The sequence below is a fragment of the Aegilops tauschii genome, chromosome 2 (assembly GCF_002575655.3).
Source record: "Aegilops tauschii subsp. strangulata cultivar AL8/78 chromosome 2, Aet v6.0, whole genome shotgun sequence".
Taxonomy (NCBI): Eukaryota; Viridiplantae; Streptophyta; class Magnoliopsida; order Poales; family Poaceae; genus Aegilops; species Aegilops tauschii.
Genome location: NC_053036.3, coordinates 430019519 through 430091607, shown reverse-complemented (window position 1 = coordinate 430091607; position 72089 = coordinate 430019519). Strand labels below are relative to the sequence as shown.

The 72089-nt window shown below is 47.4% G+C and overlaps 2 protein-coding genes and 1 non-coding gene across 4 annotated transcripts; 1 reads left to right on the top strand and 2 right to left on the bottom strand.

Moving 5' to 3' along the window:
* The first annotated feature begins 39790 nt into the window (after positions 1–39790).
* LOC109756815 (uncharacterized) lies at positions 39791–41947 on the top strand. The gene has a single exon (XR_005768562.3). It is a non-coding gene; the product is annotated as an uncharacterized protein (transcript).
* Positions 41948–42055: 108 nt separating this feature from the next.
* LOC109756806 (uncharacterized) lies at positions 42056–45188 on the bottom strand. Its single transcript, XM_020315644.4, has 2 exons — positions 42736–45188; positions 42056–42563 (listed from the first exon to the last, which is right to left on the bottom strand). The coding sequence occupies exons 1-2, from the start codon at positions 44981–44983 to the stop codon at positions 42256–42258; spliced, it is 2556 nt and encodes an 851-aa protein (XP_020171233.1). The 5' UTR covers positions 44984–45188; the 3' UTR covers positions 42056–42255.
* An 810-nt stretch (positions 45189–45998) lies between these two features.
* Positions 45999–54884, bottom strand: LOC109756797 (uncharacterized). 2 transcript variants are annotated; one of them, XM_020315635.4, is made up of 9 exons: positions 54519–54884; positions 53869–53969; positions 53415–53781; positions 51464–52318; positions 50794–50845; positions 47531–47592; positions 47333–47439; positions 47161–47248; positions 45999–46652 (listed from the first exon to the last, which is right to left on the bottom strand). In XM_020315635.4, exons 1-9 carry the CDS (start codon positions 54639–54641, stop codon positions 46329–46331), a joined length of 2079 nt encoding a protein of 692 aa, XP_020171224.1. In that variant the 5' UTR covers positions 54642–54884; the 3' UTR covers positions 45999–46328. The 2 variants fall into 2 exon arrangements, with proteins under 2 accessions (XP_020171224.1, XP_040255221.1); XM_040399287.3 differs by having other exon boundaries at positions 51464–52315.
* Between the last annotated feature and the right edge of the window lie 17205 nt (positions 54885–72089).

The following is a 72089-nucleotide window of genomic DNA, read 5'->3' as shown; positions in this document are numbered from 1 at the left end:
CCACCCCTTCCCTCCCCCGTAATTTACTCCAACAAATATGCCCACATAGCTGTTACGTTAATCACGCAACATATCTTATGGGACGCTGCTTCAGTTACTTAACTGTAGGTGCATTGGGTCACTGACATGTGGGCCCAACAGGCATCTGGGCCACATGTCAGTGATGCAACTGCACCTGCAATTAAGTCACTGAAGCTCAGTACATATCTTACGTAGGTGTGCCATTGCTCGCTATAAATATTGCGCCTACCACGGCATTCGGAAGAACGCTCACGTTCATCGCTATCTCCCCCCTCCCTCTCACGTCGACCACCATGGCATCGCCCCTCCCAAGCCCTAGGCGCCCCTCGCTGCACCGCGTAGACAGTCACGCGTCATCGTTCTATTCCTCGCTGCCACTAGTCGCGGAGGACGCGTCGGTGTTCCGCTCCTCGCTGCGACGCGTCGAGGTAGACGCGTCGGCGTGCCTAGTCTCGCCAGCACGCGCGTCGGAGGATGCATCGGCTCCCCGCTACGCGAAGAACGTCGTGCCGCCCGCCGAGCCCCCATACTTGAGGAGCTTTGGAAAGAAATGGAGGTCAACTTGTGGGAGACTTTGCCTCCGGCAGAGCACGCCAAAATAGAGGCAGAGGAGAAGGCCGAGGAAGAGAAGCGCGCCGCGAGGCATGCTGCCTGGCAGGCCTATGTCGTGTCTGAGAGAGTCAGGCAATTGGCTCTTTGGCAGAAGGCTCGTGCGAGGGCCGTGAGGGTGGCGGAGGACGCCCGTGCCAAAGCCCTGAGTGCAGTCGGGCTCAAGCGCCTCATCTACGCTTGGCGCTACGTGGACCGGGTGCATGCTTCTAGCGAGGAGGAGTACCTGTTGGCGCTGGATCACCACACCGGTGAGATCGCGCTCGCCCGCTGGCAAGCCGCCAATCAGCACCTCGCGAGTTGCGAGGCTGAGGAAGAGGCGTTGTGTCGGCGCGCTGGGAAACGGCCGCGCACCAGGGCACTCATGGCGCACCGCAAGCGCTCCTCCGAGCGTTGTGGCTTTTATTAGGAATAATTTAGTTTCCTAAGGCGATCTCATTAGTTTTGGGACACAAATGATAAATCCCGAACGTTCGGGAATTATTAGCGTCCTTAATTAAGTATGTAAAAGGAAAAGTTTGGAAACCTTGTGTATCCGTACGCATTATGTAAGTACGTGCATATAGCACAAACTTAACTATACATTGCACTAGACGTCTCTCTCTATATATGCTTGCAGACTGTGCTACTACTATTACTTATGTACATGCAAATGCACGTTTTACCATTACGATGCGATTTTTTGTAAAAGTAGAAAAACAGCACTAGTCAAGCTTGTGAAATGATTCAATGCAAAAGAAATGCAAAAAATGCTCGTTTGATTGTTTACTTTTAGCTTCCTTCTCTATGGTTATTTCACTATCGTACTTTGTACAGAGTATCTCATTGATCGGGAAGGCATGCAAATACCCAAACCGCTTCCTACACCCTGTATCGATTTTTTTGCCTAACAAGTTGAGCCATGCAATTGGAATTCCAGCTTGAGTACTACTACTAGGAGTACCATGGGCCAATTCTTTTCGGCTTCTAGATTAGTAATCCCATAACTACTACCTCCATCCTGCTTTATTGGTCCCCATTGTAATCTGTGTCAAATTTTGACCATAAATTTAACTAATGAAATGTTTATGCATGTCGCCCAAAATTATATAACTTTTGTTGACATGCACTAACATTTTATCAGTTAAATCTTTGGTCAAAATTTAGCACAAATTACAATGGTGACTAATAAACCAGGACGGAGGTAGTAGTTATGGGATTACTCTCCACTGTGACTAGTCTTATGGGAAAAGCTGGGGAAGAGACGACTTATTTTTTAAGCCGCCAAAAGAAGCCCTAGGAGTAGTAGGAGTAGTATCTAGGGATACTAGGAGTAGTAGCTAGGGATCGAGTGTGCGAGATGAACCGGACAAAGTAAATGCAGAGAGATGAAATGCAAAAAAGATGGAGGGATGTGATGGTTGCTTGTCCGTTTATTTTACCAGACCACTTATTACTGGGAGTGGTGGGATTTTGTGATATGATGGCTTTACTGCCGTGCCACGAGCGGGGTCAGACTCCCGTGCAGCGCCGCCCTCTACACTAGTACTACCTCGGTCGTGGTTTGTTAGTCCCCCATTGAATTTGACTGAAGATTTAACTGACAAAATGTTAGTGCATGTCAACAAAAACTATATCGTTGGATTCGTATTTGAACATAGTTTTCAATGATACAATTTTTGGTGGCATGCATGAGCATTTATCGTACTATATATAATGTTAGTTAAATTTATGGTCGTACTAATATATAGTAAGGGGAACAGTGAAATGCATTGATCGGGGAGTTGTTTATTTTGACAAAGTATGTGGGGGTCATCTCATGTGTAACGAGTATCGATAGGTTTCTTCGGATATTATTTCTTCTCTAAAGCTCACAAACATCCGGGTGAAATAGATAAAAAGTATCTTTTGCAAACAAAAGCGTTCAACTATTCAACCTGCATCCAAAACTTGTGAAGAAATAACACTTATTGTGCTTTCCAAGCAATGATCTTTAAGAATTAGTTTTTGAGTATCGATTTTGTTTATTTTTTCTAGACTACCATGAATGTACTCCCTCCGTCTTGGTGAATAAGTCATTTTAAGTTGTGCACCGTGACCAACAATGAGGGGAAAACGAGAGAACTTAATGTTTATTTACTAACTAATAGCATTGCATGCAATGAACTAACCACTGCATGTCGTGTTTGGTAGTCTTGAGTCATTGAAAACATGCACGCCCACATCTCTTATTGGTTGATATGCCAAGAAATAAGAAACGAGGTGGGAGTTAATGCACCGCACCTAAGTGTTTTGGGATTATTTGGTTTTTGTAAGGTGACTTAGAGCGAGTACAATAAGGTACAGTCAGCAGGCTGTAAGAAGTAAAGTAATATTTCTAATGCTTAGTTGGAGGAGAGAGGATAGGAGAGAGAATGTAAGCGAGCTCTCATGCAAGAGTCAGCTGCAGCACGTGCTCCTAGGCACTATGTGAGAGTGGAAAGTGGGCCATGTATTAATAAAGTAGCACATACTTATAGCTAATTGTTATACATGTTGGCTATAAGTTGGCTATAGATGACATGGCACTTTCTTATAGTCAACATTTGGCTATACTATTAAGTATTAACCATGCTCTTATACACCTAGACGGAGGGATTAAATTAGGATGACTTGGAAGGGGGCAGAGGAGATGTAAGAAATGGTTCATCATAAGTCTTTCACCATTACTGTAGTAAAAATTCTCAATTAATCTCATAAATGGCAAGCGAGAACTCTAATGGAGCAAAAGCATACATGGAAGATTCTAGACTAAACAATAAATGGATACACTTTTATTCAAGCGCGATACTCTAATAGAGCAAGATCATCCATGGAAGGTTCTATGCTATATAAATAAGAAGTCTCTACATGCTTAGACAGCGAATTACATTGAGCGAAGACTAATGATGAACATTTTGTTGGGGAACGTAGTAATTTCAAAAAAAATCCTACGCACACGCAAGATCATGGTGATGCATAGCAACGAGAGGGGATAGTGTGTCCACGTACCCTCGTAGACCGAAAGCGGAAGCGTTAGCACAACGCGGTTGATGTAGTCGTACGTCTTCACAATCCGACCGATCAAATACCGAACGCACGGCACCTCCGAGTTCAGCACACGTTCAACTCGATGACGTCCCTCGAACTCCAATCCAGCCGAGCTTTGAGGGAGAGTTCCGTCAGCACGACGGTTGGTGACGATGATGATGTTCTACCGACGCAGGGCTTCGCCTAAGCACCGCTACGATATTATCGAGGTGGATTATGGTGGAGGGGGGCACCGCACACGGCTAAGAGATCCAAGGGATCAATTGTTGTGTCTCCAAGGGGTGCCTCCCTCCCCGTATATAAAGGAGTAGAGGAGGGGGAGGGGGCCGGCCACCCTAGGCGCGCCCCATGAGGAGTCCTACTCCCACCGGGAGTAGGACCCCCCCTTCCATGTGGGAGTAGGAGAGGAGAGGGAAGGAGAGAGGGGGGGAAAGGAAAGGGGGCGCCGCCCCCCTCCTTGTCCAATTCGGACGGGAGGGGAGGGGGCGCGCGGCTGCCCCTTTGCCCCCCCTTCTCCACTAGGGCCCAATAGGCCCATTAGTCTCCCCGGGGGGTTCCGGTAACCCCCCGGTACTCCGCTATATGCCCGATACTCCCCGAAACCATTCCGGTGTCTGAACATAGTCGTCCAATATATCAATCTTTATGTCTCGACCATTTCGAGACTCCTCGTCATGTCCGTGATCACATCCGGGACTCCGAACTACCTTCGGTACATCAAAACACATAAACTCATAATATAACCATCATCGAACTTTAAGCGTGCGGACCCTACGGGTTCGAGAACTATGTAGACATGACCGAGACACGTCTCCGGTCAATAACCAATAGCGGAACCTGGATGCTCATATTGGCTCCCACATATTCTACGAAGATCTTTATCGGTCAAACCGCATAACAACATACGTTGTTCCCTTTGTCATCGGTATGTTACTTGCCCGAGATTCGATCGTCGGTATCTCAATACCTAGTTCAATCTCGTTACCGGCAAGTCTCTTTACTCGTTCCGTAATACATCATCCCGCAACTAACTCATTAGTTGCAATGCTTGCAAGGCTTAAGTGATGTGCATTACCGAGTGGGCCCAGAGATACCTCTCCGACAATCGGAGTGACAAATCCTAATCTCGAAATACGCCAACCCAACAAGTACCTTCGGAGACACCTGTAGAGCACCTTTATAATCACCCAGTTACGCTGTGACGTTTGGTAGCACACAAAGTGTTCCTCCGGTAAACGGGAGTTGCATAATCTCATAGTCATAGGAACATGTATAAGTCATGAAGAAAGCAATAGCAACATACTAAACGATCAAGTGCTAAGCTAACGGAATGGGTCAAGTCAATCACATCATTCTCCTAATGATGTGATCCTGTTAATCAAATGACAACTCTTTGTCTATGGCTAGGAAACATAACCATCTTTGATCAACGAGCTAGTCAAGTAGAGGCATACTAGTGACACTCTGTTTGTCTATGTATTCACACATGTATCATGTTTCCGGTTAATACAATTCTAGCATGAATAATAAACATTTATCATGATATAAGGAAATAAATAATAACTTTATTATTGCCTCTAGGGCATATTTCCTTCAGTTTCCCACTTGCACTAGAGTCAATAGTCTAGTTTACACAGTAATGATTCTAACACCCATGGAGCCTTGGTGCTGATCATGTTTTGCTCGTGGAAGAGGCTTAGTCAACGGGTCTGCAACATTCAAATCCATATGTATCTTGCAAATCTCTATGTCTCCCACCTAGACTTGATCCCGGATGGAGTTGAAGCGTCTCTTGATGTGCTTGGTTCTCTTGTGAAATCTGGATTCCTTTGCCAAAGCAATTGCACCAGTATTGTCACAAAAGATTTTCATTGGACCCGATGCACTAGGTATGACACCTAGATCAGATATGAACTCCTTCATCCAGACTCCTTCATTTGCTGCTTCTGAAGCAGCTATGTACTCCGCTTCACATGTAGATCCCGCTACGATGCTTTGTTTAGAACTGCACCAACTGACAGCTCCACCGTTCAATAAAAACACGTATCCGGTTTGTGATTTAGAATCGTCTGGATCAGTGTCAAAGCTTGCATCGATGTAACCATTTACGACGAGCTCTTTGTCACCTCCATAAACGAGAAACATATCCTCAGTCCTTTTCAGGTATTTCAGGATGTTCTTGACCACTGTCCAGTGATCCACTCCTGGATTACTTTGGTACCTCCCTGCTAAACTAATAGCAAGGCACACATCATGTCTGGTACACAGCATTGCATACATGATAGAGCCTATGGCTGAAGCATAGGGAACGTCTTTCATTTTCTCTCTATCTTCTGCAGTGGTCGGGCATTGAGTCTTACTCAACTTCACACCTTGTAACACAGGCAAGAACCCTTTCTTTGCTTGATCCATTTTGAACTTCTTCAAAACTTTGTCAAGGTATGTGCTTTGTGAAAGTCCAATTAAGCGTCTCGATCTATCTCTATAGATCTTGATGCTCAATATATAAGCAGCTTCACCGAGGTCCTTCATTGAAAAACTTTTATTCAAATATCCTTTTATGCTATCCATAAATTCTATATCATTTCCATTCAACAATATGTCATCCACATATAATATCTGAAATGCTACAGAGCTCCCTCTCACTTTCTTGTAAATACAGGCTTCTCCAAAGTCTATATAAAACCATATGCTTTGATCACACTATCAAAACGTTTATTCCAACTCCGAGAGGCTTGCACCAGTCCATAAATGGATCGCTGGAGCTTGCACACTTTGTTAACTCTCGTTGGATCGACAAAACCTTCCGGTTGCATCATATACAACTCTTCATCCAGAAATCCATTCAGGAATGCAGTTCTGACATCCATTTGCCAAATTTCATAATCATAAAATGCAGCAATTGCTAACATGATTCGGACAGACTTAAGCATCACTACGGGTGAGAAGGTCTCATCGTAGTCAATCCCTTGAACTTGTCAAAAACCTTTTGCAACAAGTCGAGCTTTATAGACAGTACATTACCGTCAGCGTCAGTCTTCTTCTTGAAGATCCATTTATTCTCGATGGCTTGCCGATCATCGGGCAAGTCAACCAAAGTCCATACTTTGTTCTCATACATGGATCCCATCTCAGATTTCATGGCCTCAAGCCATTTTGCGGAATCTGGGCTCACCATCGCTTCTTCATAGTTCGTAGGTTCGTCATGGTCTAGTAACATAACCTCCAGAACAAGATTACCGTACCACTCTGGTGTGGATCTTACTCTAGTTGACCTACGAGGTTCATTAACAACTTGATCTGAAGTTTCATGATCATCATCATTAACTTCCTCACTAATTGGTGTAGACGTCACAGGAACCGGTTTCTGTGATGAACTATTTTCCAATAAGCGAGCAGGTACTGTTACCTCATCAAGTTCTACTTTCCTCCCACTCACTTCTTTCGAGAGAAACTCCTTCTCTAGAAAGGATCCATTCTTAGCAACGAATGTCTTGCCTTCAGATCTGTGATAGAAGGTGTACCCAATAGTTTCCTTTGGGTATCCTATGAAGACACATTTCTCCGATTTGGGTTCGAGCTTATCAGGTTGAAGCTTTTTCACATAAGCATCGCAGACCCAAACTTTAAGAAACGACAACTTTGGTTTCTTGCTAAACCACAGTTCATAAGGCGTCGTCTCAACGGATTTTGATGGTGCCCTATTTAACGTGAATGCGGCCGTCTCTAAAGCATAAACCCAAAACGATAGAGGTAAATCAGTAAGAGACATCATAGATCGCACCATATCTAGTAAAGTACGATTATGACGTTTGGACACACCATTACGCTGTGGTGTTCCAGGTGGCGTGAACTGTGAAACTATTCCGCATTGTTTCAAATGTAGACCAAACTCGTAACCCAAATATTCTCCTCCACGATCAGATCGTAGAAACTTTATTTTCTTGTTACGATGATTTTCAACTTCACTCTGAAATTCTTTGAACTTTTCAAATGTTTCAGACTTATGTTTCATTAAGTAGATATACCCATATCTGCTTAAATCATCTGTGAAGGTGAGAAAATAATGATACCCGCCGCGAGCCTCAACATTCATTGGACCACATACATTAGTATGTATGATCTCTAACAAATCAGTTGCTCGCTCCATAGTTCCGGAGAACGGCGTTTTAGTCATCTTGCCCATGAGGCATGGTTCGCAAGTACCAAGTGATTCATAATCAAGTGATTCCAAAAGTCCATCGGTATGGAGTTTCTTCATGCGCTTTACACCAATATGACCCAAACGGCAGTGCCACAAATAAGTTGCACTATCATTATCAACTCTGCATCTTTTGGCTTCAACATTATGAATATGTGTATCACTACTATCGAGATTCATCAAAAATAGACCACTCTTCAAGGGTGCATGACCATAAAAGATATTACTCATATAAATAGAACAACCATTATTCTTAGATTTAAATGAATAACGGTCTCGCATCAAACAAGATCCAGATATAATGTTCATGCTCAATGCTGGCACCAAATAACAATTATTTAGGTCTAAAACTAATCCCGAAGGTAGATGTAGAGGTAGCGTGCCGACGGCGATCACATCGACTTTGGAACCATTTCCCACGCGCATCGTCACCTCGTCCTTAGCCAGTGTTCGCTTAATCCATAGTCCCTGTTTTGAGTTGCAAATATTAGCAACAGAACCAGTATCAAATACCCAGGTGCTACTGCGAGCTCTGGTAAGGTACACATCAATAGCATATATATCACATATACCTTTGTTCACCTTGCCATCCTTCTTATCCGCCAAATACTTGGGGCAGTTCTGCTTCCAGTGACCAGTCTGCTTGCATTAGAAGCACTCAGTCTCAGGCTTAGGTCCAGACTTGGTTTCTTCTCTTGAGCAGCAACTTGTTTGCTGTTCTTCTTGAAGTTCCCCTTCTTCTTCCCTTTGCCCTTTTTTTGAAACTGGTGGTCTTATTGACCATCAACACTTGATGCTCCTTCTTGATTTCACCTCCGCAGCCTTTAGCATTGCGAAGAGCTCGGGAATCGTCTTATCCATCCCTTGCATGTTATAGTTCATCACGAAGCTCTTGTAGCTTGGTGGCAGTGATTGAAGAATTATGTCAATGACGCTATCACTCGGAAGATTAACTTCCAGTTGAATCAAGTGATTGTTATACCCAGACATTCTGAGTATATGCTCACTGACAGAACTATTCTCCTCCATCTTGCAGCTGTAGAACTTATTGGAGACTTCATATCTCTCAATCCGGGCATTTGCTTGAAATATTAACTTCAACTCCTAGAACATCTCATATGCTCCATGACGTTCAAAACGTCGTTGAAGTCCCGGTTCTAAGCCGTAAAGCATGGCACACTGAACTATCGAGTAGTCATCAGCTTTGCTCTGCCAGACGTTCATAACATCTGGTGTTGCTCCTGCAGCAGGTTTGGCACCTAGCGGTGCTTCCAGGACGTAATTCTTCTGTGCAGCAATGAGGATAATCCTCAAGTTACGGACCCAGTCCGTGTAATTGCTACCATCATCTTTCAACTTTGCTTTCTCAAGGAATGCATTAAAATTCAACGGAACAACAGCACGAGCCATCTATCTACAACAACATAGACATGCAAAATACTATCAGGTACTAAGTTCAGATAAATTTAAGTTCAATTAATCATATTACTTAAGAACTCCCACTTAGATAGAAATCCCTCTAATCATCTAAGTGATCACGTGATCCAAATCAACTAAACCATAACCGATCATCACGTGAAATGGAGTAGTTTTGAATGGTGAACATCACTATGTTGATCATATCTACTATATGATTCACGCTCGACCTTTCGGTCTCAGTGTTCCGATGCCATATCTGCATATGCTAGGCTTGTCAAGTTTAACATGAGTATTCTGCGTGTGCAAAACTGGCTTGCGCCCGTTGTAGATGGACGTAGAGCTTATCATACCCGATCATCACGTGGTGTCTAGGCACGACGAACTTTGGGAACGGTGCATACTCAGGGAGAACACTTTTATCTTGAAATTTAGTGAGAGATCATCTTATAATGCTACCGTCAATCAAAGCAAAATAAGATGCATAAAAGATAAACATCACATGCAATGAATATAAGTGATATGATATGGCCATCATCATCTTGTGCTTGTGATCTCCATCTCCGAAGCACCGTCATGATCACCATCGTCACCGGCGCGATACCTTGATCTCCATCGTAGCATCGTTGTCGTCTAGCCAACTATTGCTTCTACGACTATCGCTACCGCTTAGTGATAAAGTAAAGCAATTACAGGGCGATTGCATTGCATACAATAAAGCGACAACCATATGGCTCCTGCCAGTTGCCGATAACTCGGTTACAAAACATGATCATCTCATACAATAAAATATAGCATCATGCCTTGACCATATCACATCACAACATGCCCTGCAAAAATAAGATACGTCCTCTATTTTGTTGTTGCAAGTTTTACGTGGCTGCTATGGGCTGAGCAAGAACCGTTCTTACCTACGCATCAAAACCACAATGATAGTTCGTCAAGTTAGTGCTGTTTTAACCTTCTCAAGGACCGGGCGTAGCCACACTCGGTTCAACTAAAGTTGGAGAAACTGACACCCGCCAACCACCTGTGTGCAAAGCACGTCGGTAGAACCAGTCTCGCGTAAGCGTACGCGTAATGTCGGTGCGGGACGCTTCATCCAACAATACCGCCGAACCAAAGTGTGACATGCTGGTAAGCAGTATGACTTGTATCGCCCACAACTCACTTGTGTTCTACTCGTGCATATAACATCAACGCATAAAACCAGGCTCTGATACCACTGTTGGGGAACGTAGTAATTTCAAAAAAATTCCTACGCACACGCAAGATCATGGTGATGCATAGCAATGAGAGGGGAGAGTGTGTCCACGTACCCTCGTAGACCAAAAGCGGAAGCGTTAGCACAACGCGGTTGATGTAGTCGTACGTCTTCACGATCCGACCGATCAAGTACCGAACGCACGACACCTCCGAGTTCAGCACACGTTCAACTCGATGACGTCCCTCGAACTCCGATCCAGCCGAGCTTTGAGGGAGAGTTCCGTCAGCACGACGGCGTGGTGACGATCATGATGTTCTACCGATGCAGGGCTTTGCCTAAGCACCGCTACGATATTATCAAGGTGGATTATGGTGGAGGGGGGCACCACACACGGCTAAGAGATCCAAGGGATCAATTGTTGTGTCTCCAAGGGGTGCCTCCCTCCCAGTATATAAAGGAGTGGAGGAGGGGGAGGGGGCCAGCCACCCTAGGCACGCCCCATGAGGAGTCCTACTCCCACCGGGAGTAGGACTCCCCCCTTCCATGTGGGAGTAGGAGAGGAGAGGGAAGGAGAGAGGGGGGAAAGGAAAGGGGGGCGCCGCCCCCCCTCCTTGTCCAATTCGGACTGGGGGGGAGGGGGCGCGCGGCTGCCCCTTGGCCGCCCCTCCTCTTCTCCAGTAGGGCCCAATAGGCCCATTAGTCTCCCCGGGGGGTTCCGGTAACCCCCCGGTACTCCGCTATATGCCCGATACTCCCCGAAACCATTCCGTGTCCGAACATAGTCGTCCAATATATCAATCTTTATGTCTCGACCATTTCAAGACTCCTCGTCATGTCCGTGATCACATTCGGGACTCCGAACTACCTTCGATACATCAAAACACATAAACTCATAATATAACCGTCATCGAGCTTTAAGCGTGCGGACCCTACGGGTTCGAGAACTATGTAGACATGACCGAGACACATCTCCGGTCAATAACCAATAGTGGAACCTGGTTGCTCATATTTGCTCCCACATATTCTACGAAGATCTTTATTGGTCAAACCGCATAACAACATACGTTGTTCCCTTTGTCATCGGTATGTTACTTGCCCGAGATTCGATCGTCGGTATCTCAATACCTAGTTCAATATCGTTACCGGCAAGTCTCTTTACTCGTTCCGTAATACATCATCCCACAACTAACTCATTAGTTGCAATGCTTGCAAGGCTTCAGTGATGTGCATTACCGAGTGGGCCCAGAGATACCTCTCCGACAATCGGAGTGACAAATCCTAATCTCGAAATACACCAACCCAACAAGGACCTTCGGAGACACCTATAGAGCACCTTTATAATCACCCAGTTACGTTGTGATGTTTGGTAGCACACAAAGTGTTCCTCCGGTAAACGGGAGTTGCATAATCTCATAGTCATAGGAACATGTATAAGTCATGAAGAAAGCAATAGCAACATACTAAACGATCAAGTGCTAAGCTAACGGAATGGGTCAAGTCAATCACATCATTCTCCTATTGATGTGATCCCGTTAATCAAATGACAACTCTTTGTCTACGGCTAGGAAACATAACCATCTTTGATCAACGAGCTAGTCAAGTAGAGGCATACTAGTGACACTCTTTTTGTCTATGTATTCACACATGTATCATGTTTCCGGCTAGTACAATTCTAGCATGAATAATAAACATTTATCATGATATAAGGAAATAAATAATAACTTTATTATTGCCTCTAGGGCATATTTCCTTCACATTTGACTTGGTAATGCATATGACCAGGTGAACCTCCTTGGAGTCCCCGTGCACCATCTTGGGGTAAAAATCATACCAGGCGTCTTCCATGTCCACATTGCCGGGAACGGAGCAGCTCGGCACAGTCACAGTCAGCGTGATGGAGCCTGTGTAGGTGCCCTCGTACCTCCGAGGGGCAGTAACAGTGAGCATGCATCCGTACACCGGCCTCGTGTTAGCGTCAGCGGCGTTGCCCCTGACGCACACTACAGAGACGGGTCGGTGGCCTGTGTGGGCCTTGCCGGTGCCCACGGCCAAGAGGAAGACGCTGCAGTCCTCCTCCGCGACTAGCAGGCGGCAGTGATCCTCCAGCGACTCTGGCACGAAGAACGGGTAGCACGTCCCATACTTGATGTTCACCGCTGCGGGCCAGTAGTGATCGATGGACGGTGCCGTGAGGTTATGCACGAGGCTCGCCGGTGAGCCCTCAAACGGCGGCGTGCACTCTTAGCAGTAGCTAGGCGCGTGCACGCATCTGGAACTATGCTCCGCCAATGAGTGATGGTCGACATACCTCTCGCAGCCGAAACTCTTGTAGACGCAGGGCACCTTGCAGGCATCGACCAGGCCGTCCATGAAATGGGAGTGGCTGTAGGGGACATTGTGCCCGCCGAATGGAGCGCGGGAGGGAGTGGCTGTAGGGGACGTTGCGCCCGCCGAATGGAGCGCGGGAGTAGCACACGAAGAAGTAGATGGTGCTCCTCCCTAGTCTCTACTCTTATAAAAGAACCGAGTTGGTGATGATGGTGTGCCTGCCATCTTGTAATATAGACCGTCCAATCTATATCTGACGGATAGAAAGCAAACTATGACAATTTTACAAAAGATGCCCGCACCTCTCTCCACATTTATAGATAAGGCCTTGCCTCGTTCATCCTTATCTCCCACAACCTCATTGCTGAGCAATTAAAAAAAGGAAGTCTCTGCAATAATCTGGCATGGTGGCCGCTGTCGGCGCCATCCATCCCCATGCCTCAGCCCAGTCCGACCACCAGTCACCACCATGCCCCACTCCTCCTCACCTTATCTCTCATCTTTCTCGTGATATCATTTTTTCGATGAAATTCTCGAGATACCATTTTTCCGATAAAATTCTCGAGATATCATTAGTTTTTACACATGGGATTACTCCTGCATGGGTTAACCACAACAGGTGTTGTGTAAAACAATGCATCTTGATGTTCCATGCAATGCACGGGCATCTTGCTAGTTTGCATATAATTCCAAATACCACGTAGACACGGCCTTTGACCATTTTACAACTATGTTAGTATCATTGTTAGTGGTCAGCCAGTGCAAGTTATAACCCTGGGTGTTTTAACCTTTTTTTAGTAATGATATATGGCGATTGTTTGCCGCGAGCTCAATCCTGGCGAATCCCACGTAACCATCAGATTTCCATCCGACGGTGGCCTGTTTTTAAGCCATAGTATTTGACAAAACCGCCACCCTTACACACGTACTGTAACTGCGTCGCGAGCGTTTGCAACTGCCATGTCTCCCAGCGAACGTTTGCTGGGGATTGGAGTTAGCACCGATGGCGGTTCGTAGTCGTTCCACGCTCGGGCATTGAAGTTTGTAACTATTTTAGATTAGAATATACTACTCCTCCGGTGCTAGTAGTAGAGCAGAGTCCTACTCCACTATATGCAAACTAGGGCATAGTAGTAGGTACTGTAGGGAGTACTAGTACCATGATCACTCAAGCAAGTTGACTGGCATCCATATGACCCTACGATGTTGGGATGTGTCTCGTAAGTCAAGCGGCGTGCTGTTGTCATCATCACCTGTCCACTTCCCGCGGCACATATTCGCTTCTCCATCTTCGTCCACACATAATTGTCCAATCTTCCATCCTCGCTAAGGTGCCTCCCCCCTCTTCCGAAACCCAAGCACTAACAATGGTAGAACTAAGCAGCGTCCGACAAAAGAGTGGCTGGAATTCGCTCCCCACAGAGATGATCAAGCTCATTGTTAGGCGTGTGGACAATCTCAGTACCATGCCGCTCGCCGCGTGCTCGTCGGGGTTGTACCGTTTACTCAAAGCCCTCAGGCAGAGCTTTTTAAGCCAGCTCCTTGCTTGTTGATGCCGCCTGATCTTCAGAAATGGCGTGTCACGCAGCATAACGATCGTAGGGTGGCGAGCATCAACCCCCTTGACTGCGATCCGATCCCCGTCACCCTCAACTACATTAATGGTATGTACTGGGTCGGCATGAACACGTCTTGGATGGTGCTCATCGACGGTCGCGGCAGCTGGATGCTCGTGGAGGTCTACACCCGGCGATTGATCCCCCTTCCTTCGATTAACACTACGCTGCTTTGGCACCGTGACCCAGAATACTCGGAATCTTACAGTAGCCAACATGATACCAAGTTTGATTTGCTCAAGGTTGTAATCTGCCAAGTGTCCACAAGATCTGCAAATTATAAAGACTTCAGGCTAATTGCGTTCTTCAACCGTGGTCTAGCCTATCTGGCAGGTCACTGCGGTAAGTGGATAAATCTGCACGTCCATCACAGGATCATACATCCTCCATGGTTCTCTAATTCCATTGAACACAAGGGCTTCATTTACGTTGTGGACTCCTATGGCTAGACGTATTGCTGGCCTACTCCAGTCATCGCTACAAACGGCTGTTACAGCAGTACTTTCCTATGATATCATGATGGCTTGCTTATATTACTGTCAACATTTACTGAAAAAATATTCATGCTCATAACATGTTGTTCTTAAGATTGACTACAATACGAGCCCTTTTTTATTTGACTCCAACTTGATATGATGTTGTAGGCCGCCTGGTGTCCCTACCCTTCCTAATCCAGAACCTTTCAAAGAAAAGCGGCATGGTAGTTGCAGGTGGTTCCTGGCTCGATCAGACAACGACGAACGATTGATGATTGTTCGCACGTACCAGACGTGTTGTTTCGTGGAATACAATCATAGTCACTGCAAGGTCTTTGAGCAGGATCCCAGCTTCTCTGGGCCTTCAGGAATTTTTTACTAGAGGTTGGTAAGTACCCTTGGTACATGCTCTCTGTTTCTCGGACTGAATTATCCGATTAACCAGGAGATAACCGACGGCAAGGATCATGATGGCATCGCAGTTTCGTTCATCAGGCAGAATTGTGTGTACACAGTGTACCATGCGTCTCTCCATGCACCATACCCTGATATGTGCCACCACGCTCTATAGCCCAAAGTAGGAGAGAGGGTCGCAAGTATCAGACTTCGATCTGTTCTGGAGTTTCCCCCGTTAGGCACCCATCTAGTTCAAGCCATCAGCCAATCTCCATAGCTTAATAAATAGTAACGTCTAACTGAGCCAGTTAGTTAGATGCCTACACTTGGTGTAGTAGGATCTTTATTTAGTTTGATGCATACACTTGTTCTTTCTTGGTAGCCCTTTCGTAATGATGGCTGATGTTTGGTTGGGAAGAGAGAGCTGTGTCTTTACTCTTTTGGCCTGCTTACTGCTTCTGTTGCACCCCCAGCCCTGGTTGGTGCTGCTGCTGTTTTCAATGTACAATCAGTAGTATATTTCGTCTGTTAGTTGAATAAATGTGTTGTTAGAATGACAAACACAATGTTTTGGAAGTCTTTGCACGGTCCGATCCTTTAGTGAGTACTATTTTTGGTACGGAACACATTTTCCACTTCTCGATAACATGCAGCCTACTGATGAAGGCCTAATAGAGGAGCCCATAATTAACTGGAAGGGAGGCTCTCACGTGAATCCGGCCCAGGTACATGCTCATGGTCCCCTAAACATAAATAAGTAAATAAATAAATAAGTAAAGCTAAAGGCTAATGCACTAGTTCTTTAAATTCACGATTTGAAAAGTCAAATTTTAGCAGGAGGATATTTTTTCCTATGAGAGAGTCGTTATATCCAGTCGATATTATTCTTAGGGAAAGATAGCGACCAGTCTTCTTTATCCCACCATTTTCTTCATGCAACCAGCGGACCCATGCAAATCATAGTCAACGTCATAAATAGTTCTGGTCCATTTTATTTTTGATAAGAATGCCCTACCCAACCCAACACATTGGCAACACCACTTTATCCTCCGCCTTGGTGCGCTTGCGGCGGTGCCGCCGTCCATCCCTGTCAACATAGTGAATCGGGAGAGGACTGTAGTTGTGAGTATGACAGTACGAACCCACCAGGTCCACTCCTGAACACAAGCAAGCGCCTCTTTCACTACTCAGATGCACCCCTCGTTTTTTTACTCTAATCCACCCTGCTGATATCTGGGACCCACATCATTGTCAACGTATAGTCAATTAACAACATAATTGCACAACTTATTTTTTGAGGATTTGTTTGGAGGAGCAGGCTATAAATTGGGTTGTGCGGTCTCTGTGGCCCGTCTAACAACATGACCAGCCCAACAATTTTTTCTTTAGGAAAATAGGTAGCCCACTATTTCTTTTTGAAGAATACCCAAGCTAGGCCTATTTTTTTCTCCGACTTACTGGGCTGCAAATCTTTCAAGACGGGGAGGGATGCATTCTGGCCTGGCCAAAGAGTATGGGCAGTATATCTTAAAAGTAATATCAAAGGGGTTGCAAAGTCCAAAAAAAATATAGCGAATGGGCAATTAGTTTCTTTTTTGTTTTTGTTCTTCACTGATATTTTATATTTTATTGGATTTTAACATGACATAGTACTAATTTATTTTTAAATTTGTTTTAGTATGGCTACTAAATTTTGGATTAAGAATATTTTGTTCCCCAGCAAAAATATGCGAATTTTTAAAATTTCGCACATTTTTTGGTTCAATTTTTTAACCCTGGCACTGACCAGAAAATGGGCAGCAATTCTAAAAATAGAAAATGGGCTACAATAAATTCCATATGAATTAGCAAACGGGCAGTAAATTATAAAAATAATAGCAAATGGGATGTACATGCCACAGATTTTGAGGCTGACTTGTTTACGCAAGGCTTTGTCAGTCAACACATGATTCTAGCAGTAGTGACTGTTGGATGTCCATCCAACGGCCGATGTGCTTCTTCAATCTCTGACCTTCCTGCTCCAGCCGCCTAAACCAGTGCCGGCGGGACTGCCTGCTCCCTCCTCTTGTGGTCGGCTGTGATGTCGCGCATGCTTCATCGACCCACCCTACTCCCTTCACTGGCCTGGCCATCGTCCCTCTACCCACCCGCACCTCCTGTTATTCTTCGGTGATGGCAGCCTCACGCCGCAGCCGAACCAGTCAATGGTCAACTCTCCTCGGCGTGGGCATCCACTGTTGTGTCTTTGCCGGCTCCGGGTTGTTCCATTACTAGGCCTCACAGTCGTCCACCGTGTTGGTGCTCTAGGCGCGGCGTGCTCAACATTCAACAAACGACAGCCATCGGAATAGGGATGTACGTGGAGAGGCTGACAGTAGGGACCCCCATGGCCCATGGCCGCACGCAAGCAACTGCCTCCTTATTACGCGAAAAAAAAGATTCCTCCCACTAACATCTGGGGCGCACGGGTTCGGAGGCTGACCTGTGGGCCTACTAAGTTGACGCGTACGCAGGGCTTTGTCAACTTAGTCAACAAACGATTCTAGCAGCAGTGACCGTTGGATTTTAATCGAACGGTCCTGCTGCTTCTTCAATCGTTGCTCTTCTTGCACCAACCGCCCAAACCAGCGTCGGCGAACCGCCTGCTCCTACCTCCAGTGGTCGGCTGTGCTGCCGCGCAGGCCTCACCGTCCCACCCTACTCCCACCGCTGGTCAGGCCATCCCTCTACTGTCTACTCACCCACAACCCATATTATTCTACGGCGACGGCAGCCTCACACCGCAGCCGAACTAGTCAACCCTCGTACTCCTCTCTGCGTGGGCATACACTACCGCGTCTTCCCCGGCTCCGCGTCGTCCCCTTCCAGGCCTCGCCGTCGTCCACTGCCTTGGTGCTCTCGGCGCGGCGTGGTTAACATGGTCAAGGAACGACTTTCATCGGAAGAGGACTGAACGTGGAGAGGCTGATGGTTGGGTCCACGGCAGCAGCAAGGAAGTGCAACCTTATTACGCGTAAAATAATTATTCCTCCACCTAACAGTGGGGACCCACCGGAAGGGACTCTGTATTTTGTGAAAAAAATGTTTCCCCTGACAGCTGGGACCTACCAGCTACATCTTCACATGCAAGGATGTGCGTCCATATTACGGGCAAAAAATGATTCTCCCCCTGACCGCTGGGACCCACCATCAATAACTTCGCACGCAAGGAAGTGCCTCCTTATCCTCCCTGACAGTCAGGACCCACCTGGTCGAAGCGTACGTAGCGTTGTCATTCTGGTCGCGAACGTGTACGTACATACTGGTCGATCGGTCTCTCTGCAACGATGAACCGTGGCCGAGCAAGTAGCGACACATGTAGTAGTAGAGCCCCCGACGTAGTAGTTCAGGCAATCCAGTCAAAACCGTGTACACGTACGTACATCCAGATGCCAAAAATTATGGCCACGTACGTACATACGGGCGGGGTCTCGAACGCCTACTCGCGCATTTGTGTGACCAGGGCTTGTGTACATGGAGAGGCAACGGACGGCAGCAACGGTGTCCTGTTCATCGGAAGCCAACCGGCTGGGTCGGAATGGAGAAACTGCATCGTGTTCATGGGGAGGCAATGGAATGCGCCGTGTTCATCGGGAGGCAACGGAATACGTCGTGTTCATCGGGAGCCAACCGGCTTGGACGGAACGGCCTAAATGAGGTCTAGCGTACCGCAGAATGGAGGAAACGGGCCTTCTGTTCGACCGCGTACGGTCGAAGCGGGGTCCTGTTCATCGGGAAGGGCCTGGCATACCGCAAAACGGAGGAAACGGACTTGTGTTCGACCGCGTACGGTCGAAACGGGGTCCTGTTGATCGGGAGGGGTGTGGCGTACCACAAAACGGAGGAAATGGACTAGTGTTGGAGCGCCTACGGTCGAAACGGGGTCCTGTTGATCGGGAGGGGTGTGGCGTACCGCAAAACGGGACTCCGCGGGCTACTGTTCATCCACCGTCGAGTTCCTCCACCCTCCACCTGCTACTGTTCATCCACCGTCGACTTCCTCCAGCCTCCACCAGCTACTGTTCACCCACACGGGTCATGTTCACGTAGCCTCCACCGGCTAATGTTCATCCAGCCCTCACAGGGTCCTGTTCACCCAGCCTCCACCGGCTACTGTTCAACCAGCCCTCCACGGGGTCCTGTTCAACCAGCCCCTCCACGGGGTCATGTTCAACCAGCCCTCCACGTACGGGGTCCCTCCACCGGCTACTGTTCATTGCTACCTCTTGAGCATGCGTTGGTTTTCCCTTGAAGAGGAAAGGGTGATGCAGCAAAGTAGCGTAAGTATTTCCCTCAGTTTTTGAGAACCAAGGTATCAATCCAGTAGGAGACTACACGCAGGTCGCCTAGTACCTGCACAAACAATCAAGAACCTTACAACCAACGCGAAAAAGGGGTTGTCAATCCCTTCATGGCCACTTGCAAAAGTGAGATCTGATAAAGATAATAAGATAAATATTTTTTGTATTTTTGTTGTATAGATTGGAAAGTAAAGATTGCAAAATAAACGGCGATAGAAATTGGTAAGTTGACGGGAAACTAATATGACGTAAAATAGACCCGGGGGCCATAGGTTTCACTAGTGGCTTCTCTCATGATAGCATGTATTACGGTGGGTGAAGAAATTACTGCCGAGCAATTGATAGAAAAGCGCATAGTTATGAGAATATCAAGGCATGATCATGAATATAGGAATCACATCCGTGTCAAGTAGACCAAAACAATTCTGCATCTACTACTATTACTTCACACATCGACCGCTATCCAGCATGCATCTAGAGTATTAAGTTCATAAGAACAGAGTAACACATTAGGCAAGATGACATGATGTAGAGGGATAAACTCAAGCAATATGATATAAAACCCATCTTTTTATTGTCACATCCCTAGTTCTAGTAATGCCTAGTGCTAGCATCTGGTGTTGCATCATGTTTAAATTTCAGTTAAACTTGAAATGGGGATGTTCAAACCCTAGCACCAAATGAAATGCAACTAGGATCAAAATAAAAAATATTTTCAATGAACCTGAATTCCCTTCAAAAATGTTCATCATCTTTGCCTTGGTCTAGAACCTCTGACAAAAATGGTTCACATTTTTCTAGGACAGCATTGGGTCATTGAATTAAATCATATGCTATTTGCATTTGGGCATTTAAATGCTATAAAATATTTTAAATGTCCTAATAATTCTGAACTTAAGTGAGGGATGTTGGAAATATTCCAAACAGAGCCCACAATTATTTTCAGGGTTTTTGAAAATGCCTTAGCATTTTAATTAAGTCAAAACAATTGCAGAAAAATAGAAAACAGAAACAATTTAGAAAAGAGAGAGAGAAGCCTACCTGGACCACTTACCTGGCTTGGCACTGTGCCGGCCCAGCTCACTGGCCCTGCCAGTCATCTTCTCCACAGCGCGAGGAGGACAGCGTGCGCATGGCCGACGCGCGCGAGCACGCTCCGCGCCACCTCCTGCTTGCCGACGAGCCCCTGGACGCGTGGCCGACTTCCTCGGTGCCGTCCCAATCCCTCCGGCTCGCTCACTCTTCCCCCTGCTCCCTCCCTCGTTGTTCCCCACTGATGTCTACTATGCAACCTTCTTCTTGTAGACATTGTTGGGCCTCCAAGTGCAGAGGTTTGTAGGACAATAGCAAATTTCCCTCAAGTGGATGACCTAAGGTTTATCAATCCGTGGGAGGCGTAGGATGAAGATGGTCTCTCTCAAACAACCGTGCAATCAAATAACAAAGAGTCTCTTGTGTCCCCAACACACCCAATACAATGGTAAATTGTATAGGTGCACTAGTTCGGCGAAGAGATGGTGATACAAGAGCAATATGGATGGTAGATATAGGTTTTTGTAATATGAAAATATAAAAACAGCAAGGTAACAAGTGGTAAAAGTGAGCGTAAACGGTATTGCAATGCTAGGAAACAAGGCCTAGGGTTCATACTTTCACTAGTGCAAGTTCTCTCAACAATAATAACATAATTGGATCATATAACTATCCCTCAACATGCGACAAAGAGTCACTCCAAAGTCACTAATAGCGGAGAACAAACGAAGAGATTATGGTAGGGTACGAAACCACCTCAAAGTTATTCTTTCCAATCAATCCGTTGGGCTATTCCTATAAGTGTCACAAACAGCCCTAGAGTTCGTACTAGAATAACACCTTAAGACACAAATCAACCAAAACCCTAATGTCACCTAGATACTCCAATGTCACCTCAAGTATCCGTGGGTATGATTATACGATATGCATCACACAATCTCAGATTCATCTATTCAACCAACACATAGAACCTCAAAGAGTGCCCCAAAGTTTCTACCAGAGAATCAAGACGAAAACGTGTGCCAACCCCTATGCATAGGTTCATGGGCGGAACCCGCAAGTTGATCACCAAAACATACATCAAGTGAATCACGTGATATCCCATTGTCACCACAGATACGCACGGCAAGACATACATCAAGTGTTCTCAAATCATTAAAGACTCAATCCGATAAGGTTACTTCAAAGGGAAAACTCAATCCATTACAAGAGAGTAGAGGGGGAGAAGCAACATAAGATCCAACTGTAATAGCAAAGCTCGTGATACATCAAGATCGTGCCAAATCAAGAACACGAGAGAGAGAGAGAGAGAGAGATTAAACACATAGCTACTGGTACATACCCTCAGCCCGAGGGTGAACTACTCCCTCCTCGTCATGGAGAGCGCCGGGATGATGAAGATGGCCATCGGTGAGGGTTCCCCCCTCCGGCAGGGTGCCAGAACAGAGTCCCGATTGGTTTTTGGTGGCTACAGATGCTTGCGGCGGCGGAACTCCCGATCTATTCTGTTCCCCGATTGTTTTAGGGTATATGGGTATATATAGGCGGAAGAAGTACGTCAAGGGAGCCACGAGGGGCCCACGAGGGTGGAGGGTGCGCCCCCCTGCCTCGTGCCTCCCTTGTTGCTTTCCTGACGTGCACTCCAAGTCTCCCGGGTTGCTTTCCTTCCAAAAATAACTTCTCCAGAAGGTTTCATTCCGTTTCGACTCCGTTTGATATTCCTTTTCTTCGAAACACTGAAACAAGGGAAAAAACAGGAACTGGCACTGGGCTCTGTGTCAATAGGTTAGTCCCAAAAATAATATAAAAGTGCATAATAAAGCCCATAAAACATCCAAGATGGATAATATAATAGCATGGAACAATCAAAAATTATAGACACGTTGGAGACGTATCACCCACCTCACCGAATGCGCTGCCATCGCCACCGCTCACCGTTGTCGTGGCCACCGCCTCCCCCTCGCCTTACCGGCGAATCCACGGGCTCCGCCTCCATCTCCTGCGCCTCTCCGTCAACTCGCGCGACGCCGTACGTCCTGCATCACCCTCTGCACCGCCATCTTCGCCGCCTCTGCCCCGAGATCGCCGGAGACCTCCCGTCGTCATCAGCCCCTCCCCGAGCTCGCCGTCTGCTTCTTACAAATCACCGTGAGCCACTGGACCTCTCCCCTCTGCCTTTTCCTTCGCGCATGCCCCGTAGCCGCTGCCCCACGAGCACACGAAGCCGCCGTCCACCATGGCCGGCGAGCTCCGTGCCCCCGAGACCCTCCGCTCCTACTAGTTGCTCCGGCGTGCTCCTGCTGCCCTTTAGGTGCTGACTAGCACCTCCGTTCGCTCGCCCTCGAGCTGCAGCACCGCACCTGCGCATAGCCGTGCTCCGGCCGCCGCTGTCGTCTTTGCCGTCGCCGCCGTAGTCCGCCCCGGCACCGCCCACGACCACCACCCGACGCGCCTCATCGCGCTGCACACGTAGAGCCCAGCTGCGCATGCTCTCATCGCCGGAGTCGCCCGGACGAGGAGCACCGCCGCGTCCTGCTTAGCACCGGCGGCTAATCGCCGTTTAGGTGACGTGGGTATCATTAGTGGCTAATGACCCACTAATTAAACCCTCTAGTGACACAGACAGCTGGGCCCCACGCCTAATTAACACCGGGTTTATTCTCTGTTTTGATTAGTTTATAACCCAACGGGACCCACGCGTCAGAGTTGATTCCCCTGACGTGTCTGTTGACCCGACCCCACCTGTCTCTGACCCTAGGCAGCACTGAGTCACTGACTAGTGGGCCCAAATGGTCAGGTTTGACCTGGGCTGGCGCCTTTGACTTGCTGATGTAGTGATGATGTCACTCTGACGTCAAAAAGCCTTTTCTGGAATTTAAATAAATCTAAATGATTTATTTATTTTCAGAAAATACCCTAAACTTCAAAAATTCATAGAAATTAATCTATAACTCAGATTGAAAAGAATTATATATGAAAAATTATGAGAAAAATCCAATCTATCCATTTGTACTGGTTTCATGCATGTTAAAGCAACTTAACCCTGCTGTTTATATCAAAACATGATAAGGCACTATTTAAATTCATAAGATGAGTTTGGGGTTGAATCTTTGGTTCAAAATGGCTCAAACCCATCTGGTTGTAGTTGCATTAGCCCAACACACTCATTTTGCCATGTCATTATCATGCATCATAATTGTTGCATTGCATTGATTGTGTTCTTCCTTGTTTGCCGGTATTTGTCCCCTCTCAGCGGACGTAGTTTCGATGATGAGTTCGATGACACCGATGAAGAACTATACTATCTTCAGAAGTGCCAGGCAAGCAAAAACCCCTTGTTCATTCCGATACAATCCCACTCTCTCACTTCTGCTCTAGCATGAGTAGGAGTTGTTTGAGCCCTGATGTGCCTACTCATTCATGCTTGTTGTCATGCCTGGTGTGTGAACATGTTCTACTGTTGAGAGCTAAGTGTGTGAACACGATTTGGTAAAGGTAGCGGTGAGAGGCCATGTAGGAGTACATGGTGGGTTGTCTCATTGAAACCGTCCTCAGGAACTGAGTTCTGTGTTTGTGATCCATGAATAGCTACTACCACGCGTTGGGCCTGAAACCAATGGACCCTCTCAACTTATTAATCGCCTTGATCTCTATCCAGGAGTTGCAACTAGTTTCTGGTGTTTGTAGGATATGTGTTAGAGGCCGTGCGTAGCGCTGACCCTAGGGGTGGGCTATGATGCGGTAGATACACCGTGGCCCAGTGTACCGGGCGCCCGTTTGGTGTCTCGGGAACCCTGCACACATCGTTTGGGGCTGTGAGCGAAACCCCGGCCGGATCTCCTCGCGGATGGAACCTGAATAGGCAATAAACCTGGACTAGAGACTTGTGTGGTTAGTCAGGTCGTGGCCGACTCCCTCTCCAGGCTTCCGCTTGAAGGTTGCCGAGATACACGACGTGTACATGGTGGTAACTGGCAAGAGCGTATGTGAAGAAGTACACCCTGCAGGGTTATAAATGATCTATTCGAATAGCCGTGTCCGCGGTAAAGGACTTCTGGGTTGCCTGTACAGTTAATAGACAAATGAAAGTGGATACTCTAAAATGCGCAAGATAAGCGTGAGTGCTATGGATGGCCTTCTCGTAGGGGACGGGAGCGGATCCATAGTGGTGTATTGATATGGTGAATATGTGGACTCGTGTGTGCCACCTCAAAAGAGTTACTTGCAGTAGTAGTTTAGGTTAACCACTGAGTCAAAGCTGGCTTGCTGCAGTTAAACTCCACCACCCCCTTTGTTGATACCGATGCATATGTAGTTAGTTCTGATGTAAGTCTTGCTGGGTACATTTGTACTCATGTTTGCTTAATTTATGTTTTTACAGAGAGATTTCAGTCTCGCTAGTAGTTCCGCGTGGACTTCGACGTTTAGCTTGTTACCTCAGCTACGATCTTGTGCCCTCGGCAGGATCTTGTAGATAGTCAAGCTTCTCAGCCTTTTTCATTTGTAGTTGTCTGTACTCAGACAAGTTAAGCTTCCGCATGTGCTTGTTGCTTGTATGCTCTGTATGTGGGGTCATGAGACCCATGTTTGTAATACTTGGCTCCTCGGAGCCTAATGAATAAATACTTTGAGTCGTAGAGTTTTGTTGTGATGCCATGTTGTATTTACACATATCGAGCATATTGTGTGTATGATTGAAATGCTTGGTATGTGTGGGATCCGACAACCTAGTTGTCTATACTTGGTACCCTCTCTTATGGGGAAATGTAGTCTGGTGCTTCCACTGAGCCATGGTAGTCTGCTACAGCCCGGTTTACCGGAGTCCTGTTAGCCCAGTTGCTACTGCTCCGGAACACTTAGACTGGCCGGCATGTGTCCTTCTTCAATCCTGTGTCTGTCCCTTCGGGGAAATGTCACGCGGTGTCTTTCAGAGCCCTGTTAGCCTGCTACAACCCGGATTCCCGGAGTCCTGCTAGCCCAGTTGCTATAGCCCGAATTCACTCGCTGATGACCGACACGTTCGTTGCTGGGTCATGTATGCCTGTTCCTGTAAGTTAGTGCCACTTTGGGTTCACAACTAGTCATGTCGGCCCGGGTTCTCTGCCATATGGATGCTAGCCACACTATCATATACGTGAGCCAAAAGGCGCAAACGGTCCCGGGCCAGGTAAGGTGGCACCCATGGGAATACCGTGCGTGAGGCCGCAAAGTGATATGATGTGTTACATGCTAGATAGGTGTGACTTTGGATCGGGGTCCTAACATTTATCCTCGATGGCAACAATACAATATGTGCCTTGCTGCCCCTACTGTCACTGGGAAAGGACACCGCAAGATTGAACCCAAAGCTAAGCACTTCTCCCATTGCAAGAAAGATCAATCTAGTAGGCCAAACTAAACCAATAATTCGAAGAGACTTGCAAAGATATCAAATCATGCATATAAGAATTCAGAGAAGAATCAAATATTGGTCATAGATAATCTTGATCATAAACCCACAACTCATCGGATCTCGGCAAACACGCCGCAAAAAGTATTACATCGAATAGATCTCCAAGAACATCGAGGAGAACTTTGTATTGAGAACCAAAGAGAGAGAAGAAGCCATGTAGCTAATAACTATGGACCCGAAGGTCTGTGGTAAACTACTCACACATCATCGAAGAGGCTATGGTGTTGATGTAGAAGCCCTCCGTGATCGAATCCCCCTCCGGAAGATCGCCGGAAAAAGGCCCCAAGATGGGATCTCACGGGTATAGAAGGTTGCGGCGGTGGAAAAGTGGTTTCGTGGCTCCCCTAGATGTTTTTAGGGTACAAGGGTATATATAGGCGAAAGAAGTACGTCGGTGGAGCTACGAGGGGCCCACGAGGGTGGGGCGCGCCTACCCCCTGGGCGCACCCTCTTGCCTCGTGGCCGCCTCGTTGCGTCTCTGACTTCCACTCCAAGTCTCCTGGATTGCATTTCTTCCAAGAAAGATCCTCGCGAAGGTTTTGTTCCGTTTGATATTCCTTTTCTGCGAAACACCAAAATAGGCAAAAAAAACAGCAACTGGCACTGGGCCTCCGGTTAATAGGTTAGTCCCAAAAATAATGTAAAAGAGCATATAAAGCCCATTAAACATCCAAAACAGATAATATAATAGCATGGAACAATAAAAAATTATAGATACGTTGGAGACGTATCATTCATCCACCCCCACGCCTCCTCGATCGGGGACCTGTTCATCCAGCGGCAACGACCTCTACTACCACGGGATCCTGTTCATCCAACCCCCACCGGGAACTGTTCATCAAGAGGCAGCTTCGATCGGCTTCAGTTAGCAGCAGTAGTGACGGAATCACTCGGGTTCAGTTAACAGCAAGGGATCGATCGGGGTTCAGTAACGTAGCTAGTGCAATCGCTCGGGTTCAATTAGAGCCCAATGTCTTGCTCGGGTTCAGTTAGAGCGCAACGCCTCGCACACACGCGCGTACGTGTACGAGAGAAACGCGCAAACCTCCATGCATCGCTCGGCCCCGACCACCCACCGTAACCGGGAACTCCTCGATATTTTCCTCGCCCTCGCTTCTACCACAATTTTTTCCGTCATGGACGCCCAAAGAATGTCATGCAGGTGCGTCTCCGGCCCGCCCAGGACGAAAAGCCCATTTTCTGTCATGATTTTTTGTCATAGAAGTAGGATCCCACCACATCTATGATGATACCGGGTTTTGTCACAATTATCGTCATAGAAGTGTCATAAGCATGACAGGAAAAAAATTGTTTGGCCCAAAATGTCACGGATGTGTCTTTTTTTGTAGTGCCTCTCCCTCCCACCTATATATATAAGGAGGGGGGCACCTAGTACACACCAGACAATTGCCTAGCCGTGTGCGGTGCCCCCTCCACCGTTTATACCCCTGGTCATATTTTCGTAGTGCTTAGGCAAAGCCCTGCGGAGATCACTTCACCATCACCGTCACCACGCCGTCGTGTTGACGGAACTCATCTACTACCTCAACGTCTTGCTGGATCAAGAAGGAGAGGGACGTCACCGAGCTGAACGTGTGCAGAACGCGGAGGTGCCGTGCGTTTGGTACTTGATCGGTTGAAGCGCGAAAAAGTTCGACTACATCAACCGCGTTGTGAAATTCTTCCGCTTACGGTCTACGAGGGTACGTGGACACACTCTCCCTCTTGTTGCTTTGCATCTCCATGGATAGATCATTGCATGTGCGTAGAAATTTTTTGTTTTCCATGCAATGATTCCCAACAGTGGCATCCGAGCCAGGTCTATGCATAGATGATATGCACGAGTAGAACACAAAGAGTTGTGGGCGGTCATAGTCATACTGCTTACCACCAACGTCTTATTTTGATTCGGCAGTATTGTGGGATGAAGCGGCCCGCACCAACCTTACATGTCCACGCACATGGGACCGGTTCCACCGACAGACATGCAACTAGTTTTGCATAAAGGTGGCTGGTGGGTGTTTGTTTCTCCTACTTTAGTTGAATCAAATTTGACTACGACCGGTCCTCGAAGAAGGTTAAAACAACAAACTTGACGAATCACCGTTGTGGTTTTTGCCGTAGGTAAGAACGGTTCTTGCTAGAAACCTGTAGCTGCCACGTAAAACTTGCAACAACAAAGTAGAGGACATCTAACTTGTTTTTGTAGGGTATGTTGTGATGTGATATGGTCAAGACATGATGTGATATACATTATTGTACAAGATGATCATGTTTTGTAAGATATCAGGCAACCGACAGGAGCCTTACGGTTGTCTGTTTATTGTATGAAATGCAAACACCATGTAATTGCTTTACTTTATCGCTATGAGTTAGCAATAGTTGTAGAAGCAATAGTTGGCGAGACGATCACGACGCAACGATGGAGATCAAGGTGTCGAGCCGGTGACGATGGAGATCATAACGATGCTTTGGAGATGGAGATCAAAAGCACAAGATGGTTATGGCCATATCATGTCACATATTTTGATTGCATGTGATGTTTATATTTTATGCATCTTATTTTGCTTAGAACGACGGTAGCATTATAAGATGATCCCTTCACTTAATTCCAGATAAAAGTGTTCTCCCTGAGTATGCACCGTTGCTAAAGTTTGTCGTTTCGAGACACCACGTGATGTTCGGGTGTGATAGACTCTATGTTCACATACAACGGGTGTAAGACAGTTTTGCACTTGCAGAATACTTGGGTTAAACTTGATGAGCCTAGCATGTACAGACATGGTCTCGGAACATTGGAGACCGAAAGGTCGAACGTGAGTCATATAGTAGATATGATCAACATAGAGATGTTCACCATTGATGACTACCCAATCTCACGTGATGATCGGACATGGGTTAGTTGATTTGGATCACGTGTCACTTAGATAACTTGAGGGATGTTTATTTAACTGGGAGTCATTAGTAATTTTATTAATTGAACTTAATTCATCATGAACTTAGTCTTGATACTTTTGCATATCTATGTTGTAGATCAATAGCTCGCGATATAGCTCCTATATTTTTTTGATATGTTCCTAGAGAAAACTAAGTTGAAAGATGATAGTAGCAATAATGCGGACTGGGTCCATGATCTGAGGATTATCCTCATTGCTGCATAGAAGAATTATGTCCTTGATGCACCGCTAGGTGATAGACCTATTGCAGGAGCAGATGTAGACGTTATGAACGTTTGGCAAGCTCGATATGATGACTACTTAATAGTTTAGTGTGCCATGCTTTATGGCTTAGAACCGGGAATTCAAAAATGTTTTGAACGCCACGGATCATATGAGATGTTCCACGAGCTGAAATTGGTATTTTAGACTCATGCCCATGTCAAGAGGTATGAGACCTCTGACAAGTACTTTGCCTACAAGATGGAGGAGAATAGCTCAGGCAGTGAGCATGTGCTCAGAATGTCTGGGTACTACAATCGCTTGAATCAAGTGGGAGTTAATCTTCCAGATAAGATAGTGATTGACAGAGTTCTCTAGTCACTATCACCAAACTACTAGAAATTCGTGATGAACTATAATATGCAAGGGATGACAAAACGATTCCCAAGCTCTTCGCGATGCTGAAATCGGCAAAGGTAGAAATCAAGAAAGAGCATCAAGTGTTGATGGTTAACAAGACCACTAGTTTCAAGAAAAAGGGTGAGGGAAAGAAAGGGAACTTCAAGAAGAATGGCAAGCAAGTTGCCACTCCCGTGAAGAAGCCCAAAGCTAGACCCAATCCTGAAACTGAGTGCTTCTACTGCGAAGGAAATGGTCACTGGAAGTAGAACTGCCCCAAATACTTGGCGGATAAGAAGGATGGCAAAGTGAACAAAGGTATATTTGATATACATGTTATTGATGTGTATTTTACTATTGTTCGTAGTAACCCCTAGGTATTTGATACTAGTTCAGTTGCTATGAATAGTAACTCGAAACAGGAGTTGTAGAGACTAGTTAAAAGCGAGGTGATGATGTGTGTTGGAAATGATTCCAAGGTTGATATGATCACGATCGCACACTCCCTCTACCTTCGGGATTAGTGTTGAACCTAAATAAATGTTATTTGGTGTTTGCTTTGAGCATGAATATGATTAGATCATGTTTATTACAATACGTTTATTCATTTAAGTCAGAGAATAATTGTTGTTCTGTTTACATGAATAAAACCTTCTATGGTCATACACCCAATGTGAATGGTTTATTGAATCTCGATCGTAGTGATACACATATTCATAATATTGATGCCAAAAGATGCAAAGTTAATAATGATAGTGCAACATACTTATGGCACTGCCGTTTAGGTCATATTGGTGTAAAGCGCATGAAGAAACTCCATGCAGATGGACTTTTGGAATCACTTGATTATGAATCATTTGATACTTGCGAGCCATGCCTCATGGGCAAGATGACTAAAACTCCGTTCTCCGAAACAATGGAGCGAGCTAATGACTTATTGGAAATAATACATACCAATGTATGCGGTCCAATGAGTGTTGAAGCACGCGGCGGGTATCGTTATTTTCTAACCTTCACAGATGATTTGAGTAGGTATGGGCATGTCTACTTGATGAAACACAAGTCTGAAACGTTTGAAAAGTTCAAAAATTTCAGAGTAAAGTGGAGAATCATCATAATAAGAAAAAAAAGTTTCTACGATCTAATCGCGGAGGCGAATATTTGAGTTACGAGTTTTGCCTTCATTTAAAAAAATGTGGAATTGTTTCACAATTCATGCCACCTGGAACACCACAGTGTAAGGGTGTGTCCGAACGTCTTAACCATACTTTATTGGATATGGTGCGTTCTATGATGTCTCTTACCGATTTACCCCACTATCGTTTTGGGGTTATGCATTAGAGACAGCCGCATTCACGTTAAACAGGGCACCGTCTAAATCTATTGAGACGACACCGTATGAACTATGGTTTGGCAAGAAACCTAAGCTGTCGTTTCTTAAAGTTTGGGGTTGTGACACTTATGTCAAAAGGCTTCAGCCTAATAAGCTCGAACCCAAATCGGAGAAGTGCGTCTTCATAAGATACCCTAAGGAAACAATTGAGTACACCTTCTACCACAGATCCGAAGGCAAGATCTTCGTTGCTAAGAATGGATCCTTTCTAGAGAAGGAGTTTCTCTCGAAAGAAGTGAGTAGGAGGAAAGTAGAACTTGATGAGCTAATTGTACCTTCTCTCGAATTGGAAAGTAGTACATCAGAGAAATCTGTTCCCGTGATGCCTACACCAACTGGAGAGGAAGCTAATGATGATGATCATGAAACTTCAGATCAAGTTACTACTGAACCTCGTAGGTCGACCAGAGCACGATCCGCACTAGAGTGGTACGGTAATCCTGTCCTGGAGTTCATGTTACTAGACCAAGGCGAACCTACGAACTATGAAGAAGCTATGATGAGCCCAGATTCCGACAGATGGCTTGAGGCCATGAAATCTGAGATAGGATCCATGTATGAACAAAGTGTGGACTTTTGGTGGACTTGCCCGATGATCGGGAAGCCATAGAAAATAAATGGATCTTCAAGAAGAAGACTAACGATGATGGTAATGTTACTGTCTACAAAGCTCGACTTGTCGCGAAAGTTTTTCGACAAGTTCAAGGGGTTGACTACGATGAGACTTTCTCACCCGTAGCGATGCTTAAGTTCGTACAAATCATGTTAGCAATTGCCGCATCTTATGATTATGAAATCTGGCAAATGGACGTCAAAATTGCATTCCTTAATGGATTTCTTAAAGAAGAAATGTATATGATGCAAACCAGAAGGTTTTGTCGATCCTAAAGGTGCTAACAAAGTGTCCAAGCTCCAGTGTTCCATCTATGGACTGGTGCAAGCATCTCGGAGTTGGAATATGCGCTTTGATGAGGTGATCAAAGCATATGGTTTTATACAGACTTACGGTGAAGCCTGTATTTACAAGAAAGTGAGTGGGAGCTCTGTAGCATTTCTAATATTATATGTGGATGACATATTGTTGATTGGAAATGATATAGAATTTCTGGATAGCATAAAAGGATACTTCAATAAGAATTTTTCAATGAAAGACCTCGGTGAAGCTGCTTATATATTGGGTATCAAGATCTATAGAGATAGATCGAGACGCTTAATAGGACTTTCACAAAAGCACATACCTTGACAAAGTTTTGAAGAAGTTCAAAATGGATCATTCAAACAAAGGGTTCTTGCCTGTATTGCACGGTGTGAAGTTGAGTAAGACTCAAAGCCCGACCATGACAGAAGATAGAGGAGAATGAAAGTCATTCCCTATGCCTCAGCCATAGGTTCTATAAAGTATGCCATGCTGTGTACCAAACCTATTGTGAACCTTGCCATGAGTTTGGCAAGGGGGTAGAATAGTGATCTAGGAGTAGATCACTGGACAGCGGTCAAAATTATCCTTAGTTACCTAAGAGGACTAAGGAGATATTTCTCGGTAATGGAGGTGATAAAGAGTTCGTCATAACGGGTTATGTCAATGCAAGCTTTAACGCTGATTCAGATGTCTCTGAGTCTAAATCTGGATACATATTGAAAGTGGGAGCAATTAGCTAGAATAGCTCCATACAGAACTTTGTAATTTGCAAAATACATACGGATCTGAATGTGACAGACCCATTGACTAAACTTCTCTCACGAGCAAAACATGATCACACCTTAGTACTCTTTGGGTGTTAATCACATGGCGATGTGAACTAGATTATTGACTCTAGTAAACTCTTTGGGTGTTGGTCACATGGCGATGTGAACTATAGGTGTTAAATCACATAGTGATGTAAACTAGATTATTGACTCTAGTGCAAGTGGGAGACTGAAGGAAATATGACCTAGAGGCAATAATAAAGTTGTTATTTTATATTTCCTTATTCATGATAAAGGTTTATTATTCATGCTAGAATTGTATTGATCGAAAACTTAAATACATGTGTGAATACATAAACAAATACCGTGTCCCTAGTAAGCCTCTACTAGACTAGCTCGTTGATCAAAGATGGTTAAGGTTTCCTAATCATGGACATGTTTTGTCATTTGATAATGGGATCACATCATTAGTAGAATGATGTGATGGCTAAGACCCACCCGTTAGCTTAGCATAATGATCATTCAGTTTATTGCTATTGCTTTCTTCATGTCAAATACATATTCCTTCGACTATAAGATTATGCAACTCCCGGATACCGGAGGAATACCTTGTGTGCTATCAAGAGTCACAATGTAACTGGGTGATCATAAAGATGCTCTACAGGTATCTTCGAAGGTGTTTGTTGAGTTGGCAAAGATCGAGATTAGGATTTGTCACTCCGAGTATCGGAGAGGTATCTCTAGGCCCTCTCGGTAATACACATCATAAGCTTGCAAGAAAATTCCTAAGGAGTTAGTCATGAGGTGATGTATTACGAAATGAGTAAAGAGACTTGCCGGTAACGAGATTGAACTAGGTATGAAGATACCGACGATCGAATCTCGGGCAAGTAACATACCGATGGACAAAGGGAATTACGTATGTTGTCATAACGGTTCGACCGATAAAGATCTTCATAGAATATGTAGGAGCCAATATGGGCATCCAGGTTCCGCTATTGGTTATTGACCGAAGAGGTGTCTCGGTCACGTCTACATAGTTCTCAACCCGTAGGGTCCGCACGCTTAACGTTTGTTGACGATATAGTGTTATATGAGTTATATGTTTTGGTAACTGAATGTTGTTTGGAGTCCCTGATGAGATCATGGACATGACGAGAAGTCTCGAAATGGTCGATAGGTAAATAATGATATATAGGAGGATGGAATTCGGACACCAGAAGTGTTTCGGGGGGTACCGAGTACTTATCGGGTCACCGGAAGGGGTTCCGGGCACCCTCGTCAAAAGATATGGGCCTTATGGGCCAAGAGGGAAAACACACCAGCCACAAGGGGCTGGTGCGCCCCACACATGGGCCGGCCTAAGGAGGAGAAAGAAAGGGGAGAAGGGAAAGGTAAGTGTGGATTAGGATTCCCACTTCCTTGCCTCTCCCCCCTCTTTCCTTCCCCCTCCGACAAACATGGCAGGGGGGCGCGGCCAAGGGAAGGAGCCCAAGTAGGATTCAGACCTTCTTGGGGCGCCCCTTGGCCTCTCCCCTCTCCCTTCCACCTATATATATATGAGGAGGGCGGCGCCTAGCACACACCAGACAATTGCCTAGGTGTGTGCGGCACCCCCTCCACCGTTTACACCCCCGGTCATATTTTCGTAGTGCTTACGCGAAGCCCTGCGGAGATCACTTCACCATCATAGTCACCATGCCATCGTGCTGATGGAACTCATCTACTACCTTGACGTCTTGCTGGATCAAGAAGGCGAGGGACGTCACCGAGCTGAACGTGTGCAGAACGCGGAGGTGCCGTGCGTTCGGTACTTTATCGGTTGAAGCGCGAAGAAGTTCGACTACATCAACCGCGTTGTGAAACGCTTCCGCTTACGGTCTACGAGGGTACGTAGACACACTCTCCCTCTCATTGCTATGCATCTCCATGGATAGATCATTGCGTGTGCGTAGAATTTTTTTGTTTTCCATGCAACGATTCCCAACAGTTATAGTTCATCACGAAGGCTTTGTAGCTTGGTGGCAGTGACTGAAGAACTCTGTCAATAACACTATCAACTCGAAGTTCAACTCCCAGCTGAGTCAAGTGGTTATGATACCCGGACATTTTGAATATGTGTTCACTGACAGAACTGTTCTCCTCCATCCTGCAGCTATAGAACTTGCTGGAGACTTCATATCTCTCAACCCAGGCATTTGCTTGAAATATTAACTTCAACTCTTGGAACATCTCATATGCTCCATGACGTTCAAATCGTCTTTAAAATCCCAGTTCTAAGCCGTAAAGCATAGCACACTGAACTATTGAGTAGTCATCAGATCGAGCTTGCTAGACGTTCATAACATTAGCTTCGGCTCCTGCAGCAGGCCTTTCACCTAGTGATGCATCAAGAACATAATTTTTCTGTGCAGCAATGAGGATAATCCTCAGGTTACGGACCCAATCCGTGTAGTTGCTACCATCATCTGTCAACTTAGCTTTCTCTAGGAATGCATTAAAATTCAGGGGAACGGTAGATCGGGCCATTGATCTACAACATAGATATGCAAAACTATAAGACTGTGTTCATGATAAATTAAGTTCAATTAATCAAATTACTAATGAACTCCCACTTAAATAAACAACCCAAGTTATCTAAGTGATAAGTGATCCAAATCAACTAACCCATGTACGATCATCACGTGAGATGGGGTAGTCATCAATGGTGAACATCTCTATGTTGATCATATCTACTATATGACTCACGTTCGACCTTTCGGTCTCCCGTGTTCCGAGACCATGTCTTTACATGCTAGGCTTGTCAAGTTTAACCCAAGTATTCTGCATGTGCAAAATTGTCTTACACCCGTTGTATGCAAACGTAGAGTCTATCACACCCGATTATCATGAGGTGCTTCGAAACGACGAACTTTGGCAATGATGCATACTCGGGGAGAACACTTTTATCTTGAAATTTAGTGAAGGGTTCATCTTATAGTGCTACCGCCGTTCTAAGCAAAATAAGATGCATAAAGGGTAAACATCACATGCAATCAAAATATATGACATGATATGGCCATCATCATCTTGTGCTTTTGATCTCCATCTCCAAAGCATCGTCATGATCTCCATCGTCACCGGCTCGACACCTTGATCTCCATCATTGCGGCGGGGTCGTCTCGCCAACTATTGCTTCTACAACTATCGCTAACGCATAGTGATAAAGTAAAGCAATTACATGGCGCTTGCACTTCATACAATAAAGAGACAACCCTAAGGCTCCTGCCGGTTGTCGATATTACAAAACATGATCATCTCATACATCAACATATATCACATCATATCTTGACCATATCACATCACAACATGCCCTGCAAAAACAAGTTAGACGTCCTCTACTTTGTTGTTGCAAGTTTTACGTGCCTGCTATGGGCTTCTAGCAAGAACTGTTCTTACCTACGGCAATAACTACAACGGTGTTTCATCAAGTTTGCTGTTTTAACCTTCTTCAAGGACCGGCCATAGTCAAATTCGATTGAACTAAAGTAGGAGAAACAACCACCCGCCAGCCACCTTTATGCAAAACTAGTTGCATGTCTGTCGGTGGAACCGGTCTCATGTGCGTGGACATGTAAGGTTGGTCCGGGCTGCTTCATCCCACAATATTGCCGAATCAAAATAAGACGTTGGTAGTAATCAGTATGACTATCACCGCCCACAACTCTTTGTGTTCTACTCGTGCATGTCATCTACGCATAGACCCGACTCATGATGCCATTGTTGGGAAACGTTGCATGAAAAAAAATCTGCGCACACGCAAGATGTATCAAGGAGATGCATAGCAACGAGAGGGGAGAGAGTGTCTATGTACCCTCGTAGACCGTAAGCAGAAGCGTTTGACAATGTGGTTGATGTTTTCGAACTTCTTCGCGTTCCAACCGATCGAGCACCGAACGTACGACACCTCCACGTTCAGCACACGTTCAACTCGATGACATCCTCGGCCTTCTTGATCCAGCAAGACGGCGAGGTAGTGGATGGGTTCCGGCAGCATGATGGTGTGGTGGCAGTGATGGTGAAGTGATCTCCGCAGGCCTTTGCCTAAGCACTGCGAAAATATGACCGGGGGTGTAAACGGTGGAGGGGGGCGCCGCACACGGCTAAGACAATGTTCTTGATGTGCTAGGCGCCCCCTCCCACATATATATAGGTGGGAGGGAGAGGGGATAGGCCAAAGGGCCCCCCAAGTAGGACCAATATCCTACTTGGGCTCTTGCCCTTGGCCGTGCCCCCCCTTCCTCATTTGTCGGAGGGGGAAAGGAAAGGGGGGAGAGGGGAGGAAGGGGAGGCCGAATCACCCCCTTTCCTTTCTCCCATGGGTCATCTGCCTTAGGGGGGTGCGCCAGCCCCCAGTGGGCTGGGGTGCTCCCCTCTAATGGTCCAATAGACCCATCACCCTTCGGGGGGTGCCCAGTACCCCCTCCGGTACTCCGATGATCACCCGGTACACTCCGAAACACTTCTGGTGTCCGAATATCATCGTCCTATATACCAATCTTTACCTCTCGACAATTTCGAGACCCCTCATCATGTTCGTGATCTTATCCGGGACTCCGAACAACATTCATTCACCAAATCATATAACTCATATAACACTATATCGTCAACGAACGTTAAGCGTGCGGACCCTACGGGTTCGAGAACTATGTAGACATGACCGAGACATCTCTCCGGTCAATAACCAATAGCGGAACCTGGATGCCCATATTGGCTCCTACATATTCTACGAAGATCTTTATCGGCCGAACCGTTATGACAACATACGTAATTCCCTTTGTCCATCGGTATGTTACTTGCCCGAGATTCGATCGTCGGTATCTTCATACCTAGTTCAATCTCGTTATCGGCAAGTCTCTGTACTCATTCTGTAATACATCATCCTGTAACTAACTCATTAGTCACATTGCTTGCAAGGCTTCTTATGATGTGTATTACCGAGAGGGCCCAGAGATACCTCTCCGATACTCAAAGTGACAAATCCTAATCTCGATCTATGCCAACTCAACAAACACCTTTGGAGATACCTGTAGAGCATCTTTATGATCATCCAGTTACGTTGTGACGTTTGATAGCACACAAGGTATTCCTCCGGTATCCGGGAGTTGCATAATCTCATAGTCGGAGGAATATGTATTTGACATGAAGAAAGCAATAGCAATAAAGTGAACGATCATTATGCTAAGCTAACGGACGGGTCTTGTCCATCACATCATTCTCCTAATGATGTGATCCCGTTATCAAATGACAACACATGTCTATGGTTAGGAAACCTTAACCATCTTTGATCAACGAGCTAGTCTAGTAGAGGCTTACTAGGGACACGGTATTTCGTTTATGTATTCACACATGTATTTAAGTTCCCGATCAATACAATTATAGCATGAGTAATAAACGTTTATCATGAATAAGGAAATATAAAATAACAACCTTATTATTGTCTCCAGGGCATATTTCCTTCATTTATTACTTTGCATATCACCATCAGTTTTAATCTTGTGGCTGGAAAGAACAAGGGGAGTGATGACCCCCTTGCCTTTGTTGGGTGCATTTTGTTTGTGTGCAGGTGTTGCTAAAGGTTCGTATATTGCCTCCTACTGGTTCGATAAACCTTGGTTCTTAACCGAGGGAAATACTATCTTCGAGGAAATCCGACAACTCCATCGCGAGTAGTAGTAATCTAGACCTCCGGAGTCATGGAGCTTTCCGAGCTTAAAAAGGTTCTTGCATGGCGCCTGAAAGTATGAATCCTCTGGATGCGATAAGCCGAGAGGATTGAAAATATTCCTTTCCCGTCAGGGTGCCATGTGATAGTCTTCAAATGCTTGGTAGTGAAGCACAATTTGTAAGATTCTTCGAGCATCCACTGGATTGAATATTTACCGGATTAGCTCTTCATCCCACAACCCGGACGTAGCGTTAATGATATCATTAACTTTGTTAAAAATATGTATGTTATAATCTTCCTATCTGGGCTCGAAGGGATCTAGGGCTCGTTCCATATATTAACTTCACCACCGTAACTAATTCGCGAGATATGTCCATGCTTAAAAACACCCAACCCTTTTCATTATGCTCTACCATGTAAATGATGAGCCACTCTGGAGGCTAGCTTGCAATAAGCCTTCATTTTGGGATAGTATTTTGCTTTCACCACTTGAGCACAAAGAGATTCTGGGTTTGTAATTAACCTCCAACATTGCTTAGACAACAATGCAAGATTAAAAGAGTAAAGATCCATCTATCCCATACCTCCTTCACTTTTAAGATAGCGAAGTTTCCACCACGAATACCAATGCATCTTTTTATGCTGCTCATCACCTCCCCTCTCACCAAAACTAGGCAATTATATCAGCAACCTCTTTACAAATTCCCTTGGACAGACAAAAACACTGACATAGCAAACAGTGGTATAGCTTGGGGTACAATTCGTTACCTCCAGTAGATAACGGTTTTTCCATCCATCCTTGAATTTTCTGTTTTATTCTCTCAATAAAGTGCCTGAAACAATCACTCGTGTCTAAACCCACCATGACAGGCAACCCAAGATACTTGTGAGAGAGAGCTTCACCATCAATATGCAAAATTTGACAAATCTCGGATCTGGCAGTAGCAGAAGTGTTAGGACTAAAAAGAACTAGATTTTGCCAAACTAACAATGGCCCGAATTCTCGCAGTGGGTATCTAGAACTTTATGTAAGGAAGTTGCATGTAATACATCTGCGTCATGAGAATAAAAAAATATCAGTAATGCATAGTTTGTTTTTCTATCACTCTTTTTTTCCTTTTCTTTTTCTTGAGCGAATGCACACCCTCTCATCGTGTTCTTATTTTTTTTCTATTAGCAATCTCTCACTGTGGCGACAACAACTCCTATCGCAAAAAAAAAAAAAAAAAACTCCGATCGCAACTTTTTTTTAGGTGAGGACGCAACATATTGAGCCTCGGAAGCCGGAACAGAAATAAGGCCGAGCAAGCCCAGCCGAACATGGCGAGCTGGGCTGTATTGATCGAGCGGCCCGGTCTCCGCCTTGACCCGAACAACGGCGTGGAGATGAGAATGAGATCTGGCAGGTGTGGGAAACCCGTTAGGACGGGCAGGGAGACACGCGGCCCTCATTCGCGGCGCCCGGACCAGCTCGCCAATCTGGAAGAACCCCAGGGGCTTGTCCGAAAGATGCCCACCCGACAATGGAGCATAAAATTCCCCAACCTCGCAATCGCCTCCATTCCGGCAGATGAAACCCTAGGACCCGATGGCCTAGCCACCATTCCCACACACAGCCCGCCCGCCGCCGCCGCCATGCCGCCGTTCCGGCGCTGGGCGGATCTGCCGGCGGACCTCCTCTGCCGCATCGGCGACAGCCTCGACCTCAAGTGCTACGCCAGCGCGCGGGGCGCCTGCACGGCCTGGCGATGCGCGCTCTCGCCGCCGTCCCCGTCGCTCCTCGTCGTCCTCGACGACGCCAGGTGCTGCCCGTCCGCCGCGTCGCTCCCCACCCACCGCTCCTTCGAGCTCAAGAACATCCTCTCGGGGGGCCGATGCGTCGGCTCCAGCAACGGCTGGCTCGCCCTCTCCGTCTGCCTCTACGGCGGCCAGAGCATGTTCAGCCTCTTCAACCCCATCACCGCCACGGAGATCCTTCTGCCGCCGCTGATCTACGAGAGCCGCTGGGTCTCCAAGCTCGTCTTCGCGCCCAACCCCGCCAGGGACGACTTCGCCGCCGCCGCCATCTGCGACATCGACAGGCTCGCCTACGTCACCGCGGGGGCCAGGAGGTGGGCCATCCTCGATCCCGTCCGCCTCTCCAGCGGAGATCAGCTCGCCGACGTCGTCTACCATGAAAAAGGTAGGGTCTACTGCCTCACCCGCTATGGCGATGTCCACGTGCTCCGCCTGCCGGAGCGCCGCCGCAGGAAGCCTATCGTCGTCGAGGATCCAGCTGGCCCATCAGAGCCAGAGATGCCTTTAGGACGTCCCGCACTCAGTCTTCAGGGAAGAAGACAGCGCAACTTGCGCATGCTCTGCTATGAACATCGTAGATGGAGAGAGCAGCAGCTTCCAATTGCTACAATGAAGGCTACCTTCTGCCAAGATGTGTTTATGCCTCTTAGGAGAGTTCCTCCTGGATCTGTCGGGCCGGACCTAAATGCACCGGCCACAGTCGAGCCCATGTTGTCTGAGTCCAACCTACCGTTTGATCCTGCTACCTGTTTTGCCGCGCCATACAACACGGTGTCGGTTTTTACTAGTGCCAAGAACCTGGTGTTCTGTGACGGTAACCTGTACCAGATCTGGAGAAATGCAAGCTGCACGGTCACTTTGCAGCTGCCAGGAGGCGGTCACCGCCGTGTAGCCGAGAATGAAATACTTGTTCTGAGGTATTATCCCCGGCGCCAACCATGCTGGGATGCTGTGACAGACTTGGGAGGCTACTCAGTGTTTGTTGGGAGGAACAATGCCGTGTCGATGTATGCTGAAGATGTTCCAGGACTGAAGGGTAATTGTGTCTACTGGATCGGTGGGAGGGGTAGGGATCAGGGCATGGTCTTTGACATGGGGACTGGGAGGTCTACACCTTGCCTTCCCGTTGCTGGTGCTGGTGTCGTTCCGGGGCCTCCACAGAGTACAATCTGCTGGTACTTTCTCAGCGACATAGTGAATAACTGCAACATAAGTGCAGGAAGAAAAGTTTATCAGACCCGGGCAAGGGTCCGGGCTGAACGTGAGCAAGATTTGGAGGATTGATGCGTCGCCAAGCAGATTGGCGACATAGTGAGCACCACCGGCCACATCGGTGGAAGTTATGTTTATCATGCCTGAGCAAGAGCCTCTCATATGGAGAGGCACTGAAGAGTTTATCATGCCTGAGCAAGAGCCTCTCATATGGAGAGGCACTGAAGAACTGGCAGAGTGTAATTGCCTATTGTAGCCAGTAGTTCGTTTTAATTCATCTGTTTCCTAAAATAATTTGCTTCAGTACTGTTGTTGGTTTGTACTCTAGTCCCTATCATCTTTGTGTGTTTATGTCCTGTAATGGAATAATCGGTGTTTGTAAAACTTATATTCATCATATTATGATGGAATAAGAGGATGTTCAGATATTTGCAAGTTGGAATTGTTGTTTAATCGCTGTATGCATGACTTGTTCTTCTGAAGCTCGTTTTGTATACTTCAAAACTGCTCACTGACTCGTTCTACTGAAGCTGTTTTTGTGCTTGAAAGCTGCTGGCTGAATAAACAAGCGAATCACACAGGCGTCTTATTTCTATTTTTTCTGTCAATGTCATGACAATCACACAAATATACACAACAGGCACGAAATACATAGTAACAGATGGTCTGAACTCAGAATATCACAAACTGAAGTGCTTCTGCAGTCAAAGATCACATAGCAACTTCAGTGTATGGTGGTGTCCGTGGATGAAAGGTATAAACTACAGCGCCTGGAGCGACCTCACAACTTCATACATGTCCGGCCTCTGGTCAGGCTTCACCGACGTGCAGCCCACCGCGAGCTCCAGGGCAGCCTTCATGCCCTGTTCCTCCGTGCGGGGAATGCTGGGGTCGAGTATCTGCGATGCGCCGTCGATCAGGTTGATCCGCCTCCGCACCCAGCTAACAATGTCCGAGCAGTCCTTGGACGCCGGCTGCTCTGCTGGCCTTCCGGTGACCAGCTCCAGGAGAATGACCCCAAAGCTGTAGACGTCCATGAGGTTCGTCGGGTTCTTTGTGAAGTTTTGCTCTGGTTTCAGGAAAACAGAAGAGAACTTCAGTAAATTTTTATAAGGTGCAATCATACAGTGAGGTTACTACTAAAACAATTTGGTAACAAGATGAACACATTGCAAATGCATAGGATAGGGTGCCAGGCTCTTCAAAACCTGGTGTACTGATTCAACTACAGAAATGCATACCTGGCGCGATGTAGCACTTGTCATTCAAATCCGAATCCAAGGAAGATCGGTACGCCTTTTCCCCAACGACACGATGAATCCCAAACCCGGCGACCCTGGGCTCAAATTCATCGGCGAGTAGCACATTGCTCGACTTCAGATCGCGATGCAACATGCGAGGAGTATAGTCATGGTGAAGATAAGCCAATCCTTGAGCTACACCCAGTGCAATCTTCAGCCTGTCGTTCCATCCCACCGCGAATTTCAGCGCACAGATCATATCCTGTAAGCTTCCTCTCTGAAAGTATTCATATATGACGCTGACCTCCCCTTCCGAGTAGCAGAAGCCTGCGATCTTGGCAACATTCTTGTGCCGGATTTTCGCCAGCGCTTTCATCTCATTCTTCACTTCTCTGAATGTCAGCTTGCCCGAACTGAACAGCCGCTTCACCGCGACTTTTTGCCCGTCTTGTAGCTCAATCAGATGGACCTTTCCAAATGCTCCTCTTCCGATCACATTCTTGTCATGGAACGCGGCGAACAAGTCCTCTCCGGTGATCTTGATTGGGTGGAAAAGCACCAGCTTCCATGGGGAGGAGGACCTGTTGCCATGTATCCTTCTGCAAACTGCAAATACCCCTACTGCCAACAGCGCCAATCCTGTAACGAGGGAGGCCACCGTCGCAGCCAGTGCTAGCCCCTGATGCTTTCTCAATGGCGCATCACAATCGCTCGGCAACCCGGGACCGCACAGGCCTGGGTTCCCTTCAAGAAACACGGCGGGAAGGCCGGAGACCAGCTCCGGTGGCACTCGGCCGGAGAGCCGGTTGTACGAGACGTTGAGCAACGCAAGCTTCAGGTTCTGGAGCTCCGCCGGAATGGCGCCGGTGAGGCCATTACTGGACAGGTCGATGTAGGTCAGCACCGGCAAGTCCCCGAGGGAGGCTGGTATCGTCCCGGTGAGACCGTTGCCGGACAGAGACAAGGATACCAGCCTCTTGCAGTTGTTGAAGTCAGGGATGGAGCCAGAGATGGCATTGTGGGAGATGTTGATGATGCTCATCGCCGGGGAGTCGCACAGGTTGTCCGGCAAGCTGCCGTTGAGCTCGTTCAGCGAGGCGGAGAAGCGGTACATGGTGCGGATCAGGCCGATGCTCTGAGGTATCGCGCCGGAGAAGCTGTTGTTGTCAACCTGAACCTGCTCCAGCCGAGACACGCCGCCCGGGAACTCGGGCAGCCGGCCGGAGAAACGGTTGTTCTCGGCGCGGATGACCTGCAAGTCCGGCAGCGACCAGAGGCCGGCGGGGAGCTCCCCGGTGAAGGCGTTGCCCTGCACCTCGAACCTCTGCAGCATGAGGCACTTGTCGACGCCGTTGGGGAACGGCCCGGAGAAGCCATTGCGCGACAAATCCAGAGACAGCAGCTTCTGAAACTTGAGGCCGAACCCCGGAGGAACGGCTCCGGTCAAGCTGTTCATGGACAGATCGAGAGCCTCCAGCTGCTCCAGCCCAAGGAAGGTCTCGGGTATCTCGCCGCTAAACCCTGACCCCTGCAGGAAGAGCCACCTGAGGCTGGCCATCCCGCCGAGCTCCGGCGGCAGCTGGGACTCCAAGAACTGGTTACCGGACAGGTCCAGGTAGTGGAGGCTGGTGAGGTTGCGGAAGAGCGCCGGGTGGAGCACGCCGGAGAGGCGGTTGCCGCGCAGGTTGAGCACCTGGAGCCCCCGCAGCGCCGCGAGGCCCGGCGGCACGGTCCCCTCGATGTCGTTGCCGCTGAGGTCGAGCGACGTGAGCGAGGCGAGCGCGGCGAGCTGCTCCGGCAGCGGGCCCCAGAAGGCGCCGGAGCTGAGGTTGAGGGAGGCGAGCGAGGCGCAGCGCGAGAGCTGCAGCGGGACGGTCTGGTTGAAGGCGTTGGACGCGAGGCTGAGGCCGGCGAGGCCCGGGACGCGGCAGAGCGCGGTGGCGTTGATGTCGCCGGAGAGGCCGAGGCCCTGGAGCTGGAGCGAGACGGCGACGGGGTAAGAAGCGGAGGAGGAGTCCGTGCAGGTGACGTGCGACCAGTTGCAGTAGGGCGTGGAGCTGGACCAGGTGGCGAGGGCGCCGGCGGGGTCGTGCAGGGAGTCCTTGAAGCTGAGCAGGAGGCCGTGTACCTGTACCGGCTGCTCTGCTTCTGCTTCCGCCGCCGCCGCTGCCGCTGAATACGAGGAGATGATCAGCGGCGACAGGAGGAGCAGCAGGAGAGGCAGGCAGGCGCCGCTGGTGGTTGCCATGGAGGGAGCCGGCCGGCCGGCGAGGTGCAGTGCGAGTGAGTGTAGGCAGGAGAGTGGCCGAGCGAGCTGTTGCTGGTCAATGGCTGGCTGTTTTGTGGGGCAGAGCTTTTTTCACTGCGGGTTTGATGGACTAGACGGACGGACTTTACTGTAGAGTAGCAGCACGTAGGCGCGGGATTGACATGTGCTTTCCACTGCGGGCTGTGCAGGGATTTGTTTCTTGGTAGGCTGAGTCAGGTTGGCCGGGGCAGTTTTTGCATTATTTCATGTGGAACTTTTGGACGGGGCACGGGCGCTTTTGGACTTTGGAGTGGCGCCCTTGTCCTTCCTGTTGGACGCGATGTGACGAGTGAGTTATCGAGCGATGCGGATAGAAATGGACCGTGGGAGTCTGATCTCGCTTTCCAGGATCGTTGCCTGGGGAAGTCAGGATTCGACTGGAGCATCACGGCCTCTGCAACTACCACTCTACAGTCTACTGGGAGAGTGGATTTTGCTTTCGTCTAAGATCTATCTGCCTCCGTCACAGACTAGGCAGATAGTGCGTGAGTGGTTACACCAGCGTCAAACAAAGTTAACTTCAATCATGGCCCAAATGAAAGTTAACTTCAATTATTGGGCAGAAACAAGCAAGTAAAGGCAGTAAAACAAACTGTCTTGATATTATAATCCTTAATGGTCAGCATCATGGAAATCCTACCAGCATAAGCCACAAGTCTACACCAAACAAGAGAGAATAATACTCAGCTGAAAGACAGTAAGACAGCAGAGATGTTTGTTACCTTTCAGTAAGACAACATAGATGCTTGGACTTGTGCTACCCGTGAGCTTTCCCTGGTTCCCAGATGAGAATGTACTCTCTTTGGATAAAATATGTACACAGCCACACCTACTACATGACATCCCGGATCAATGGACAGGTGTTACATGCAAGATCACTACATACAAAGGTGGAAAATCATACAAGAATGGCGTATTAAAACTCCTGGAGAAGAAAGAATACACAATCACACAGTTTTAACAGGAATTCCATGGAAGCTGGCATAATCTATCAATAATAAATAATGTTCATATGTGCCTAACATTCTACAGCCTCATTTTTTGACATTTCTCCACTCCCACAAACTCAACATAACCAGCACAGCATGAATGCCTCTCCGATGGGGGAGCACACAAAATCACTCACAGAATATGGCTCAAATATTCAGTTCCATAAAACCAGCCACTCACTAAGCTCTGCAACTAAATAGTATTTACCAAAGGAGGCTAAACTATGAAATGGCCAGGAATTTTGAGCTATCTCTGAGTTTCATCAGAACCAACAGGCATGCTGTGGCTGAGCTAATCAAACGTTTGCAGTCGCACCAACATCCTGTTTTGGCTCGGTGCGTGTGTAGGTGAAGCTTCGTGTTACCGGAGTTACCATCTGACTCCCAGGTGTTACAGGTGTAGCTTGACTTGGTTTTCCGGCATCTACGGAATCAGCAGCGCCACGCTTCCATTGAAAACTCCGAGCATTACCTCTGATAGCTAAACGTCCACGCATAGCCCCAGGGAATGCCGGCCTTGGGTATGCGGTTCTAATGAGCCTGGAAGCAAATGGTGATGCACGAACACCACGTGACCAGCCAGGCTGCTGAGGCACTTCAACAGAGCTTTTTCGAACAACCTGCAGCACACCATTATATATAGTTAACAGATACGCATGACAAGTCATGAAAAGTACTCCACGTGAACACTCGAAAGTGCAAAATCTTCTTAATTGCTCGAATATACTTTCTACTTCCATATTTATTGATAGGGTATGATCGCATGCATGCAAGACAGAAAACACTAATGAGCATACTGATGAAAGAATGGCCCAGCTAATGGAGCTTCCAGTAAAGACAGAAGTATATTATCATTTTGATGTTCAATACCAAATCTTACACTGAGCAACTCAATCATGAATGTCAACCAAAAAAGTTTCAACAAAACCTATCAAAACATACTCCCTCTGTTCCTAAATATTTGTCTTTCTAGAGATTTCAACAAGTGACTACATACGGAGCAAAATGAGTGAATCTACACTCTAAAATATGTCTATATACATCCGTATGTGGTAGTCCATTTGAAATCTCTAAAAAGACAAATATTTAGGAACGGAGGGAGTAGAAGTTAAGTCAAGGAAGTTTTACCTTCAAAATGCGTGACATAAAAGATGTTCCATTCAGCGTTAGTGCCTTCTCTGCTGATTCTTTTTCCAAGAATTCGATGTACGCTGAGCTGATAAGACAAAAAAATACTTAGAACATTACCTAAATAAATGATGATATTTTGGACTGTTCAGAGGGGAGTAAGAATTCACACCCTGTTGGCTGACCAGTGGCACCATCAGATACAATAAGAGTTTTTAGCACAGCCCCAAACTTGTTAAAATGACAAGAAAGACCATCTTTTGTTGCGCCAAAATGTACCTAAAAAAGCCCAATAAAACAATCACTGGTGACACAAACTCTTCTCTTCATAACCGGAACGGTAAAAGAAAAACAAAATTAAAATACTTACATTGCTAACAAAGACAGTTCTAGAATCAGGGGCACTTTCAGGTTGGCCTGTAGATCCACCAGCTGAAAATAATAACAAAAAAAGAATCTGCTTAACAAATGAGTGGGTAGAAAACCTAGAGCTAACATGCTATCTTAACAGGGTAAAAAAAACAAATGATAAGTGCCACACATGTGGCATGAAGCACTCCGGCCCTGACGTTTTTTACAACTAAAGTTGTCGTCCAGAAAGAAAAAAACAAATCCGAAAAATAAAGTTTCCATCCTTTGAAGTACAAAAGTTGTCAGGCTTTGACAAGTTGCCATCCTCGCGTCACTAAACTTGCCATAAAAAACGTTCGGAGTTGCCATGCGTTCGTGCCACACGTGTGGCACTTATCAGGGTCCTAAAAAAATCATACCACAATAAAGATATCTAAAAGAAAAATTGGTGCAGAAACCTTTCATGAAATAAAGGATGTCTTGCATGATCAACTAGGGTTATTAGTTCGTAGTAGTAAAGGCAATGGTATGGTTCTAATAAGCTAAAAGGGCCCGTTTGGAAAACTGTTTTTTTGCAGGAATTTTACAGGATATGAATTTCATATGAAAATTTCCCTTGGGACCTTTGGAACACAGGAACATGAAATAAGATTCCACAGGATCGGGTTTCTACCCTTCAGGCTTCACAGGAAAATAAACATGCAGTCATATCTAATGGAAAACTTCCTGGCGTGAAAACAGAGCTTCAAGGCGCTTCCACCGCTGCCTTTTCGCTTGTTCGCGTGCACCAAAAGCCACAAGGAAGAGGCGGGGGGCCTGCGTATAGGGGCGTCTGTGGCATCAGGTGGCGGCCGAGTAAGAGGGGCAAGCAGGACTCATGACAGGGCACGACGGCCTGCGAGCGTAGGAGGCGGCGAGGGCAGCGGATGGTGAGAAAGGCATGACCCGTGTTATATATGCGACATGATTCCATTTTTTAATACTCCCTCCGTTTCTAAATATAAGCCATTTAGATATTTCAATATGGACTACATACGGATGTATATAGATATATTTTAGAGTGTAGATTCACTTATTTTGCTCTGTATGTAGTCCATATTAAAATATCTAAGAACGGAGGGAGTACCATGATTCAATTGTACAAAATTCTCAGATGGATTAGGGCGAATTTGTTGGGTGGGATTAGCAGGTCACATACAACCACAACTCGCCTGAATGTTGGAGGTCAATCTCTTTGATGCATTGGATGACTTGATACGACCACATCAATCATTAGCAATATTAATCCAATTGTTGGTCAAGTCGCTAGTGATGTTTCTGTTATGCCAAATCTGGAGATTGTTGATAAGCATTATGAAGTTGAGGAGGAGCTAATTAATGTGACATGTACGTGTGTTTATCTGGAAGAATTGACTGCTAGATATTTTGCATGGGAATCAGGAGAAGTTGGGAGTCCCTAACTATGCTATGGACCGAAGTAATGTCAAAAGGGATTTGTTTTCTTTGAGCCAGGTACATGTGCATGCAAACCAAAGAGATAAGAAGCAGAAACAAGCCCATGGCTACTACTACTACTTTGGAAGGTCACGGCCACCAGATCAGCTATATGTGCTCGCTCAGAGTCCTCGTCGACCGAAGGATTTGATGTGTTTGTGCGCTGCAGGATGGAGTCCACCTACAGGTGCGTCTTTTTTTTAGGTCAAAAGTGTCGTGTTTTCTCGAGGATCTGTAACGGTTATGTGCCAGAAAATAGAAGGCATGTAATCTAATATTTTAGAAAGTATAGTTTATTTTTTGTTAGCCAAGAGATAAGGATAGGAAAGTTTGAGTTGGCCAGCTTGCAGCTCAAGATAGGCCATCTCCTATTTAAGGTCTGGTTGGTGCACCATGTAAATACCCGTATCGAGTTATGAGGGAAGCTGTCAAAAAATCCCTAAGTTTTGGATGAAGCTTCAGAAAACCTCTGTTGCAATTTCTCTGCGAAGAAATTGTTTTGCGCCTGAGTACCATCAACAAGATTGGTTTTCTTGTGCTAAAACTTAAGGTTCAATCCCTTTAATTAGCGTACATCGTGTGTGCGGGCGAGAGGCAAGAATTACGAGTCGACGAGTCGAGCCGAGGTTGAAACTCATAGACTAATCATGACAAGTGTAGACTACTGCTGGACTAGTCGGCATGGTACTGTAGTACTCAACTTATACAGTAATCAACTACTAATACCTAGTATGTAATGTAGTACTCCCTCCGTCCCAAAATTCTTGTCTTCGATTTGTCTAGATACAGATGTATCTAATACTAAAATGTGACTTGATACATCCATATTTAGACAAATCTAAGACAAGAATTTTGGGACGGACGGAGTATAGACTAATATATTATACAATAAAAATTGAGTTGATCCAGAGGATCACATCAGCATAGGAGAGCAGCAAGGGGAGGAGCTCAACAGCAGAGGGGTGGATCCAGGGGAGGAGCAGAACCAACGAAGGGAGAGCATCGTAATGGTCCTGGCCGACGGCGGTGGCGGGTAGCAGCGGCCTAGTCCCAGGTGAGGCGGCTCGTTGTGGAGCGAGACTGGAAAGCTAGGGTTGCAATTTTTTCCCTCCCGTGGGCTGAGCTCTGCTCACTTATCCCTCCCAAATTGAGTCGATGGACTTAAACAACCACTAGTCTAGACTAGTCGATGACTAGTCGCTCCACCGCTCGACTGAACGAGCTAGTCTACACGAAGAAGCTAGTCGACAATCAGATTGAGACTACTAGACTAGTCTCACGACGACTAGTCGTTAAACTCATAATCACCGGAGAGAGGTTGCTGTTGCTGAAGGTGGAGTGCTGTGAAAGATCGGGCCGCAACAATAGATCGGATCTCGTCATCAAGGTTCGATAAATATCATGACTTGATTGTTGTACTAAACATTCTAGCCTGCAAATGGCATTGTGAAGGCATTCACATATGCAAGGAAAACAAGGATAGTTGTGAAGGAAGAAAGCCAACGGCTAATTGTAATGGGCAGTGACTAGGTCTGAAACTCGAAAAGTTTCCCATGTTTTCCTATCCTACAATCCAAACGTCTATTTTTCTGAATTCCTGCATTTTCTATTCCCATAGAATTTGTGAGGCATGCCATCTCAACTCCTATGTTTTCCCGATTTCTACGTTTTTCCCATCATATGCTCCAAACGGGGCCTCCTAAGAGTTTCCACAAGAACATTCCGTTCAGATGATTAAGGCAGTCAATTTATAGCAATGAGAACTTGAGCAACGCGTGCTTTACATACCAACTGATGAAGCCTTCGTTGCCACCAACAATGAACTTGAGTGCACCAAGTCCTGCAATGTAATTTTAAAAATAAGGTTATTATTATATAACAGCTATAGACATATGGCCCTTTAAGGCGATATTTCCTGGACCTGCACATTCCCCTTTACTTTGGGGATCCCTCACAAAACAACACAGAAAATACAATTCTTGCACCAATGGGGTGCGGGCACAGAAGACAAACAGAGAAGCAAATAATACAAAAATGATGTAGGCAAATATATCAGCGCTGCTTATGTTCCAACAAACCTATCAGATCTGTTGACCTGTCCGTATAATGTGTGTTACAACAAAATTACGATAAGATATCCAGCATGAAAATCATAGATTCTACTTCATGAGCTCATGGCTTGATTTTGACTTTATTTCCTGTTTCTAAGGAGTTGGACGGTTCCTGTACAAATTGACACTAGTCTTCAAAGATACATAATACATTGCTGGGTGATTTGAATTCAAACAGATTTAAGAAAGAGTACATTTCTGAGCATAGCATATGAGAAGCTCAATTTTTTAGGTGATAATCTCAAGCTGCTAATGCCATGGAAACAATTTCGTATAATCTAGTTATTCATGAACTTGGCAAATATATAGTTCAAAAGGAGTGAAGATGCTAGCCCATGGAAACTTACTTTGGATTTATCGGTCATGTGTGTAACTTTAGCATGTGCAACTGTCACATTTGATTTTATTGAGCCAACATCTTTCTTCCCAATGGGCACCTGATGCTCAAATGTGCCAGCATTTCTTGCAGTTTCATGATAGGGAGGATTCCGCGTATTATTGTTAGCAGATATATTTAAGATCTTTTCAGATGGTCTTGGTCCTGAGCTAGCATGTGTGTCTTGGGGTATCGACCTTCTGCTTCTCACCCCGGCAGCTCCCTCTGCCTTATTGTACCGCTTTACTGATGACTCTTTGCCTCCACTAGAAGACAATTTATTCTGGTAAGGATTCACACCATTATATCTAACTGCACCGGTCTCATCATACCGATCAATATCGAATGCAGAATCAGCAGCCTTCTCTGTCCCGCTGTCATACATACAAGCATCCCTGGCAACATACTGATTTCTTTCATGAAATTCTACTTGATTTTCTGCTCGGACATTATCTATGTGCTTGTATTCTCCATCTTCTGGATCTTTTTCTCTGAAATCGAATGGTTCTTCAGTGGTAGTCAACAGAGGCCTTCTACCCAACCTGTCAAAGACACTTTCCGAGGAGTATCTGTCCTTGAGAACATCTTCAGCAGCCTCAGCTGCGGCTCTAAATGCTGCCGTGGCACCTGGTACTCTCACATCAGACTTCATTTTCTGCAACCTACCATTAGCTGCTGAATCTGATTCTACGGTAGACACCACAGAACGAAGTCGCTTGGAAGATGACTCCGACCTCGGGGTCGGTGGCTGCACAGGTCTGACAGCATCACGAACAGCAAACTGAAGAAGCCGGCGTGGTGCACCAATGACTTCATGGGATGTCTTCTGGAAAACATAAGAAAATTATTACCACAAAGAACAAGAATTAATGAAGCAGCAGGTTTTTACAGGAATTGCTAGAAAAATGGAGCTCAAGCAGAACAATAATATGTTTTGGCATTGTAAGTAGACAAGGCAATAACCAAGGAGCAATGCAGAGACGGCGAGCTAGGGTGAGAGGACAACACAAACCACAGGAATTAAAAAACATGACATGAATGCAAGTGCACAATAGAGTATTGCTAGCAAGAAAAATGTGCATTCCACGGCCTAAAACATTCATATAACATGTTTGCAACACGATTACTTTATTTAACTGATGTGCTGCTCAGTGTATGAAAATTAAACAGCTATAAGCTGTACAGCAGGTTCCGAAATCATACACGATAGTGATAAATAAACAAGGATAACACACATCGCAGAAGTTATATGGTTGACCCATCAATTTCATGTCTGTCATGGTTGAAGTCAGTCTAGTTTTGAAAGTTTACGGTGCTAAATATCAGGTTTCATAGTCGAGGGTGGAACTGGACTTCCATGAAAGTTAGGAGCTTCCAAAAGAACGCTTTAGAAAATGGTATAGGGAGTTATATATATACTAACTTAATTACAGAGAAAAACAAAAATCAATTATCAGAAGCTAAATACAAATCTTATAACAGGATTAGGTAGGCACGTCACGGTTTTGTGAATTTATAACAGGTAAACAATAAAATTTATTAATTATGCCCAAACACAAGTAGCACAAAAGCAGGTCTTCCAAATTGCATTCCCTATTAGAATTTCTTCTTCACTGACGACGGCAGACAAAATGTTCAAGAATTATAAGAATATTATCAGAATACATGTGTTGTGAACATAAAAAGAATACTACTCAATCATGTACTCGGCAAATGAAATACAAAAACAAAGTCAATTAGCATGTTTGTCTAATATACTTACAACATTACAGGAAAGCATATGCCGAGATATTAGTTTATTAATATGGGACTGCCTGATTCATGATATGACTTGCATCTAACATAAAACAACAGAAAACGCATGCCATGAATGTAGCGACATTTTGAAAATCAGATTATGTGATTGGGAGAGCCATAGAGACCTTCGCTGGCCGTGTGTCCTCCTCTCTGCCTCTCTTTCTATGGTTATACATGTCCGGTGAGCGGGTTCGTCTTACAGCCTGTGTATGATTAGTTTCTTCCTCTGCTTGCGAAACAGGAGCTACAACACTTCGAAGGGGAACAACGTCTGATTGTTCTCGAACAATTCCTCCCCACTCCCTCTTCGGTTGGACTTTTGTTGTTTTCTGAGTTTCAGCTTCAGGTACACGACTAGTCTGTGCATTGCTAGATGAATTATGTAGAGGCAATCCTCTAGCAGTACTGCGAGTGTTTTTAGCTTCATCATTAGCAGAGACAGCTTTGGGTTGCACATAAAGGTGCAAATTTGAGGAGAGGTGATCCCACAACCTGCATGACCGTTGATTATCAGTATAGCCAGATAAACGGTATACAACAAAGGAACTTAGTTACAAAGATTTGGATGGAGCAAATAACCAGGATACGAATGCATTGTTGTCATCGCCTAAGAAAACCTGCAGCTCCTTTGCAGCCTCATCCTTCCGTCTTCCATTTCTGAGCAACACCACGACATACTCCTGTCACGCAAAAATAAATAGTTAGATCAGCAATCTCAGTGATTTGCGGGCTTGTACAATGAAGGCACAATTAATATCAACTCCTTTAAGGCATCCGTGTCTCCAGCAGAACCTGTATAAGCAAGGTCAATCCAAAACAAACTAAGCTCCGAAAGACAAATCAGACAACGGGAGCACTCCAATTAGGCATGCTCCATTAGAAAATGCAGAATCTCATCCCATATACTACGAGCACCATCTACTCCACATGTCAAGTGCAGAGACTGGGCTTGCGTGGAAAATCAGACGACTCCCCAATCCTCAGAACATAGGAACGGCACCTAATAAACCCACAATGCAGATAGCACGGTACTGTGCATGAACCTAAACCAACCCAATTCCACCATCACACACGATCCCATCCGAACATTCGGCTAACCTTATCTAACCCTACAGGACCAAATCACACCGACATAACCGCTAGGGTTTTAGCGATGGATCGGGGGATCACATCTCATCGCGCGGGCGGGGGGAGGGGAGCGGGGGATGGGCCGGGCTGGGGGCACTCACCACGAGGGTGTCGTCGGTGTAATCTCCCATGAGCTCATGGAGCTTGGCCCTCACGCGCTGCCGCAGCAGCGCCACCCCCTCGGCGCTGAAGTTGGCCTTGAACGTCCTCTCCCCGCCGTCCATCGGGGGGGCAACCCTAGATTCCCGCCCTCCCCGCTCCGACAATCCGGGCGGCGGCGGCGGCCACGGGCGCCCTCGCGTTTACGGCCGCGCGCGCGAGGGTGTGGGACGGGGGCGGCGGGGAGGGGGGAGGGGACGGCGCGGCGTTGGGGCGGCACCAGGGCAGCGTCCAGGGTATGCAGTCCTAGAGTGTGACGGACGGAGGACGCGTGCGTGCGTGTGGGTGTAGCCGTGCCGAGGGAGGGCGTAACGTAAGTTTTGCGGTGGGGCTCTTTACGTTTTCTCCTGGGCCCCGTTTGCAGGGGGTGGGAGTGGCGGTGCGGCCCGTGGTTGTGGTTTGGCTGGTGAGGCGGAGGGGTGTTTCTCTGCAGTGTACGTGCGGTCGCGTCGTGCGCACAGGCAGCCAGACACGCCGCTTTGGTCGTGCAGGGTTTTCCCGGTCGGTTTGGCGGTTTGGGCACACGACGCAAGGGGAAGTTGAGTTTTCGTCACGTGAGACGCAAACGAACCTTCATCGTGACGCTGCTCACTCGTCAATTCGAAAGCACGAAGCAAACCAACAACCTGCAGTGAATAGTTAGGTAAACAGTGGTATCATCAGCCCATCAGGGTTAAGTCCTGATGCTCGTTTATGCGGTTTCCTTTCATATTAATGAAATGGAATCGGGGTGTGCCCCTCAATTCAAAAAAAGTCCAGATGCTCGCATTTATTCTGAATTTATTTTAGTATTTCTGGCGATACGCGTTCAATGGGAAGGAGGCGTTTCCGTTGACTATGAGATACTTACGATGACTTTGTAAAATCTTAAGATGATATGCCGATTGAGTCTCTCGAAAGTGCTCATAGGGGTAGGGTGTGCGTGTATGCGTTCATAGGGTGAGTGTATGCATGTATATATGAGCGCTTATGTTTGTACTTGTTGGTGCAATGATAGGCCCCCCTTATGTTTTGGAGTTTTGTTGACATAAACAGTATGAGACTTATGTGTTTGCTAGTGCACACAGAGTAACAGGTCCCTGAGATCACGAGGAGTTTGATGTAAACGACGAACGTAATCTGCCTGCGTTGCAGTGTAGGTTATCACCGAAGATTATGATAACAAGAGTGACCCCTAAAAATTGATGAAGTGAAGCAATTGGTTCGATGCACGTTCAAAGATGACTGTGTCCGAGGAGATTGAAGACGAAGTGAAGATGTAGCATTTATTTCGTTGTTCTTCTTCTCTTTATTGAGTCATAAGACCACTGTACTATTAAGAGGGGTATAGTGTTTGAAATTTTGATTCTCTGATGTTAAACCCAAATCTATGATAGTTGTGAGAGAAATCTCTTTGTGCTCCGAGCAAATACTTGCCAGCAAAAGACTGTGATCTTCTTCCCTGCGAGAGATTTGTCTCAGACCGAGGAGTTAGCATTACTTGATCCTCAAGTAATGTTATCGTTGCTCCAAAATCCGATCGTTGTGAACGTGTTGGTTGGCCATTGGCTGGACCGCATGTCCAAAATGATCATTTCCCACCAGGGAAGGTGTGACGCCCCCTATTTGACCGTACACTAATCATACACGCAAATGTGTACGATCAAGATCGAGGACTCATGGGAAGATATCACAACACAACTCTAGACACAAATTAAAATAAAACAAGCTTTATATTACAAGCCATGGGCCTCGAAGGCTCGAATACATAAGCTCGAAAACACAAGAGTCAGCGGAAGCAATAATATCTGAGTACAAACATAAGTTAAACAAGATTGCCTTAAGAAGGCTAGCACAAAAGTAGCAACGATCGAAAAGGCAAGGCCTCCTGCCTGGGACCTCCTAACTACTCCTCGAAGCCGAACTCCACGTAGAATCATCCTCGGGATCTCTAGCTCCTGGACTCCAGCATCTGGTTGCGACAACCAGGTATAGAAAGGGGAAAAGAGGGAGAAAAGCAATTGTGAGTACTCATCCAAAGTACTCGCAAACAAGGAGCTACACTACATATGCATGGGTATATGTGTAAAGGGCAATATCGGTGGACTGAACTGCAGAATGCCAGAATAAGAGGGGGATAGCTAATCCTGTCGAAGACTACGCTTCAGGCAGCCTTCATCTTGCAGCATGTAGAAGAGAGTAGATGGTAAGTTCACCAAGTAGCATCGTATAGCATAATCCTACCCGGCGATCCCCTCCTCGTCGCCCTGTTAGAGAGCGATCACTGGGTTATATCTGGCACTTGGAAGGGTGTGTTTTATTAAGTATCCGGTTCTAGTTGTCATAAGGTCAAGGTACAACTCCGGGTCGTCCTTTTACCGAGGGACACGGCTATTCGAATATATAAACTTCCCTGCAGGGGTGCACCACATAACCCAACACGCTCGATCCCATTTGGCCGGACACACTTTTCTGGGTCATACCCGGCCTCGGAAGATCAACACGTCGCAGCCCCACCTAGGCTCAACAGAGAGGTCAGCACGCCGATCTAGATCCTATGCGCGCAGGGGTCTGGGCCCATCGCCCATTACACACCCGCACGTTCCATACGCGGCCGGAAGCAGACCTAGCACCCTTAATACAAGCGCGAGCTTACGGTCCAATGCGGCGCGCGCCACTCAGTCGCTGACGTCAAAAAGAGCTTCGGCTAATACCACGACGCCGAGTGCCCATAACTGTTCCCGCGTAGTTGGTTAGTGCGTATAGACCAAATGGCCAGACTCAGATCAAATACCAAGATCTCGTTAAGCGTGTTAAGTATCCGCGAACGCCGACCAGGGCCAGGCCCACCTCTCTCCTAGGTGGTCTCAACTTGCCCTGTCGCTCTGCCACAAAGTAACAGTCGGGGGCCGTCGGGAACCCAGGCCCACCTCTACCGGGATGGAGCCACCTGTCCTTTCAGCCCCCTCATCAGAACCACTTGTGGGTACTCAACGAGCTGACCCGACTTTAGTCACCACATGTGTCATGTATATAAAGTATATAGTATATACCTGTGATCACCTCCCGAAGTGATCACGACCCAGTAGTATAGCATGGCAGACGGACAAGAGTGTAGGGCCACTGGTGGAACACTAGCATCCTATACTAAGCAGTAGGATAGCAGGTAAGGGTATCAACTGTAGCAACAATGACAGGCTATGCAACATAATAGGATTAACCAAAATCAGTAACATGCTACACTACTCTAATGCAAGCAGTATAGAGAAGAATAGGCGATGATATCTGGTGATCAAGGGGGGGCTTGCCTGGAAGCTCAGCCGAGAAGGAGGGGTCGTCATCAACGTAGTCGATCGGGGCACCAGCAGCGGCGTCAGTCTCGTAGTCTACCGGAGAGAAGAGGGGGAAGAAACAATGAATACAATATAAACAGATGCATAACGATGCATGACATGACAATGAGCGGTGCTAGATGTGCCCTAACGCGGTAGGAGGTGATACCGGTAGAGGGGGGAAAACATTCGGGAAAGTATTCCCGGTGTTTCACGTTTTCGGACAGATGAACCGGAGGGGAAAGTTGCGTGTTCGCTATGCTAGGGATGTGTGGCGGACGAACGGGCTACGTATCCGGATTCGTCTCGTTGTTCTGAGCAACTTTCATGTACAAAGTATTTTCATCCGAGTTACGGATTATTTTATATGATTTTCTCAAGTTTTAAATGATTTCCTGAAATTTATTATTAATTATTAATTTCGAATTATAACAGTAAATACTTTTAATACACAGCAGCAGCCACCCACTGTGTATGACATGTGGGTCCGGGGGCTGAGTCAGCCCAGTCAACTATTGACCAGTTGACCGGTCAACAAAGTCAAAGGGGACCCAAAGGGATCCCACCTGTCACTGACTAGGATTGCCCAGTCAGCAGAGTTGACTGGTCAAAGTGGCCGGTGGGGCCCAGGTGTCATAGGCACATCTGTTAAACCTGCTATTTTATTTACTTTAGCTAGATTTAATTTACCGGGGGCCCAATAGTCATTGAATAATTAGGAGGGGGTTAATTAGATTAGAAACTAATCTAAACTGGTCAAGATTTCCCCAGTCAGAGGCACAGCCGACCTCATGGCCGTGCGCGCTCGCACACTGGGGATCGGCCATGGCCGCGCGAGCGCTGAGAGCGGCAGGCTGCAGCTAGCGGAAGCGGGAGTGGCCAAGCGCAGCAGCAGGAGGCGGTGGCGACGCCAGGCAGCCGCGGCGGCGAGGCTAGGCGGCGGAGGTGGCCGCGACCGAGGCAGGCGACTGGGGCGCGCGTTGGCCTAGCGCGGGCACGGCCGGGCGGAGCCGACGCGGCCAGGGGCGCAGAGTAGGTGAGGGAGCGGGCTGGGGCGCCAGCTGCTGCGAGGACGAGCACGCGAGATGACGGCGGCGACGCTGCAAGCGGGCAAGCCACGGCGGGAGCGTGCGGCGGGCTTTGAACGAAGCGGCGGCAGTGGGGTCGGCAGAAAGGGGCGGCGAGGGCGAGCAGTGAAGGAGCCGCAACGGCGAACAGTAGCAGAACACGGGAGGGGCTGCGGGCACACGTGCAGGTCACGGCCAGGGTGAAGGCGGACGCGGGAAGGAGCAAACAGAGGCGCATGGGAGGTAGCGACTGCTAGTTCGGGCACGTCAATGGTGGCATCCTACGGTGACGGGAAGAAAGAAAAGGGAGAAGGGGGAATGGACAGCGGCTCACATCGGTGTCGGGAAGAAGCACGGGGAAGCCGGGGAGGTCGCGGTGCGGCAGATCGACGACGACGTCGTGGTGGCCGGGGCGGAGAAGAACGAAGATGGCGAGGGGTACGGGGCATCTCCACCGATCTGCTGCAGGGGGGGGACGAGGTCGACGAAGGCAGCCCTCCTAGCGCGGTCCTGGCCGCCGGGGAGGCCGTTGGCCACGGTGACGACGGCGGCGCAGCTGTGGCAGTGCTTGGGCGAGCTCGCGGCGACAGATCGAGGAGGAGGCGGGGAGAACGGCGAGAGGGAGTGGACGCGGGCGAACCCTAGGACGCCGAGGACGGCATTATCCTCGCCGAGGAGGCATGGATGGCCGGCGCGTGGCGATCCTCGTCATGGACGAGCACTCTGCGTCCACGGCGCTTGGGTGAACAGGAAGTTGAAGAAGGTTATAGTGGTGGGCTGGGCCGGTTCCTGTAGCGAGGAGGCCAAAGTGCACAGTAGATTAGGTATTATGTTTTTCACTTCTTTTTGTTTATTGTTTTTCTTATTTATATACTCTTTTATAATTAGTTTAGGTACTAAATGATTTTAGTTAAAGTTGAAACTCCTCACATAATTACCTCCTAATATTTTGGGTGTTGTCCAAAAAGTTTGGGGTTATTTGGAAATGTTTGAAATTAAGTTCATATTTTAATGGGCATAATAAGGGATGCTTGTTCACTTTAATTATTTCGAGGGGAAATTTTAAAATCCATTTAATGTTAGCTCCTACATGGTAATTACTTAGTGAATATTTGCAACCCATCGAACATTTTTCCTTATCAGTTTGAAGAAATAAATTTTGACTTGTTTTTGGAATTTGAATTTGAATCGGTTTCGAACTAACGTGAGATTAGCAACAGTAATCGAAGTGACGTGGCATCATTAGCAGAGGTTACTGTAGCTTGATTATCCGGGCGTCACAGAAGGCTGCGGCTATAAATAGCCACCCCGCACCGGCTTTGTCCGGTGGCTGCTCCATTTGATTCTGAGAAGATTGTTGAGCAACCCCCTCTCTGAGCGATTTGAGTTTAAAATCCACCGAGAGAAAACCCCTAGAGCCGAAGAATTATATAGTGGTTCAGCATCACTCGAATCTAAGTCTAGTACGCTCCACCTATTACTCTTGAGAACTGCAAGCTCTCTAGACGGTTAGGTGTCAATTTCTTCATAGACCAAGAGTGATTGTGATTCTCGAAGAAGAAGTATGTAAAGGTTTGGAGATCGCCTCAAGTATCTACCACGAGTGATCGGCATTGGTTGACGAACCAATTGTCGAGGAGAATAGGGTGAAGAGAGTTTATCTTCCGTGTTAATTCACAACCCCTCTAACCCGACGCAGTCCTTGTGCAGAAGGACGAACTGGTCGAACAAATACCCTGTCGCCATCGAGCATCACTGGTTACCTCTACTACCCATGTTTACATTTGATATGTTTTCCTTCATGTGATTTGCCTCGACACATGTCTTAGTTTCCAGTTGGTACTTGGTTATAGCTCGTTGCAGTTTGTTTTTCATTCACTCCGCTGCTAGGTTCCGAGAGTTTTGAGATTTTCGAAGAAATTTTAAAACTCCCATTCACCCCCCCTCTGATAGACATACTTCGTTCCTACAATTGGTATCAGAGCAAGGTACTCCTTGACTTTGCTCATTTTGGTCTAACAACCTCGAAGTTTAAGTATGTCTTCAGTGAGTTACAAGTCGCATCTCAAGATTCCCATATTCGATGGGACGGACTACCCCTTCTCCGAGCAATTGATGATGATATGTGGAATGTGGTGCAAAATGGAGTCACGCTTGAAGTGCCCCAAGTTCCAAATGACCGAGAGAAAAGACTCACTCAACTGGGCGCTCAGGCCAAAGATGAAATTGGTGGCCATCTCTCTCGTGCTTAATTTCTTCGCTATCGTCAATGTGAATCTGCGAAGGAATTGTGGGTCATTCTCGAGAAAATAAATGAAGGTGTTTCAACTAAGAAAGAAGATCGCATTGATACCCTTCGAGCAAAGTTCAATAGGTTCAAGCGCATTGGAAATGAAAGCTGCCAGCAAACATTCGATCGTTTGAATGACATCGCGAACGAGCTGCAAGGTCTCGGCGCCAAAGACATGACTGGCCATGAAGTTGTTAAGAAACTGCTCCGATCTCTTGACAGTTCGTTCGACACTCTTGTTCTGATGATAAGGGAATGAGCTGATTTCAAAGTTCTCGAGTCTGCTGATATAATGGAAAGGTTGAACACCCATGAGGAACAAGAAGAAGAGAAAAGAGATCTCTATGGCTCAAGTCAACGCAAAAGTCATGCTCTCAAGGTTGTAGCTGACTCTTCCTCCGATGGAAATGCCGAAGAAGATTCAGATGACCCAGAAGGCTCAGCAAAGATCTCGCATTGATCATGAAAAGATTCCAGTGCTTTCACAAGAAAAGCCAGTTCCAGAAGAAAAGTTCAAGCAACTCTGGTGGTTCGAAATCTTCATCAAAACCTACTGGAGAATACAGCTGCTTCAAGTGCAAAAAGCCTGGAGATTTCATTTCAGACTACCCTCTCTGGGAAGCTGAATCCCGTGCTAGTGGAAGATATGATTCTGGCAACTATCGAGGCAAAAGCAAGAGCAAGAACTACGACTCCGATGATGAGAAGAAAACAAAGAAGTTCTTCAAGAAGAAGGACAACTCCACATCGAAATCTTCGACAAGATCTTCCTCAAGGAATCCTTCCAAGTCCTCCTCCAACCGCAAGAATAACTCTCGCAAGGCCAAGGCATACATCGGCAAGGAGATGGATTCTGATGAAGAAGAATCGTCTGACTCCAAAGAAGCTGATGAATCCGATGAGGATTCCGACTCTGGCATGTCTAGCATAGCATATGCCTCCTCCCCTGCGACAAACTTCTTCGGGAATTTGTCAAGTGATGATGAATCTCCTGCCTACTGCTTCATGGCCAAAGCTTCAAAGGAAAAGGTATCCTCCAAACATCACAAGGTTCACTCTAGTGATCAATATTCTCCTGATGAGGATGACCATGCTAAATTGATCAAAATTGATAATATTCAACAAAACTCTCTTGAGAAAATTGAGAAAATCCTCAGGAAATCTGAAGGGTTGTTGGTTGAGGAGATGGAGAAAAATCAATCTTTGACCGAAGAGTATTCCACTCTCAAGTCGCAAATGGAAGAACTGTCAAATTGTCATGATTTTCTCTCAGTCGAACACGAAAGATTGACTTATGATTACCTGAAAATGAAACAGGAACTCGAGGCGCTGAGAGAGGCTCATGAGGATTTGATTAGAGAAAATTCTCTTCTCACCCAACAACTTAAAGAGAAACCTGAAGTGTTTGTTCCACCTTGCATAAAATGCCTTGAACGAACCAATGCTGAATCATCTGTGAATGCTAACCCCTCTGTCGAGGAAAATGGTTCTGTTTCTGATGAAAATGCTAGGTTGAAGGATCTTCTTCAGACGGGAATGTTAAAATCTCTCAAGGGGTATCAAACCATTTGTGATGTTCTGAAGAAATCCATCCTTCACAGAAATCCCAGGAAAGAAGGCATCGGTTTCGAAAGGAAATTGAATGAAATGGCTCCTATTAGGAACCTGATCAATATCCTCGCACTGTATGGGTGCCTGCCAAAAGCAAAACGCTTGATCCAGCTTTGCCTTCGGGATACAACTCTCCCATCTCTGAATACCCTGATGATGATTCTTTGGAAAACTATAAGTTGTCTAAAAACCAATATGGTGAGGCTGTTACTCGCTATGTTGGACCAAACAGCATGAATGGCCCCCCAAAGAAAGCTATATGGGTGCCTAAGAAAACTATCGATGCATTACCTGTTACCACGCTACTAACCATGCAGACTCAAAATGCTCGTTACTTCCCTGAAAAAGTTTGACAGAATGAGTACATGCATACCTCATCTAATCACTATACTCATTCATCTGGGAAGAATTACAATGCTTACTCCTTTGATTATGCTCACACCTCATCGAGTAACAATTATGGTTACCAAAAGAAGTCATATCCTGCTCGCTCATTTGTTTTAAAGCCACCTGCAAAGATGTGGGTGGTTAAGAAAGCCTAATTCTTCTACAGGACTATGTCTCCGGGTGTACAGAATGGATAATGGATAGTGGATGCACTAGTCATATGACCGGAGACAAGTCGTTGTTTTTCGACCCCAACTTAACTGCTTCTCCTCTGAAGTATATCACTTTTGGCGACAACAACAAAGGAAAGGTAATTGGGCTAGGTAAAATTGCTGTAACGCCCAGATGATTAAGCTACAGTGAAACTCTCCTAATGATGCCATGTCAGCTCCGTTACTGTTGCTAATCTTTCGTTAGTTCAAAACCGATTCAAAAATCAATTCAAAATATGGCAAACAACAAAAGTTTTCTAACCTTGAAAAAAAATGTTCGGTGGGTGCCAAATATTGCACTGGTAATTATTGTGGAGAAAACAATTTTTTAGAAAGTGCCTAAATATTTTAAAATGAAATAAAACAGAAAATAAAATAAATAAAAATAAAAAGTGAAAATAAAACAAAAGGAAAAGAACCCCCCTCCCTGGACCAGACGGCCCAGCTCACAGCCAGGCCGGCCCACCTGGCCCATCCGGCCGACCCAGCCCGTTCCCGCGGTGGCTCGTCTCCCTTCCCTGTTCCCCCGACCCAGGTCGGAACAGGGGCGTGCTCCCGCCCAACCGCCTCGCCGGCACCGATGCCGGCAGGGGATAAGGCCGCCACGCCCCCCGCCTCCTCGATCCCATCGCCCACTCACCCTGCTCTCCCTCTCGGCCCCTGCGCCTTCCCCCTCAGATCCACCTCGCTCTCCCCCTCGTTCCCCACCGCATCCGAGTGCCGCCATGGCCTCGCCGCCGTAGAACTCGCGGCCACCGCAACCTCCGCACCTCTCCGACGTGTCCGCTTGCTCCACCTCCCTCGACTACGCCTCCCCAACGAGCTGCTGGACGCCGGGCGCCCACGAACGCTGCCCCGGCCTCGTCTTCTTCCTCGGATCCCCGACGCGTCTCCGACGAGGGCCGTCGTCTCTGCTGCTACTAAACCCCCAAGGGCCACCGTGTGTGCCGCTCGGTGAGCCCCCGCTTCCTCCCCTCTCTTTCTCGACGCCGTTCGCAAGTTGAATGCGCCGCCCCCAACTTGCCCGAGCGCGTCGCCGCACGCGCTCGTCGCCGCACGCGCTCGTCGCCGGCAGCCGTCCGATGACCATTTGGTCCCGGGCTCGTGCCCTTTGTGCTCGCACGCGCACGTAGGGGCCCCTTGGCCATTTTGCGTACTTGCCAACGCGTCGCATCGCTGTTTCCCTCTCGCGGCCGAACGCCGGCGTCCGCCGCGCCGCTCGCCGCCGTCGCTACACGGCATCTCCGCCCGTGGTATCACTACCGTTCGACGCGGCTTCGTCTCTGCGTTCGAACGCACCCCGCCCCGCGACGAACCATGCCCCGCAGCCTCGCCTTCGAACTCGCCGAGCCTCGGCATCCGCCCGACGTCGTCGCCGGCGATCTTTCCGGCCACCCCCGCCGTCGTGCTCCCCTTCATCGGACGCGACGCGAAGAGGCCGTTCCAGAGAGCCTGGCGGCGCCCGTTTTGGGCTACCATGGCGAAATCCCAAGGCTCGTCGGCGCCCTTCACCGCGGGAGGCCACCGGAGCAACTCCGGCGCCGGCCATCTGCGTGGCTGGCGGGCCCCACCCCTGGGTCACTGCCTGTGGGCCTAGGGGCCCCAACTGGCCACGTTGACCGAAGTCAACCGCGCTGACATGGCTCCCCTGTGTCTATGACATGCGGGGCCCATGCCATAAATGAATAAAAATAAATAGATAAATTGATAATTAATTAAATTAGTTAATTAAAATCTTAATCTCTCATTGACTACTGGGCCCCACCCGCTGAGGGAGTCCTGGATTCGGGGGTCCTCGGACAACCGGACTATATCCTTTGGCCGGACTGTTGGACTATGAAGATACAAGATTGAAGACTTCGTCTCGTGTCCGGATGGGACTCTCCTTGGCGTGGAAGGCAAGCTCGACAATACGGATATGTAGATCTCCTCCCTTGTAACCGACTCTGTGTAAGCCTAGCCCCCTCCGGTGTCTATATAAACCGGAGGGTTTAGTCCGTAGGACAAGAACAATCATACCATAGGCTAGCTTCTAGGGTTTAGCCTCTACGATCTCGTGGTAGATCAACTCTTGTAATACTCATATCATCAAGATCAATCAAGCAGGAAGTAGGGTATTATCTCCATCGATAGGGCCCGAACCTGGGTAAACATTGTGTCCCCCGCCTCCTGTTACCATCCGCCTTAGACGCACAGTTCGGGACCCCCTACCCGAGATCCGCCGGTTTTGACACCGACATTGGTGCTTTCATTGAGAGTTCCACTGTGCCGTCACCGTAAGGCTTGATGGCTCCTTCAATCATCGGCAACGATGCGATCCAGGGTGAGGTTTTCCTCCCCAGACAGATCTTCGTATTCGGCGGCTTCATACCGCGGGCCAATTCGCTTGGCCATCTGGAGCAGATCGAAAGCTACGCCCCTGGCCATCAGGTCATATTTGGAAACTTGAACTACACTGCCGACATCCGCGGAGACTTGATCTTCGGCGGATTCGAGCCCATGTCAGGTGCGCCGCACAATCACGACGAGCATGATTTAGCTCTGCCGTCGGATAGTGTTCGGGAGATCACACCTGCAACTACTCCGGCCCTCAATCCAGAACAAATTGCGCCATCTGTGGACGGGTGGATGGACCCCGCCACGGAGGCCGCACACTCAGTGGCGATAGCGCCGAATACCGACTTCACCTCCTACGAGACCCGTGCTGCCGAACCATTGGATTCGTCCCCGGCCATGGGCTTCGAGTCGCCCGTGTCCGCGCCTATCGAATCTGATTGGGTGCCGATCATGGAGTTTACCTCCGCGGATATCTTTCAGTACTCGCCTTTTGGCGATGTGCTAAATTCATTAAGGTCTCTCTCCTTGTCAGGAGAACCTTGGCCGAACTATATCCGGCTAGAATGGGATGCGGACGACGAAGAAATTCGCTCCCCACCCACCACCCACTTAGTAGCCACTGTCGACGATTTAACCGACATGCTCGATTTCGACTCCGAAGACATCGACGGCATGGACGACGATGCAGGAGAAGAACAGGAACCATCGCCCACAGGGCGCTGGACATCCACTTTATCACATGACATATACATGGTGGATACACACAAAGAAAACAATGACGAGGAACGGAAGGATGCAGCGAAGGATAGCTCCCTCGAGAAGCAACCAAAACGTCGGCGTAGGCGCCGCTCCAAATCCCGCGTCGGCAAAAACAGCGATAACATCGCAAGAGAAAATAACACCCCAGTCGACTCCAGAGGAAACGACGACCACATTGACCCAGCGATAGAGCAGGATGAACCAGCAAACGACGAACATAGTACGGATCCGCTGTCCGAACACGGCGACGCCGAGGATAAAACTCATGAACCTCCCTCCGAAGAGGAAAACAGTCCGGATGAGGATGCACACATCATCCCGGAAAGGCACTTGGAACAAGAGAACCTCCGCAGAAGGCTTATTGCCACCGCGAGGAGTCTGAAGAAGCAGAAGCAAAGGCTTAAGGCCGCGCAGAATATGCTCAACAGTAGATGGAACAAAGTGCTCGACACTGAAGAAAAGTATGGTGGTAGTTACCACACAAAGAGCTATCTAAAGCGCAAGCTGTTGCCTGAATTTGATGACGAGGCCTTAGAGCCCACACAGCCGAAAAACAAAACGGCCGACCGGTCGGATCAACCACCTCGTGGCCGCGATAGAGCGGATAACAAGGCCGCACATAAGTCAGCACACGATTCACGTAAGGACTTGCATCAGAAGACCGGCGTGACCAGATCCATCTACGGATCAAGGAAACGCGCTCCAGCGCACAACCAAAACCGAACACTACAACCATCAGAACGCCGTGACACATCCAAATACAGGGGTGCCGCACACCCCCTATGTTTCACCGATGAGGTGCTGGACCACGAATTTCTAGAAGGATTCAAACCCGTGAACATAGAGGCGTACGACGGAACCACAGACCCTGGGTTCTGGATTGAGGACTTTATCCTCCATATCTATATGGCTCGCGGAGACGATCTCCACGCCATCAAGTACTTGCCCCTCAAGCTGAAAGGACCAGCTCGGCACTGGCTGAAGAGCCTCCCCGAAAACTCAATTGGAAGTTGGGAGGAGCTTGAGGATGCTTTTAGGGCTAATTTTCAAGGGACCTATGTTCGACCTCTGGATGCAGACGATTTAAGTCATATAATTCAACAGCCCGGAGAGTCAGCCCGAAAGCTTTGGAACAGATTTCTCACCAAGAAGAACCAAATCGTCGACTGCCCGGACGCCGAAGCCTTAGCAGCTTTCAAACACAGCATCCGAGACGAATGGCTCGCCAGACACCTCGGCCAAGAAAAACCGAGAACAATGGCAGCTCTGACAAGCCTCGTGACCCGCTTTTGCGCGGGCGAAGATAGCTGGCTAGCCCGTAGTAGCACCAGCGACCCAGGCACATCCGAAGTCAGGGATGGCAATGGAAAACCACGACGCAGTAAAAGCAAGCGTCGAAATAACGAAGACAACCCAGACAACACGGCGGTAAACGCCGGATTCAGGGACTCTCGACCGGGTCAGCGGAAAAAGCCTTTCAAAGGCAGCAGAGATGGACCGTCCAGCCTAAACAAGATTCTAGACAAATTATGTCAGATTCATGGCACCCCCGATAAACCTGCAAATCACACCCACAGAGAATGCTGGGTCTTCAAGCAGGCCGGCAAGCTAAACGCCGAACACAAGGGAAGGGAGACACCAAGTGAAGACGAGGACAAGCCTCGCCAGCAAAGCACTGGGGGACAGAAAAAATTCCCACCAGAGGTCAAAACAGTGAACATGATTCACGTGACGAAGAGGAGAAGCAAACATGCACTCCGAGACACACGCGCCGTAGAGCCCGTCACCCCTAAGTTCAACCCCTGGTCGGCCTGCCCGATCACTTTTGATCGCAGGGATCACCTGACAAGTATCCGGCACGGAGGATTGGCTGCCTTGATGTTAGACCCAATAATAAACGGATACCATCTCACACGAGTCCTTATGGATGGCGGCAGTAGTCTTAATCTGATATATCAGGACACAGTCCGCAAAATGGGGATAGACCCGACAAGAATCAGCCACAGTAATACTACCTTTAAGGGAGTAATACCAGGCCTAGAGGCCCGCTGCACGGGCTCTCTAGTACTAGAGGTTGTATTCGGTTCTCCCGACAACTTGCGAAGCGAAAAGTTAACCTTCGACATCGCTCCATTCCGAAGTGGCTATCAAGCACTACTCGAAAGAGCAGCTTTTGCTCGTTTTAATGCAGTACCGCATTACGCTTCTCTTAAGCTTAAGATGCCCGGTCCACATGGCATCATCACAATTAGCGGAAATATCAAGCGTTCCTTATGCGCGGAAGAACGTGTGGCAGCTTTAGCAGCCAAACACTAAACGGCCTCTCCAACCAGAATAAATGATCGGTCGTTAAGACCACGAACACGGCCAGACGAGTCCGGCACATCACTAGCTGTAACAGCTTAGATATACCTAAGATTGGTTCGATGGATTTACCCTCATAGGCGGCACCAGGGGCTTCCCGCATGTAAAAGGACTACAGTTCAGCTCGACCTTACTTATCTTGATTTCTAATGGTTTATTGAGAATAACCAATTTTTTCGCACGACAACTTTCACCTAAGTTCTTCTCTTTTACAGATGGTAATCGTGCTACACCCTTCCAGGATACGGCACAACGGAGACACAGGCGCAGACGTGCAGCAGGGCCCCGCTCAAAGGTTTCTTTTTAGATTAAGACCCTGCGTGAACCTCTTTTACTGTCTCTTGTTGCCTCACATCCTCCGGATACTCAGCATAACCGAGAGCGATGCTGACGTTATTGGCATTTCGCCACGTCAGAACGATGCACGCACCTGGACACTCAGGGATCATAATCAAGGGCGTTATTCAGCTCGGTATATGTTGTAAAGACCGAATACCTTAGAGAGTGTTTGGCGTCGCGAGTTTGGCCTTATATGCATCAGCTCCGAATCATGTCTTTGGTCAAATATTGGGTTTCCCGGCTCCCGTGTTTTGCTACCTTATGTTCCGCTCTATCGGCTAAGGTGGCACCGGGAGAACTACTGCGATTGTGCCCTGGTTCATCCAGACGAGCACCTCAGTAGAGAAAGCCAAAAACTGACTGTCATGATAAAGCGCGAGACTGGTCAACTACTCGATGACTTAGTGGAATCTTCGGGATTCCTCCGCATTAACAAAGGGCCGTTTCCCGGTCATGTATGTACGCGCCCCGTATTCGGATGAGCGCGGAGGTACCAGGGGCTATATAGTAGTCCCACCGTCAAACTCCTATGGCTAAGTGAAAGTGTTAAAGCAATATAGTCCGATTGCCTCGTTCGCTGCGCTATCACCTCCTTAATGGACCAAGACGTTGGATCAAGTGTGAATACGCGTTTTTTGTGAACACCCCCGCATTATATGCGTGGGGGCTGAAGCCGATGACTGCAAACTTTCAGGTTATATACATATATACATAAACGGCCGCACAGGAGGCATCATAATACTTTCAGGCAAAAGTATAAACACAACCTTTATAATTTAATAAGCATTGTTCTTACAATTGAGATACATGTCACTAGAACATCATACGCTTCGAGCACTGAGCCTCTATTACACGAGCGCCTTCTAAGACTTCCTCAAAATAGTGCTCGGCCGATCCCGGCCTACCGCCGAACTCTGGGATGCAATAGTGGTGGCCTCCATCTCTGTCCAATATGTCTTGACACGGGCAAGAGCCATCCGCGCACCCTCTATGCACGCCGACCTCTTCACAGCGTCGATATGTGGCACAACACCAAGGAATTGTTGCACTAGGCCGAAATAACTATTCGGCCTCGGTCCCTCCGGCTAAAGATGATCCACGACGGACCTCATAGCAAGTCCGGACAACCTATGGAGCTCGGCCCACTCGACCATTTGTTCATTTAACAGCAGCGGACGCGTTGGAGTGCGGAACTGTGACCAGGACAACCTTTCCACTACATGATCCTTCTGATCTTTGAAAAACTTGGTCGCATCAGCGGCACTCGCTGCTAAATCCAAGTACGCGTCTGCAGAACTCCATAATTTATCCAGAGGGGCATACTTCGGGTCTCCAAACCTCGTCCGCAACAAAAAGGGCTTCCCAGCCGCAATATCTCCGGCTTGACGGAGTTCTTCCTTCACCGCTCTGATTTGCGAGCGGGTTTCCTTGGCCGCTTCCATGGCCTCCTTCAGTTCTGCCACCTTCGCTTGGCTTTCCTTTTCAAGAAGCTCATACCGGTCGGCGGCATCTTTCAGCTCAACAGCCATCTTGGCTATTTTCTCTTTGCTCTGGCAATGGGCAGCCTGTTCGGCTCTTAGCTCTTCGACCGCCTTTAGGGCGGCCGCATCACTCTTCCTGGCTTGTTCCTTGGCTCGGGCAAGTTCTGCCCGAAGGGTCTCCACGGCGACAGCTCCATCTGCAATCACATCATATTACAGATACTAGCATCATGCTCCTCTTAATATGTATTGATCCTAGGAGAATACATACCCTGTGCCTCGTCAAGCCGCTTGTTTACAAGCACGATGTCGGCATCTGCCGCATCAAGTTGCCGCTTCAGTTCGGCAAACTCACCAGTCCGGCTAGCCACCGGACCCGCAGCCACCTGCACATGAAAGCAGCACGGTTATTGCCTGGGACTATGATCCTCTATTTGCCGTCTTTTTCGACAGCAAACAGAGTCTCAGGGGCTACTATCTGCATAGGCCACACCTAGCGTGTGCGGTATCGTCCAAAAAATATATATTACTTCACGTACCTCAAAGCCTTTCAGCAGACTCATAAAAGCTTCATGCAACCTGCTTTCGGCGGCTGAGATCCTCTCAACCACCGTGCCCATTAGCGCACGATGTGTTTCTGAGATAGCCGTTTGCTCCAGAAGATTCATCAGTGCGTCTGATCGCACACCGGACGGTTTCGGACTCTTTCTGTTGCTCTCCTTAGGAGCCGAATACCCCGGACTTTGGTTGGCCGAAGGTTTACCTTCTGGCCTTGGCGGATCAGGAGAAACCCTCCGTGACGACACCTCAGGGTCGCCCGCTTCACGAGGCGGGGAGGCATGGGGAGTTGTTTCGCTCTCCATCATCTCCGGAAGTAGATCCCCCGAAGACGAACTCTGTCGAGAAGGGCTACGATCCGAACTACAAGATACACGCCTTGGTTATTGTTCTCGAAAATGAAGCAGGATATATTTACTATAAAGTACTTTCGTTTACTTACAGCTCGGTAGAGGTCTGGTCCCCTTGCGGGTACTGTGCGGTAAGGATGCCCTCCGGGGTAGGACCCTCCGACAAAGGATTCTTCCCTCGCTTGGAGACCTTTACTTCCAAGTCTTCAGAGGCGGTCCTCTTCCTTCCCTTGGGAGAGGGAATTTTAGATTCTTCCTCCCGGTTATCCTCCTTCGCGGAGGAACTAAACTAATTCCCCCGGTTTGGATGAATAGTGAGTGAGGCTCGCTCTCGGCTTCTTTGTTCCTCCCTTTGCCTTCCCCTGATGGCGCTCGATAAGGCGCAAGCTCAAGCATCCTGACTAGTACAGGATCCGGTGAGCCCTCGGGAAGGGGGGCCGGACACCT

Excerpts from the sequence above, each read along its gene's own strand:
- LOC109756806 (XM_020315644.4), bottom strand. The coding sequence starts at position 44,983 with ATGGCAACCACCAGCGGCGCCTGCCTGCCTCTCCTGCTGCTCCTCCTG. Across the intron at positions 42,564-42,735 it reads CAAGTGCTACATCGCGCCAG|AGCAAAACTTCACAAAGAAC; the intron begins GTATGCATTTCT and ends TCCTGAAACCAG.
- LOC109756797 (XM_020315635.4), bottom strand. The coding sequence starts at position 54,641 with ATGGACGGCGGGGAGAGGACGTTCAAGGCCAACTTCAGCGCCGAGGGG. Across the intron at positions 50,846-51,463 it reads ACATGACCGATAAATCCAAA|GACTTGGTGCACTCAAGTTC; the intron begins GTAAGTTTCCAT and ends ATTACATTGCAG. Across the intron at positions 47,593-50,793 it reads AACGAAGGCTTCATCAGTTG|CTGGTGGATCTACAGGCCAA; the intron begins GTATGTAAAGCA and ends TATTATTTTCAG.